The sequence below is a fragment of the Antennarius striatus genome, chromosome 23, assembly GCF_040054535.1.
Source record: "Antennarius striatus isolate MH-2024 chromosome 23, ASM4005453v1, whole genome shotgun sequence".
Classification (NCBI taxonomy): Eukaryota; Metazoa; Chordata; class Actinopteri; order Lophiiformes; family Antennariidae; genus Antennarius; species Antennarius striatus.
In genome coordinates this window covers 8,912,042-8,980,808 of record NC_090798.1, presented here as the reverse complement: position 1 = coordinate 8,980,808, position 68,767 = coordinate 8,912,042, and the positions used below count along the sequence as shown (strand labels likewise).

Genomic DNA, 68,767 nt, shown 5'->3' with positions numbered 1-68,767 from the left:
ATACCAAAACCTCACTCCATTAAAATTGCTCAGTTGAAGCTGTTTATATAGAAACAATTATTTAGTTCACTTTGGATGAAAATTGCACCAAACTTGACTGTAAGTCTTGACAAAAGCACTTAAGTGATTTAGAAGGATGTAAGTTTCTTCACAATGGAAGAGAAAGTGTTTCTTCTGTTTTCTCTCACATCTGCTCAACTTTCATATGTACATGGTCAAAATGTGATATTCAATGATCTTTGAATAAACAATGCTTTAAGGTTGGCTTTGTACTTATATTCATTGCATTCCCATGACAGATAATGTTAATGGTAAATTTACAACGGTATGATAAAGTTTCGGCACCCCTGATAAATTTCCAGATATTCCTTTTTTTTATATATAAATCATTGGTTGTTCAGATCAGCAATTTCAGTTATATAGCATATAGCAGACAGAGTCATATTTGAGAAGTGAAATTAAGTTTATTGAATTTACAAAAACTGAAATAATTAAAAGCAAGCAGGTGTGTAAATTTTGGCACCTTCACTTAAATTACAAAAATATTCAGTCGATCCTCCTTTTGTAAAAATTGCAGTCTCTTAAACGCTTCCCATAGCTTCCAATGAGGATCTGGATTCGGTTGATGGTATTTTTGACCATTCCTCTTTAAGAAAATCTCCAGGGTTTTAAGTCAGGTTTGATGGTTTCCGAGCATTTTCAACAATATTCAGGTCTGAGGACTACGATGACTGTTCCAGAATGTTATTGTTCTTGTTCCTCAGCATGAATCCATTAGTAGAATCTGCAATGTTCAGGGTAGTTGCCTTGTTGAAGTCTTCAACTTTGTCACAGATTCTTGAACATTGTTTGCAAGAATCTGCTGATACTGGCTGGAATCCATGTGACCTTCAACTTTAAGGGGATCCCCAGTGCCTGCACTGGACACACAGCCCCACAGCATGATGGGAAAACCACCAAATTTCACTGTGGGTAATAAGTGTTCGTTCTTCATCCACTATGCATACCACCCTTTGTTATGAACAAATAACTTTATTTTCATCTGTCGACAGCAGCTCGTGCCAAAATGAAGCTAGCTGGTCCAAATGTGCTTTTCTGATCTGGTCTGTGGGTTGAGTTTGACTGTTCTCACCATCCTTCACCGCTGCTTATCTGAGATTTTTCAGGGCCTGCCACTCTGGGCCTTACCCAGAACTGTGCCTGTCTTCTTCCATTTCTTCACTATGTTCCTCACAACGGAAACTGACAACAGAAATTTCTTAGTTTTTTGTATCCTTCCCCTGAACCATGATATTGAACAGTCTTGCTTTCAAGTCATTTGACAGTTATTTTGAAGCTCCCATTATGCCACTCTTCAGAGATGATGTAAAAGCAGAACAACACGGAATTGGCCACCTTAAATACCCTCTCTCATGATTGGCTTCACCAGTGTATGTAGATCAAGGGTCAAAGAGTTGACAAAACAAATTTTATTCAAATCAATAAAAGAAACAAGCGTGCCCAGATTTATGCACCTGCCTACTTTTGTTTAATTATTGCATAATTCCTATGAATCCTATAAACTTAATTTCACTTCTCAAATATCACTGTGTTTGTCTGCTATATGATATATTCGACTGGAATTGCTGATCTGAACAACCAGTAATTTATAAAGGAAAATCTGGAAAATTGTCAGAGGTGCCCAAACTTCTTCATACCTCTGTAGATAAACTAATAATAGTTTGTAATGGCTTTGAGCTGTCGTAGCTCTTATGGTCAAATTTATCCTTAATCATTTAACATAACTGATCTTAGATCAGCATGTAGACATCTTTAGTCCAATTGAATCCTGAACATTATTTCAGCATAAATGATGCCATCATGTTAACACTTACCAGAGTCAACTCTGAACTGCAAATTAACCCTAAAACTAAACAAAGCTACACATCATCTGAAAGTCATAGTCTTGGTTCGTCATTCCCAACCGGGAAGTCAATCCAGCCACTCCTGGTTGTAATAGTGGTCCGTCACCCACAAATTGATCTTCTATCCGAATAGTTAGTTCTTAAAACATTAGAGATTTCATCATTCATGTAGATTTCAGTGATGATTGCTTTAATATTACATTCATGTCATTAGACTCAAGGACTTTGAGACTAAAAAAACCCACTCACGGCTTCAATCACACTGGATCTGGTTCTCACATATGGCTTTGATATTGGATTTTCACAGAAACCTTTTTTTTTTTCAGACCATCAATTCATCACTTTTAGATTTCTATTGTTGGACATCATCAGGCAAAACTGGCTTGACCAGATGACTGCCTGATGGTACTGTGGATAAACTAAGACCATTAATTTGGAGTTGTGGCAACTTTAGTCCCTCCCAAGTAAATCATCTGGGAGGTGGGGCTGGAGACTTATGATAAACACTTGACTCCATGACCCCCTGAAGAATTAAATTAAAACCAAAAGACTTTCTCCATAGTTTCAATCCCAAACAAGGCAGTCAGAGAATGCAACATCCCGCAACACTCTTAAATTCAAAATTTTACCCTGACACACTTTCATAGGTAAGGGTCATTTAATAAAAGACCCATGATCCAACATGTAACTGGTGTATTCTATTTGTTGTTTAGCTGTCATACATTCTCAGATAATAAATTACCATTACAACATAATTGTGGTCTAAATAGTAACAAACTCTGACAAATGTATTTGTATGAAGTGATGTGACATTGGTGTACACATGATCCAAAGTTGATCCATAGTCAGTTGTAGGTCCAGTCACTACCTGCTTCAGTCCATGCCTTTACATGATAGCATTGAGTCCCTTGTGTTCTGGACCACAGATCAGAGCTAGTGCTTTGATCTATGGTCTTACTCACACTGGCCGCCTCCCTCATCTTTCTATATATCAGGTTGAGTGTACAAAAGTTGAAATTTGACCTTGACTTAGTTTTCTCAAGGTCAAGGTCATCATCTCATTTTCATCTCCTTTGTCACCTGAGTAATGTGCTTTTTGTTTCATCTTTCTATCTGCAACAGATGCCAAGATATTTGATGGAAGTAGAGGCGCTGCTGGACATTTTTGGCCAGTGATGCGGTATTACGGCCCCAGGACAGGTCCTCGTACATCCAGGAACTTGGTGCTGCTGACCCTTTCAACTGCAGCACCGTCGATGGTGGAGCATACTGGGTGCATGCTCTCCTCAAGTCCGCAACAATCTCCTTCGTCTTTTCCACAATCAGATGGAGATTGTTGTCCTTGTACCACATGGCCAGGCGGCTCACTTCATTTCTGTAGGCTGTCTCATCGTTGTTGTTGATGTGTGTGTGTGTGTGTGTGTGTGTGTGTGTGTGTGTGTGTGTGTGTGTGTGTGTGTGTTGTGGTATCGTGCAATACACTCCCTATCCAGCAGTGGCACTGCACTACGGTATTGAAGGTGATGAATGCATGAAGAAGGAAAGTAAACATGTTGTGAAAGTTACGGATTGTGTCTGTCCTGCAATCTAGTTCCCTCCATCTACATACACAACATATTGGCTACGAGGATGGGATGTATCGGAATCTCACAACCTCCTGCTTTGCTTGAAACCCCGGGTGAGCCTACAATGCTGTATACGACGTGGATACAGATGTTTGAAAATTACCTGCTAGCACTGACTAATAATGACATGCCGGACAAACGAAAGCGCGCACTGCTGCTTCACTGTTTAGGCACGGAAGGTCAGCGGATTTTTCTTTCCCTCCCCGACACTGGCACTTCTTACAAATCCGCCTGTGATGCGCTTAAAACTTTCTTTGTGCCGAAGGTGAATGTCGTGGCTGTGAGGAGCAAGTTCCATCAGCGTGCACAGAGACCTGGCGAAACGCCAGTACAGTACATTGCTGCATTGAGGGATTAAGTAGTTAACTGTGACTTTGGTACGATTGCTGATGATATGATTAGGGATCAATTCATTGAGAAGACGTCCTCTACGAGGATCAGAGAACGCTTGCTGTTGGAAACGGACTTAAAGCTAGAGAAGGCGATCGCTATTGCTACACAAATCGAATCAGCTATGGCAGAAGCTAAGGCTATCGCCCCCGTGCACGTTCACGACGCTACTGTGAAATTCGTGCAGCCGAGAGGTGACGGTGCAAACAAAAAGCGTCGGGGCAAAGGCAAGTCTCAATCCACAGTTCAACACAAAACCTGCTACCGTTGTGGATCCAACTCCAGGTGCTGGGTGCTGTGTCCCCTGACTTCACTGCAGTCACAGCTGATGAGCTCTCCAGTGCCTGTGATGCATGCCCTGTGCTACAACAAGTGCAACACTACATGCAAAAGGGATGGCCTCGTACTGCAAAAGGCCTTGACCCCCTCATTGTGCCCCACTTCCATGTGCAGAATGAGGTGGCTGTGCAGAACAGTGTCATTGTGTGTGGCGCTCACCGTGTTGTCGTACCTCAACAGCTATAGGAAAAGATGATCCAGCTTGCTCATGCTACACATCAAGGGATCGTTCGCACCAAACATCGACTGAGAGACTTGTACTGGTGGCCTGGAATGGATGTCCAGGTTGAGTCCGCCATTAAATCATGCGCCACCTGCTTGCAGCATGATAAAACTGCAACCACCGGTACTGCCCCATTACAGCCGGTGCATACCCCAACTGCAGCCTTGGAAAAGGTTGCTGTGGACATTGTCGGTCCCATTCACACCGCGCCTGCTGACTGCCGCTTTGCCATCACTCTCATTGACTATTACAGTCGATGGCCCAAGATTGCCTTCTGCTCAAATGTGACCTCTGCCTCTGTTATGACTTTCCTTGCCACTGTGTTCAGCAGAGAGGGTAATCCACAGGAAACTGCCACTGACAATGGCCCTCAGTTCGTGTCAGCTGAGTTTGAAGCATTCCTTAGTGACAGGAACATCCAGCACTGTCGCAGCTCTGTGTACTACCCACAGGCCAACAGTGAAATTGAGCGCTTCAATAGAGTCTTCAAGGACAGCCTGCAAACCACCACCATCGAAGGTAAATCACTGAAAGCCTTCTTTACTGAGTTTTTACACACAGAGCTACACCACATGCCGTGACTTCAGTGTCCCCAGCTGAACTGTTGCATGGTAGAACACTGAATACCAAGCTTCACATCACAGGTCTGCACTCCATGCGCCCCTGCACTGAGAAAGCCAACATGCTACAAAACATCCAAAACAGACAACAGAAGTCGAAACAAAACACAGACAAATGTCGTGGTGCAAAATCACCAAGCTTCCAGATCGGCTTTGCTGTCCACATCCGCAAACCTGGACTCATTGCCAAAGGACACTCCAAGTTTACCCAACCACTGAAAGTGTAGCCCAAAAGGGTCCTGCCACTTACTTGCTGTCCGATGGAAAAGTGTGGAATGCCTTCCACCTTGCCCCCTCTTCTTCCACCTGTGCTGCTGCTCCAGCATCACTGCCTGCAGATGCTTGTCTCCTGCCAAGTGACCGAGGTGCTGAGCCACCTGAACCTGAAACTTTGATACTTACCTGCATTTTGATAATGAATATGACACTAATGTTTTCTATTTGTTGATACTTACCTCAGAGTTACAGCTTATTTTACAGATTAATGGTACTCTATTTGTTACTTCTAGTTGCTAATGGAGTTGTTACGACCCAGCTAGAGGACTGGGGAAATAACATAAATATGATATAAAAAAGGGGAACATAAAACATACAAATTCTCGCTATAAGTACAAAGGTTTAACTAATATTGATTTCTTGACAAACTTAGGATCTCGGCCAATGGGCGCAGTTCAAAGATGAAAACTTCCAAAACTTCATTAACAAAAATACTCAAATTTAACATGAAATACTAACAAGCTCTTAACAAAGGTCGGAAACTAACTCAATACACACAAGGTTACAAGGTCACAATTTGACGGCATCAAAGGCGTGCTGCCACAGTCAGACAGGCGCCCCGACTAACTGGCTTGCAGAGCTTCCTGTCTGGCTTGGACCAGACAGGAAGACAGCACACCAATCAGGAAATGGTCATGACGAGGTGTAGTCAGGAGTCCCAGGGACACCACACCTGGCACTGACGGAGGGCGGAGCATCTGGGAGCAGAGCAGGGCATGGCCAGCAGCTCAGAGGCAGGGCCGCAGAGAGACACACAATACAAACAGATGAGCTACGGCTGTAACAGTAGAAGATTCTTATGTTACTGTTTGAGAGTTTATTCTAACAAAAGAGGAATATGTGGTATCGTGCAATACACTCCCCATCCAGCGGTGGCACTGCACTACAGTATTGAAGGTGATGAATGCATGAAGAAGGAAAGTAAACACGTTGTGAAAGTTACGGATTGTGTCTGTCCTGCAGTCTAGTTCCCTCCATCTACATACAAAACACATGTGTGTGTGTGTGTGTGTGTGTGTGCGTGTGTGCGTGTGTGCGCAAAATTACTGAGACAGAGTGAAAAAAATTTATTATATGATTAAAACTAAATACTTATGTAGGTAGCAAAATAATGAATAGCATGTATATAATGTTTAAATCTCTTCATTCCCTGTTTTGACCTCGAAAGAGGCCACACTATAAGGCACCAAAGATTCAATTCTTCCTGGGAGGTGGACTGCTGATGGATAAGCACCTCCTTTAATGATGTTGTATGCGCAGGTGACGTAGGTGTTGGAGACTGTGGCATATTCACCATGACTTCACCATGACCATGTGCAATTTCCTCCAATTATTTAAGTATCTATCTATCTATGACTTTGCCTGTAAGCCGTTACACTGCCACCTGCTTCACAGCCTGATCTGCTGCCTAATTACTTTTAGCCTGCAACATGTTAGCTTTGCTATGTCTTGCTGCTTTGACAATAGTCAATGAGGAGGGCAACATAATGCTAGCTGACAGTCTCTCAATCAGCGGTCTATGAGCTGTGGGAGCCCCCATAGCTGTAAGAAAACCTGTCCTCTCCCATTCCTGTAGATTCAAGACTGCTGCACCAACCACATGGGCTGAGTTTAAGTAAACCGTCAAGTCTTGTCCGTCTCTTGCTTCTAGAGCCAAACACAAAGCCAAAACCTCAGCACCTTGGGCTAGGGGGTTGTCCATCATTTGAGCAATGGAGGTCAAGCTCATGCCCTGAAGACACTGCCAATGAAATGTGGGAAACTGATGTGCTTCCCATTTCAAACAACATGTTCTGTTCTGGCAGACCAGGGCGGTGGTCCCTCTTTTCAAAAAGGGGGAGCGGAGGGTGTGTTCCAACTATAGGGGGATACATCACTGGTTATTCCTGCCGGTCATAGGGATTAGAAGTCTAAGACTACAAAAAAGTATTGAAAAATATCTTTCATTTACCTTCTGATTGTCCTCGCCTTGTCCTACACCAACTTGCAGGTTTAGCTTGTAAAAATAGAATCATTTTGTTTTTCATTGGACGAAAGGAGGTCATGACTTGAGTGCATATTTAATGATCGGGTGCGTTCAGGTCACTCCGGCTATTTCCGTAGGCATGTGGAAATAGCCGACGGAAATAGCCAAAGTGACCCAACAGCGCATTTCCGCGACGGAAATGCGCCAACAGCAATAGCGGCGCTAGCGAGAGAAAAAAAAAGTTTTCTTTTTCTTTTCTTTAAAAAAAACCATTTCCCACATTTCAGACTAAGGAACATTTCATACATTGGACAGATCACATATGGGGTAAAGGAAAGATACATTAATATTAATCCCAACCTTACAATAAAAAAGAAAAAAAAACAAACATAACAAAATAAAGTTAAAATAAAAATAAGAGGTCGATTTAATCTTGAGTTAAGGCATTTAGTCTATTACATTCAGTGCTTGTTTGGTTTTAATATACTTCAGTGATTTTTTGAAGTTTTTTAGTTCATTCGTGTAAACACAAAATAACTCCTTTTCATAAAACGACACTTGTGTATATTTTGTTTGGCCAGAATAATGATGGTATTATATACATTTTCCTTTTGTCTATCCTCCAGTAAAACAATAAACTTAATCATAACTTGGATTAGGTGAATTTGAATCATTTTCAGATATCCAGTTTTGAAAAGATCTCTAGAAGGTTGTGACATTCACACTCAAAAAAAAGATGTTCCAATGATTCAATTTGAGATTCACAAAATGTACAGTCATTTTTTTCAAACTTCAATCTCTGTCTAAGAAATTCATTACAGGGGTAAATATCCTTTATTATCTTCAAATGAGTTCCTTTAGCTTTGGGCGAAACTAGAAGGGAAAGGTATCTAGTTCTGACTTTTGTAATCTGATCCTCTGAAAACTGTTACAAAATATTTCTCCTTTTCACTACGAGGGGAAAAAGTTTGTTTGTGACAGCACCTATTCTAATTTTGTTTGTACATTTCTTTTCTGTGAAGTTTAAATCATTAATAAGAGGTAAAGACGGAAGTACTTTACCATATGATAGCATACCTTTTATTATATTCGACATTGCATCAGGGATTGCTCTTGTAATTTCCAAGTATTGTTGTCTGGTGCAATTATTGTTATATTTATTAATAAAGTCAGTGTCATTCAGAACATTTCCTTCTGAATCCATTAAATGTACAACAGACCAGATATCTTTTTCCAACCAGTCACCAAAACAAAGATTTTCTCTTAGACAAAATATACCCGTTATTCCAAATTATGAGGGATAAAGTTATGTTTGAAGGCCAATTTCCAGCGAAGGAGGACTTGATGAAATCTGGACAATTTAATGGGTAGCTTAGAAACACAAAAATCACATTTTAAAAGAAATTCAATGCCACCACATTTACTGAATATTTTAGAGGGAATATTGTACCATATAGCCTTGCTCTTACAGATAAATTGTTCAAGCCATTTTAGTTTGATCATACCATTCATAGCTTCAAAATCAATTACATTTAAACCTCCATCTTCAATTGTTTTCACTGCATCATTTCTCCTAATATAGTACTTGTTTTTACACACAAAGTTGAGAATAATCTGATTGATTTAAAGGGACAGTAAAGTTAAATTTAAGTGACATATATGTTATTCATCATTATGAAAAATAGAAGAAAAAATAACTTTTGTGTCTAGCATCATCCATTTGGTCAAAAAGTTTAAAATCTGCGCCGCAGCAGCTTCCGCATTCAGGGGTCACGTGGGCGTCATACGTCACTGGCGCCCAAAATAGCTTGGCAGCCATAAGAAACAACGCAATTCTAGACACGATTAACTCCAACAATATCATGGTTGGACGAGAAGACAAGGAGCTATCGTTCTTTAGAGTACCTTCTGGGGAGATGGCGAGCACACAGGGTCAAAATGACCCAGGATCCGAGGATCTATCATGAACACTTTACCTCGGAGGAATCCAGTGGGATTTGAAGGTAAGATCGTTTTCGACAACCCATAGTATTCATTCTGAATTTCCAAGGTTTAGTGGATAATTAATTAATGTCTGGAGGTACTGGAGATATTGTATAAATGTTATTACCAGATTATCATGAGATTATGGCCCTCGTGGAAAATAAACAATATCAAACGTGATACAGAGAAATGGATGGGATTCGTTTCCCACGGGGCTTGTGACTTATTTTAAAAAAACCCTCAGATTTCGGGGGGTTATATCCTTGATTTGGTTTACTTTGTGTATGGAAAAGTTAATCGCGCTAAAGATGCTAAGGTGATAGCCTGTCAATGGGATTTTCCATATTATGTTAGCATTGAGCTAACCACTATTAATTACTGTTGGACTTTGTGGAAATAACTCGTTTAAAACCTTTTACAGGTAATTTATTTGAAAGTCCATCTCTCTTCCATGGAAAGTAGAGTTCATTACCAGAAAATAGTGACAAAATACAATATTCTCCAGAGGTAATTCAGATATATTGGTATTGATATACTGTTTATTAAAATTCAGAAATTACTACAGCTTACACCCAACTCCAGAAAAGTTTTGATGAACCAGGTCTGTGTTGGAAGTACATTGAAGGCATTTTAATTTTTTTATTTGCAACGGGGAATTAGAAAAATGAAATTTATCCTAAGTTATGGAGCACGCTATGACAGCAGAAGTGAGGCGTGATGAAAAAACATTATTAGTTGTCTTTGAACTGACCTCGCCTGTTGATTACAAGACACGATAAATTACAATTAACTGCAGATGACAGATATAACGGCAAATATTGTCTTAATGTCAGAAAATATAGTAGACATTGTTATTAGAATATCTCTGACATTTTATAACATGTGAATTAAACACTGAATTTTTTATTTCAGATTTCCCCAGCATCCCTCAGCACCCATCCATCGATCCAGTTGTGCTGCACAGGGACACCCTGGAGACGGTCCATCTAAGGATGATTGACATGAAATCTGATCCTTATGTCAGACCCATCCCACACAGTACTCTCAGATGGGTAGCCTACACCCAGTTCACCTACTATATCTACCAGCGTTTAGGAAAGGGCAACAGGGAGGTAGTGCCATCATGCATGAAGGACGCCATTAGATCCATGTATCCAGAGGAAGACGGCATCTACACAGGACACAAGGAGGCTGAGGATCAGTGATGTATGGCCTGAACCCAGTGCCTGAACATGTAACTGATATCTTGATTCTACAATAGCAAAGAATGTAACCTGAAACTGGATATAAACTGTTGCAATTAGAATTGAATATTTTCTGTTGTCATTCATATCTATAAAAAACAAAGTGTTTATGAATAAAAAATAAGGTGTTTGACCTATTTGTGTTATTTTCACAACTGTTTTGTGTTTTGTATTACAGCATAAATGAAAATATGTCAAATTGTATAATTATGTATATGATTATATATTATATTGCTATCACCTGTACTTTTTATTGAGTGCATAATATTTTCATTTATCAGTATAACAGCAGTAGTTCATTTATTTGTAAATGCAGACTTTAAAGGGATTAATATTTCACAAGTGGTTACTTCTCTATTCAATTACTGATTGATAGAATGATAAAAGACAAATGAGAAATGTGTATTGTAAAAAGTGCAGTCACATTTTACTTGAGAACACATTTCATATTAAAGCTCCAACACATACAGGCCACCTTTGCTAGCCTAAATAAAATCATGCATAAAATACATTCATTCTGGAAGAGGAAACACCTTAATGTATAATTGTCTTGTAAAGACCAAAGTACTCAGATTATGCATGTCATGCACTTCAGGTTGAATTCTCTGATATGGTAGAGCTGAAATCAGAGGTTGGGTTCTGCTGTGTGTCTGAGGAGGGGTCGTTCATGAAGCATCTTAAAAATAATTTTAACACACCTTGATCAGAAACATTTCCATGTAGATGACATTTTCAAATAAATACATATAAACTGAAATCTATGAGAGTGTGAAAGTATTAAGATTAAAGATTAAATCACTTTAATGTCCATACAATTGGGAAATTTACACTCCTACTGTCATCTCAGTGGGAGGTGTCAGCTCACCTTTCAGCCACTGCCATATTAATATACAGTGATACCTCTGTACTCGACCATAATCCGTTCTGAGGTGGTGGTTGAGCACCGATTTGTTCGACCACCGAAACCAATTTTCCCATAAGAAATAATGGAAAGTATTTTAATCCGTTCTTACCATTTAGAAAAATACCTAAAATATTATAAGAACGTGTATCTAAACAACAATGAATACGTAAATGTGCACAAGCAGTACATGATAAAGATAAAGCATTATAAACCATTTTGTATAATTTACTTTACGTTTTAGAGAGTGGTTGATGGCATTAGCGTCATCATGGAAGGGGAATCCTAGGTAGGTAGGTAGGTAACGCGCCTCCAGGGGTTTTCTCGCTTCTCTCTCTCTTCCGTGGAGGTGAATCTGGCTGGGCAGTAGCCTTCCTCTATTCTTTAAGAAGGAACCTGTCCATTGTCAGTTGCTTCTGCTTCAAGATAGTGGAAATGGCTCCTACACCACTTTCATATTTTGCTACAATTTCCGTACGTCTTTGCGTACGTAATTTGCGTACGTGTTACTCCGCTGGCGGTCTGAGTCGAACTGACGCTTACCCGCTGGCCGAGGAGCGCAGCCGAGGAGCGCGTTCGGGTCGACTCGGCTAGTCGAGTACCGAAAATCTGTTCGGGGTCTGATACATTTTCTACTCGAATTTTTTGGTCGAGCACCGATTTGGTCGAGTATAGAGGCGGTCGAGTACAGAGGTATCACTGTACATACAAGTATACTGATAAGTATACAAGTATATAATGTCGAATGACGAGTGGAAACTAGACGTTTCAGAACAGGCCTTTATTATTGGCTGTGGAACAGAACACAAACAGGTGCGGGCAGGTGTCTCAATCACGCTCACGAGAATCTCTGTCTCTCACTTACGGTCTTGCCGTAAAGCAGTGTCGCAACTCATGAGCAACACTGCAGTTCTCTATGTCACCACATGACATCTCCCCCTTTTTTTTTTTTTAACTTTCATTTAGATTTCTTTTATTTATTTATTCATTTTATCTATTTATATATATATATGCAGCTCCCGCCCCAAAGACCATAGAATGCGCCGTGTGCAATAGAGACTACAGGTTTAGTCTCACGACAGGTTTGCACACCCGTCCAGATCTGGTACGGACAGACTGCGGTGAGTCCTCAGAGCGCGCAACAGAGGGCGTCTTCTCCAGAGCAGAAGAACCTATCGGAGGCGTCATCTCGTTAGCCTCGGCAGGTGGAGGTATGGGTGGATCCGCAGGCTTCCGAAGATCATCTTTGCGCAGATGACGGCGGTTGCGGCGCAGCACCACGCCCTGCGGTGTCTGAAGAAGATACGACCTTGGCGTGACGGACCTCTCGGTAACAACAGCAGGTGTCACCCAGGTCTTTTCCTGATCCAGCTTGGCGACTACCATGTCACCTGGACGTAGAGCAGGGAGGGGTCTGGCTCCGTGGCGACGGTTGTAGTAGAAAGCTTGTTTGGCCTTCTCTGTAGCATCCTTTTGCCTGACAATCTGTTTGTCGGGCCACTTCGGTTGGAGATTTTTCTCCAGCGTGGGGAGTGTTGTGCGGATCCTTCTCCCCATTAGGAGTTCAGCTGGACTGACTCCGGTAGTTGCACAAGGTGTAGATCTGTAGCACATCAGAGCGATGAGCGGATCCTCCTGTCTGAGAATTCTCTTTGCGGTCTGTACCGCTCTCTCTGCGTGACCGTTTCCTTGAGGATGGTGAGGACTGGACGTGATGTGTCTGAAGTCCATTTCTTTTGCAAACTCCCTAAATTCTGCACAGGAAAACTGAGGTCCATTATCGCTCACCACCTCCTCAGGGATCCCAAAACGAGCCATCATTGCCTTCAGTCTTTGAATGACCTGAAGGCTAGTGGTTGAAGGCAGGAGTAGTATCTCCAAGAACCGTGAGTAGTAGTCTGATACTACCAGATAATTATGTTTATTGTACTCACAAAGGTCAAGTCCAATTCTTTTCCAGGGGCGGTCCGGCAGAGGTGTGGAGATGAGTGGCTCCTTCTGTTGGGTGTGTTTCTGCTCCTGGCAGGACTTGCATTGTGACACAGTCTCTGTTATTTCAGTGGATAGACCTGGCCACCAAACAGATGAATTTGCTCTTTCTCTGCATTTTGTGAGTCCTTGATGACCAGCGTGGATCTTCTTTATGATCTCAGCTCTTTCGGATCTCGGGATGACGATCCTGTTTCCACGTGTGACTAGATAGATAGATAGATAGATAGATACTTTAGACTAGACCGTTGATCTCCGACAGTTCCTTTTTCACTTGCATATAAGCTCTGACGTTCAAAGGTACTTTATCTTTGTATTCAGGCCATCCATTTCTTATGAGCCTAATGACTGTTTGCAGTTCGCTGTCACATGCTGTGGCTATTTTGATGCTTTCTATTCGGCTCGGTGAAGCTGGGGTGCCTTGCACCACTGTGGCTACATAGCACTCTACCTCACTCTGCAGCTCCGTCGTCTCGCTGGTGTGCGTCTGTGGGCTACGTGACAGGGTATCTGCGACAACAAGGGTTTTACCTGGCACATAAATGGCTTCTGGTTTGTACCTCATGAGCCTCATGAGTAGACGCTGACATCTCAGGGGAACGTTATCCAAGCTACGGTTGTTCACCAGGGGTACTAATGGTCTGTGGTCAGTCTCTAGTCTGAACTGATCCAAGCCACACAGATATTTATCGAATTTTTCACAGGCCCACACGCCAGCTAGGCATTCCTTCTCGATCTGGGCGTAGCGTGTTTCGGCCTCGGACAGGCGACGGGAGCAGTAAGCGACTGGTTTCCACACTTCTCCATGAAGTTGAAGAAGTACCGCTCCTAATCCATAGCTGCTTGCATCTGCAGACAAGGTCGTTGGCTTTGCAACGTCGTAGAAGGCGAGAACTGGTGCTGTAGTTAGCATACTTTTAATGTTCTCAAATGCTGACTGCTGAGAAGGACCCCATGTCCAGGTGTTCTTCGTTTTGAGCAGTTCGTATAGGGGCAGGCCAACTGTGGCTAGTGCAGGGACGTATTTGCCTAGATAATTGACCATGCCGAGTACTCGTTTAAGTTCGTGCACATTCTGTGGTGGGGGCAATCGGTTGATCGCCTCAACTTTCTGGGGGTCCGGCCTCACCCCAGAGCGGTCGATCAGGTGACCTAGGAACCTTAGTTGACTCTGTCTCAAGGAACACTTTTCTTCGTTGAGCTTGAGCCCAGCTAACTCGATGCAACGTAGGACTTTGTCCAAACGGGCGTCATGCTCCTCCATGGTGGCCCCGTACACCAAGATGTCATCCATAAAGACCTGTACGCATTCCAGGCCGTCTAGGGTCTCTAACATCTTGCGTTGGAATATTTCGGGTGCACTTGTAATGCCGAAAGGTAACCTCTTAAAACAGTATCTGCCAAACGGTGTTATGAATGTTGTTAACTTGCAGCTTTCCTGATGTAAGGGGATCTGCCAGAATCCACTGGCAGCATCGAGAGATGAAAACACCGTGGCGCCACTCAGTTTGGAAGTTATTTCATCAGAGATTGGCAGGATGTAACATTCTCTTTTCACCGATTTGTTCAGTTTTGTTAGGTCCACACATATCCGGGCTTTGCCTGTGTGTTTCTTCAAGACGGGAACCATGGGAGCACACCATTCTGTTGGTTGTGTCACACGTTCAATTACACCATTTTGCTCCATCCTCAGCAATTCGTCTTTCACCTTTTGTAGCATGGGAAAGGGTACACGGCGTGCTGTATGTATAGCATGTGGCACTGCATCTTCTTTTAACTCTATCTTGACTGGTTCCGTCTTTGGCGTGCCATGTTGTCCATAGAGCTGTCGCGCCCTTGTAATCTCATCAGTTCTTCTCACTATATTCATTTTAACTGACAGACCACGGCTGAGCAAATTGTTCACATTGTGACCACGCACCACATACATTTTAGATGTATAGTCCTTGCCTTTATATTGTATGGTCACCTTAAAATAGCCTAGACACCTTAGTTTTCCTCCTGGGCTGTCCAAGGGAAGGTCAGAAGGCTGTAACACCTTTCTTTGGGTGAGAGAGTGGAATGTGTCTTCATTCATGACATTAACGTCAGCTCCTGTGTCTATTTTAAATTCAACAGGGTTTGAATCTACTTGGAGCGTCACAGTCCATGCTTCAGTCTTTTTAGTGTTTAACACTGAGCCCAGAAAGTAGGAGGTCTGCTGTCTTTTTCTTGTCTCTTTGTCTTTGTTAATTGACCTACCACTACGACATACTCTGGCCCAGTGTCCTACCTTGTGGCAGCTGTGGCACGTAGCTTTTGAAGCTGGACATCTTTCATCTGCTTTGTGATGTGATTTTCCACATTTTCCACACTTGTTTTCTGTCTCACTCCATTTTCTGCTCATTGTTGACTTGTCTTGTTTGCGTTGTGCCGTCCTGAGTGGTTTTTTATTCCTGTACTGAACCTCCTGCACTGCTGCTGCTGTATCTCCTTGCAGACTCACTTGTGCTGCGACCTCCTCTGACTGCCTCACTGTCTGGGTTGTGAGAGCCAACGTGAGATCCGGCATTAACTGTAGTCTCCGTGAGAGCTCTTTATCCTGGATCCCGACCACTATCCGGTCGCGGATGTGCTCCTCCCTCGCCGCTCCGAACTCGCAGTGCTCGGACAGTTCATAGAGGGTTCGGATGAAACTCTCCACCTTCTCTCCCGGGCGCTGGACTCGCTGATGAAAACACGCTCTCTCGTGTATTACGTTCCTCCGCGGGAAAAAGTAGTCATCGAACTTCGCCAGAACAATCTTAATGTCATCCCGGTCTTCGTCTTCGGCGAACGTGAATGACTTGAAAATGTTCTCGGCTTCAGCGCCCATAGCGTAGATAAGGCAGCTCACCTGTACTGTCCCCTCATCTCTGTCGAGTTTCGTGGCGATGCGGTATCTCTCGAAGCGCTGCCGCCAGTCCGGCCAGTCCGTCGGCTTATCAAAGGGAAAGTTCGCGGGTGGATTAAACTTAGCCATGGTGCTCCGTTTGTCTTTTACAGCGACGATCCGATCCGGGTATCTTCTGACACCATGTAGAATGACGAGTGGAAACTAGACGTTTCAGAACAGGCCTTTATTATTGGCTGTGGAACAGAACACAAACAGGTGCGGGCAGGTGTCTCAATCACGCTCACGAGAATCTCTCTCTCTCACTTACGGTCTTGCCGTAAAGCAGTGTCGCAACTCATGAGCAACACTGCAGTTCTCTATGTCACCACATGACATATAATTTAACTTTTTTTTGGCCATACCTCTTGGCGAGCCTTTTCACAGCCAGGGCTTCCATTTTTCCTCTCTTCTTGGGGGGGCTATATGTGAAGATACTTGGAACTGCATCAGGCTTTAGGATGCGCCTCTGCTTGACATTCAACAGCTTTACATTTTTGATATTAGGTGAAGATCACAAACACTAATATATCCGAATTACCTCTACATAATATTTATTATATTTCGACACTTTCCTGGTAATAAACTCTACTTTCCATGGGAGATGGATTTCACATAAATTACATGTAAAGGTTAAACTAGTTATTAATTCCACAGTCCAACAGTAATAAATGGCGGTTAGCTCAATGCTAACATAATATGGAAAATCCCTTTGACGGGCTAGCGCGTTAGCATCTTTAGCGCGATTAACTTTTCCATACACACAGTAAACCAAATCAAGGAGATAACCCCCCGAAATCTGAGGTAATTGTTGTAAATGACTAACAAGCCCCGGGGGAAACAAACCCCATCCATTTCTCTGTATCACGTTTGATTTTATTTTTTACGAGTGCCATAATCTCATGATAATCTGGTAATAACATTTATACAATATCTCCAGTAGCTCCAGACATTAATTATCCACTAAACCTCGGGAATTCAGAATACTATGGGTTGTCTGAAAACGATCTTGCCTTCAAATCCCTCTGGATTCCTCCGTGGTAAAGTGCTTATGACAGGATCCTCAGATCCTGGGTCATTTTGACCCGGTTTATCCGTGCTCTCCATCTCCGTCCTGTCTTCCCAGAAGGTATTCTAAAGAACGACGGACGAATGGACGGACGAATACACGAACAATTACATCACTGCTTCGAAGCATGGCGTAAAAAGTATAATCAGTCGTATTTAAAAACAAAAAAAAATTCAGATCAATATTTTAGTGGTTTTAGAAAGTGTAGTGGTGCAGCAGTCTAGGACATGACCACATACAGTAATAAAGGTTCAATCATAGGTCACCAACATTCACACTTGTTCTAAGTAATACAGTACAGCATATCTTTGTGGCATCAATTTCTTTATGTAAACCATGAGATGTTGGAACACACAAATGAAAGATTCCAAGTAAACATGATTTTACCCACATAAAATGATACCTTAAATGTGTTGAATGGTCACTGACTTTGGGATGAAGATTTGTTACTTTAACAGCAGCTGTAAATATTTTTTTATGTTCCATTTTGAACAGCTGGGAGATTCCAGACTCGTTTAATTATCAAAAAAATGTAAAAGCCAAAAATTTTAAATGTTTTGTACCGTTTTCAACAAAAAAAAACACCCTCCTGTTTGTAATGTCCTGTCCACATGATGGATTTTTTTGAAAATGCAACTTTTTGAAAAAGCATTCGCGTCCACACGACTGCTTTCAGAAAAATCTCCGTCCACACGTAAACGCATCAGTGCGTTTTCGGAGACGGCTATAAGCATGCCAAACCATGTGGTTTGGCATGCTTATGTTTTGATGTCACAACACACGGGGCCCATAAATATAACGTCACAGAGGTTTTCGTCGCAAACCTCGTCGTCGCAAAGTCTAGGTAGACTACATCTTGTGTAGACGGTGTAACCTGAAAGAGATCAGTGACGGTGATGATGGTGGTGTGTAAGATGACTCTGGTGGTGAGGAAGATGAAGAGGGCAAAGGCAGAGCAGAAGACGAAATGGTGGAAGCTGAAAAAGGAAGAGTGTTGCAGGACTTTTAGGAAGGAGTTAAGACAGGCTCTGGGTGGTCAGGAGGTGCTTCCAGATGACTGGACAACTACAGCTAATGTGATCAGGGAGACAGGTAAGAGAGTACTTGGTGTGTCATCTGGAAGGAAAGTAGATAAGGAGACTTGGTGGTGGAATGAGGAGGTACAAGAGTGTATACAGAGAAAGAGGTTAGCTAAGAAGAAGTGGGACACTGAGAGGACTGAGGAGAGTAGACAGGAGTACAGGGAGATGCAGCGTAAGGTGAAGGTAGAGGTAGCAAAGGCTAAACAAGAAGCTTATGATGACTTGTATGCTAGGTTGGACAGTAAGGAGGGAGAGACTGATCTATACCGGTTGGCAAGACAGAGAGATAGAGATGGGAAGGACGTGCAGCAGGTTAGGGTGATTAAGGATAGGGATGGAAGTCTATTGACAGGTGCCAGTAGTGTGATGGGAAGATGGAAAGAGTACTTTGAAGAGTTGATGAACGTGGAAAATGAGAGAGAACAAAGACTAGAAGAGGTGACTGTTGTGGACCAGGATGTAGCAAAGATTAGTCACGATGAAGTGACGAGGGCACTGAAGAGGATGAAGAGTGGAAAGGCAGTCGGTCCTGATGATATACCTGTAGAGGTATGGAAGTGTCTAGGAGAGGTGGCAGTAGAGTTTCTGACTGGGTCGTTCAACAGGATCTTAGATAGTGAGAAGATGCCTGAGGAATGGAGGAGAAGTGTGCTGGTGCCCATTTTTAAGAACAAGGGAGATGTGCAGAGTTGTGGCAAGTACAGAGGAATAAAGCTGATGAGCCATACAATGAAGTTATGGGAGAGAGTAGTTGAAGCTAAACTAAGGGCAGAAGTGAACATTTGTGAGCAGCAGTATAGTTTCATGCCAAAAAAAGAGTACTACAGATGCAGTATTTGCTTTGAGGATGTTGATAGAGAAGTACAGAGAAGGCCAGAGGGAGCTGCATTGTGTTTTTGTAGATCTGGAGAAAGCTTACGACAGGGTGCCCAGAGAGGAACTGTGGTATTGTATGAGGAAGTCTGGAGTGGCAGAGAGGTATGTTAGAGCGGTGCAGGACATGTATGAGGACTGTAAGACAGTGGTGAGGTGTGCTGTAGGTGTGACAGAGGAGTTCAAGGTGGAGGTGGGACTGCATCAAGGATCAGCTCTGAGCCCCTTCTTGTTCGCTATGGTGATGGACAGGCTGACAGACGAGGTTAGACAGGAATCTCCATGGACTATGATGTTTGCAGATGACATTGTGATCTGTAGTGAGAGCAGGGAACAGGTGGAGGAGAAGCTAGAGAAGTGGAGGTTTGTCCTGGAAAGGAGAGGAATGAAGGTTAGCCGCAGTAAGACAGAGTACATGTGTGTGAATGAGAGGGACCCAAGTGGAATAGTGAGGTTAGAGGGAGAAGAGATCAAGAAGGTGGAGGATTTTAAGTACTTAGGCTCAACAGTCCAGAGCAATGGAGAGTGTGGAAAAGAGGTGAAGAAGCGTGTACAGGCAGGATGGAACGGGTGGAGGAAAGTGTCAGGTGTGATGTGTGATAGAAGAGTTCCAGCTAAAATGAAGGGAAAGGTGTACAAAACTGTGGTGAGACCAGCGATGTTGTTTGGCCTAGAGACAGTGTCACTGAAGAAAAGACAGGAGACAGAGCTGGAGGTAGCAGAGATGAAGATGCTGAGGTTCTCTTTGGGAGTGACCAGGAAGGATAGGATCAGGAATGAGTACATCAGAGGGACAGCACATGTTTGAGGTTTTGGAGATAAAGTCAGAGAGGCCAGACTGAGATGGTTTGGACATGTCCAGAGGAGAGATAGTGAATATATTGGTAGAAGGATGCTGAGTTTTGAACTGCCAGGCAGGAGGCCTAGAGGAAGACCAAAGAGGAGGTTTATGGATGTAATGAGGGAAGACATGAAGGTAGTTAGTGTGAGAGAAGAGGATTCAAAGGACAGGGCTAGATGGAGGAAATTGATTCGCTGTGGCGACCCCTGAAGGGAAAAGCCGAAAGGAAAAGAAGAAGAGGTTTTCGTCGCAAGCAAGACGTCAGCGTTTTTAAAAAGTTGCGGATACACAGTCCACACAACGCAGACCAAGCGTTTTTTTAAAAATCCACCTAGGCCAGCGTTTTCAAAAAGTTGCAACAAAAATGCAACAAAAAAGTTGCGTTTTCAAAACGTTCCGGCATCGTGTGGACGGGGCCTCAGTTGTCACAAGGAACATTTTGCAAGTAACCCAACATCCACCCACACCTCTGGAATGCTGGGAATTTTTTTTTTTAACCCTTTCCCCAGAGAGAAGAAATCAGATGTACTATGGTCCTTTAACGCATTTTTATTAATTTCACTTTGACATCATTACTGAGACCACATGATGTTCCACTTTAAATTCACTCTAAGCGCTGATGTAACTAACAAGTAGACAGCAGTTGAGAATCAAATGCAAAACAACTTACCAGAGACAAATTAAGTTTATCATGTTGCACACACACACTAATGAAAACATGAGGGAAAAGAGAAAAGCAACATGCTGAATAAAAACAGGACAAAAGTTTTGTTTTTAGTCTTATTCATTACACACTTGAGAAACAAACCAACGATTACTCTGAGAGGAAGTCATCTATTAAGTTTCAGTAGCACATCAATATGTTACGTGGCCTTTCCTGAACCAAATTTATTCATACTATACATGGAGAGCTTTACAGCATATGTGGGGTCATTAAAGGCTCAGTTCAAATAAAAATGTATCTCCACATCCAATATTATTCGTCCCAAATTTGGAAAATCCTGGTTCAATTGTGAAATGTTCTAACTTTTTTCAGACTTCACATCTTCAAAAACCCAATTAAAATGAATACAAATTCATCTCTGCCTTTGATAAAAAGAAAATTCATTGATGTTTGGAGTTTTCAAGTTATGTCTGGGGTGGATCTAAAAAATGATTGATTAGATTTATTGGACTAGATTCAGGACAGATATTGTTTCTTCTACATTCCAAGATAGGGCTTCCTTATATTTTGCCCATATTATGTAAAATTAAACCAACTCATGCACTTTTCTATTAGGATGTTCCAACTAATTGGAGCTATTTTAACATCCAATTACAATATCACGGCAAAATTATACTGTGTCTTGAATAATAAATTACACTAATCTCCACATAATGAAAAAATGGAATAGCTTAAACATTAATAAGTGCAGCCTCTTGTCTTTTAGAGGCCTGGATGCTTAATAACTGCAGTTGTGTAATAATGGTGTTTTAGTGACAGTGGTGTGCTCTCATTACCGTCCAATTGAAATTTGAGGTGTCAGATTCCCTCAGAAAATTTTTTTGAAAATAAAAGTTCTGTAGGTTATGTGTAGACATGGAGAATGGCGATGTTGCTGTTAATTTGTAGGTTTTCATTTCTGTGACAAGCATTCTCTGGTTTCACGGTAATTGGTTTGGCGTAAAATCCACATTTTTTTTCTCCTTTCAGTTGAACTCAACCTTTAAATGAACTGTAAACCAATCTCATATAAATTTAATATTTTAAAGCTACAATATGCAGTGTCTCCACATTCAAATAAATAGGTTGTGTCAACTAGAGAGTCGAGGCCTCACCCCCTTACAATCTACCGGCTTTCGAAATGAGAGTGGCACAACTGTAATCTATCCAATGTAAGGGTGGCGCTTCCCCAGAAATGTTGCATCGTTTAACAGCCAGACTTTGAAGATGTCGAGCGTGAAGGATAAGCAGTTAGGAGACAGAGTGGTGGGTAAAGTTCAACCCCAGAAAGCATTGAGAACACAGGTTAATTTACTGCATTGATAAGAGACTTTCTGATAGTTGTTCAGCATTCAGGGGACATTTATGTAATGAAATTTACTCTACACTATCATACTCCTATATAATTCATCCATTAAAACAATGACTTCGAAGTAGTCCTAACATTACTTAGACACCACTGAAACAATCACGAGTGATAATCATTCAACAGAAATCAGGGATAACACTAATACACCCGTTGTAAAGGGTTTCCAGCTCCAACTGACATGGAAGTAAAAGAAATAGAAACAAGAGAAATAGAACTCACTGATAACCACCACCCGGAATGGTCAGCACACCCCAGATACACCAACCCCCAGTGTCTACACTCCGAAAGAAGAGTTTAAAATTCACTTTACAGAAATCTTACACAGCTCTAATAAGCTCGGAGGAAGTCAAAGCAGCCATCCTGATTAAATATCAATAATTGTAAAAAGCAGTGACAACAATCAAAATTTTCAATAGAATGTGAGACCTCAATACTTAAAATTGGTGCAAGAAAACTAGTCTGAAGTGCCGTAAATAACAAAGCTTGACAGAAGCGTGGCTAACTGGTTGCATACAGCAGAGCCTGTGTTCGTCCTGCTCATACCATATGGTCAAAAACATGCATCAAATCAAGAGTGAACTAGACCAAATTATTCAAGCTGGTTCAGAATCCTAGTCTCTTTATTCTAAACCTGCTTGTAAGCTGAAAAGTAAAAGATCAGTGCATTCCAGAAAGGTACATATATGTAGAAGTGCCAAGGTGAATGAACAAATTCAATGATGGGCCAATAAGTAACAGCAGACCCATTAGCATCCCCTAAAAAATTAGCTTGTTATCTGTATCACAGCTCTAGAGCAAAACGGAGAAGAGTAACCACACGACACTAAAACAATGGCCCTGTTTTTAAAAAAGCTTTTTTGTTTTCTTTTCTAGCTTACTTTTAAGAAAACATGTGGTTGCAAGTACAGACTTTTGCTCGTGACCCAACACCCGCCGTACACCCCGTTTTCCACTCAACAAAACCAGGTCATAGATTCAGTCTAGTTCATCGGTCACCGCTTCCATCATTCTCTGGTGTGCCTACAGACGGCCGAATTCCACCACTTCCTCCCTCATGATGTGCTGCTCGTCTGCACAGGCACTGCTGCTTTTAGTGCTTGCAAATCAGACAGCCCAGTAGTTTTACATTGAATAGCTTAAAGATTTTCTACCTAACAAGATTCTGTGTTGTTTGGGTGCTGATGGCTGATGGAGGAGGGAAAGGGGAGTTTGACTCAGGGCTGGGTTATTTTGAAGTGGGGGCAGGAAAAGGCAATGTGCATTAGAGTAGTTGTGAATGTGAGGATGTCAGTGGCAGACGTTTTGGGTTAATCATTCAGTTTTGCTGCGCTTCACAGCTCCGGGAAGTTTCTCTTGTAACCTGGGTTGGAAGACAAGAAACAAGTGAAATCAGGGGAACTGAATTATGAACACTTACAGCAAACTAGTTTCTAATAGATCACTTACTTGGCCATTGTGTTGTTGATCTGAGTGCGTGCCAGGTCAATGTACTGGTCGATCTGGGTCTGGAAGGAGAAAAGTGATCATCTTCTCACCCGTGATTTGTACACTGATTTTTCATGTATTATCCTGTCGTGTTTATTCAGAAGATGATGCCAGCAACATGTTTTAGTTGAACCAGAAGCAACGAAAGTCTAGGAATGTCAAAAGTTGCGGACTTTTTCCACAAGATTAACATGTCAGTTGATATCAATATGATTGGCTGTGAAAAGGTCATCATAAATGAATCCCATCAATGAGTGGCACCATAATTACACAACACCGGTATGGTTGTTGTCAGCTTTGTGCCTTGGGGCCACTGAATGGGTGAGGAAGATCACTGGACAGGAACATTAATAGATTTTGATGAATACATTAAGCAACGACCACAGTCTACTTGCAAAAAATCTTTAACTTTATGGACATTTATAGGTATAGATTCTTGCTGAAGAACACTGAACAATACATATTCAATTGATAATTTGTTACAGGTTTGTAAGTCCAACCTCAATACTTAAAGGTTGAGTCATAGTCACAATAACAAGCCTGTATTACCATATTGGCCCAAATAGAAGACGACCCTGATTATAAGATGACCCCCTCTTTTTCAAGACTCAAGTTTTAAAAGAGACTTTTTGAACACCAAATTTTTATACAGAAAATAATTGCAGTACATCTGAAACAAATGATTCTAACAATATATTCAATATATTTGATCACATTGCAATTTTTTGAAGACTGCCTCATTTATCACCATCATCTTGAAGTTCCCATCATAACTTCTCCTCAGCTGCCAGTTAACCTGGCCGATCTTCAACCCACTTTTCTCCAGATTGTCACTATGTTTCTCCAATTCCTGTTATCTCTTCTCTTATTTTCTTCTCTTCTTTCTTACCACTACTTTTTATTTTTCTTCTTTGTGACGGGTTCGCTTTGGCCTGTGGACTGAAGTTCAGCATTCGCTTTAAAGATATCTGGCGCCATCTAGCGTTGGGAATGGGTATAATCAGGGGTGGACAGTAACGGAGTGAATTTACTTAAGTACTGTACTTAAGTACAGATTCTGAGGATTTTTACTTTACTCAAATACTATAATTCTTTCATACTTATTACTGAAATACATTTCCAAGGCAAAGATTTTTATTCTTACTCGAGTTAATTTCTGAGAAGGGTCATGAATACTCGTTACTTTTAGGTTTGCCTGTTGTTTTTTTGCCCCCCCCACCAAAAAAAAAATGCAATTGGCCACACGCAGTGTGAAGGAAACCTATCACAGTACACTTTCTCAACTGAGATTTACGTAAAAGCGGAAATATGTCATCCCCTACCCAATCAGCTCAAAACAAGACTGCGGAGGCAATGGTGATATCAGTTCATGTGATCACATGAACTGATATCAGTAAGAGATCACCCAGCCTGCATCAGGACTGATGTCTTACATCACATACATCACCAGTACAATGATGATAAAATCAAAGTAGATTGACTTCATCCTTCTCAAGATGTACTGGTAACTCAGTGACTCAATGCTGATGGGAATCTTCTCCTCCAGATGATATCTGTGCAGGAAATCTCAGGGGTCTGAGACAACGCTAAAATGACAAGATTCATCGTGGCCCGGGACTGTAGATCAAACTCACCTTGTTCTTCTCGTAGATCGGAGGAACGGTGAAGAGGAGGATGTCAGCTGGTGAATGAAGACAAAACATGTCAGAAACAGTCAAATCACAGGGTCACACACACACACACACCCACACACCAAAATAAAGTCTTGTCTCATTCAGTTTTATCATTTAATTTAAGACAGAAAGGTCACTTTTGTTTCATAAAAGCCAACAATAGTGGTTGATACACCACAACAAACAGTGCTGACTGGTTCCAGACAGAACGATTCATCCCTCTAGAGAACACGTCTCTTAATGTTTTGGAGTCCGGTGGCGGTGTGCTTTACACCACTGGCTCCGATGCTTAGCACTGCACTGGCTGAAGTCAGAGAATCGAACCGCCGATCGCAGAACATTGGACGACCTGCTCTACCGTGCATTCTACCACTGAGCCACTGTTGCCCCCAGTGGGTGGGGCAGTCAATTTCACTCATTTCCAATCACTTCCACTTTGTTATAGCGCTAGAAGCAGTTGAATGCTCAGTCGCAAAAAAATTTCCCAGTTGGACTTCTTGCACAGGCGGCATTGTATCAATTCACTGAGATCCTCAAGCGACCTGTTAAGAAATGTTTCTAGAAGTAGTCTGCATGTCTAGATGCTTCATGTTATACCCCTGTGATCATGGAAGTGATTGGAACACCTGAATTCAATGATTTTGGCAGCCAAAATATAAATATCCAAGCTTTTTAAAGTATCCAAGTGAAAGTGGCGTTAATCTTCAGTCCCGCTTACCCAGGATGAGGATGGTGATTCCATTGAAGACGGCTCCAATGTAGGTCAACAGCCACATGAACACAGCCAGCTGTGGGAGAACAGCAAAATAAAAATCTGTCAATATGTGATTATTATTTGACTAAAGCAAGTGGTTCTATGGAAATATCATGCTTATAGTTCAATATGATAGGAACTTGCCCAAGAATTCCCTCCCTGTATAACTTAAAGAATCAATTTATTTGCAATGTTTTTGATCCTTGATCATAAAATCAAGCAAATTGGTGAGAAAGAGAAACAATCCTGCGTAGGAAGTGGTTAAATGTTGCTGCCCATCACATTCAGCCGGCTGGGACAGGAACCTCAAATGTCAGAGTAACATTACAAATCTACTTGTAATCATTAAATTTGGCCACATTCTGTCCAGACTGCATAATGTCACAATGCAATTGACGTCTGTCACTTATCAAACCAGAAATTAACAGGAAGCCAATGGAATGCAACATTCAGAATAAAGCAGCAGTGATGAAGACATTTGTAAATAAACAAATCAACAGATTGCTCATAAAAACCTCCAACATGAACGAGCTGATCGTTAGATTGATCGTTAATCCACAGGTAAAGACACAAGCTGCTCAGAAAATGATAAATTCAGATTTAATCCTTTGAGGCATGCATTCATGACCTTTAACACACTAATCGGTAGCAGTAGCTCCTTTAGCAACAAGCAGGCGTGACTCATATGAGACAAATATTATTATTATGTGTCATATACAATAGACTGCAGATGACTGTGAGGTGAGATTGGCAGTACAGTGCGCCCTCGTACTTTGCAGTTAATGTTTTCCAGGAACTACACGGGATTAAGGAATCCGATGCCGTCAGCCAATAGAATGTGTGTGCAGTATCACGTGACTGCCTACCAAAAATCCACGATGAGGTGGAGTCACAAGTGTTGATGCGAGAATGTGCGAGGGCGCACTCTAGACATCTTAGTTTTATCTCTAACAGTGTGTGTTATCAGTGAATAACGTTCCAATATGTTTGTGTTTTTAAAAAGTAACTGCACTACTTTATTTTCTTTGGGTTCATAGGTGCTTGAAAACAAGCAATGTTCTATTCTCCAGATAACAATCATTCAAATTTACACACACAACCACTGGAGTTCAGCCAATGATTACTGCTGCACAGACCAGAGCTATTTAAAGCCTGAACCCAGGAGAAGAGTTTTTAATGAGATGGCATACAAAACAGGCTCCAGAAATAAATCATGTCACACAACCGCGTCACAAGGTGCGACCTGCACACCTTCAGGGAGTCAACGAGGTCTTCGACCAGGAAAAGGCGGCTCATCTGCTTCAGGGCTCGGTTGATGTAGGTCAGACTGGTGTCCACATGCTTGCGGAACGTCTCAGGGGGGATGCTGACATCCTTTTCTATAAGTGATCTGGACCAACAGAGAAGGACAGAAATGTGGCATCAAAATTAGGTTCAGCACCAGAAGTAGAAACACGACATAACCAGGCAGTAACTTGTTACTCAAGACATGCAGGTAGAGACGGACTCAGGTCCTTTAAACTACAAAGTACAACAGACCTGATAACCTGAGGGTTATTATGGTCTGTATGGTAAATAGTCGGTACTTACATAACACTTTTCTTGTCTGAATGACAACAGCATTCACTGGCTGACAGACACCCTTTCACACAATCTGGGGTTCACGATCTTGTCCAAGGAAACTTCATCACCTTTTCTGAGATTTCTTATTTTCAATCCTCATTTTCCAGTCTATAACTGTAAAGTTAAGCCGGAACCTTTTCACATTTTTTAAATTTAAAAAGTCACAACATTCTGCAGGTTTTTGAAATAAAAAAACCTGCAGAATTACTCGTGATAAATGCGTTCCAGGACCAAACGCGAAAACAAAATTCCGCAATATAGCAACCAAGTATTTTATTATTTATGGTAATTTAAATGTTCATGAACCGTCCCCATACTGATATTTACCTTTTCCCGCACTCAGATTTGTAACACCCCTGGTGTTTCTAATGGTGGGCAAGAAAGACACACGATCTTCCCTGAATGGTCAGTACTTGGCATCCAGCCTTAACAAAGAACGACTGACAACGACCTCCCGCTCAGACTCTCTCACGCCCCCTTCTCAGTCTCACAACACATGCAGAACACAGACGTAGGCCAACTCAAGACAACACACACAAACATCAACATGAGTTATCAAAGACTGTTAAAAACACTTTTGTATTAAAGAGGAGTTGCAGGAGGAACCATGAGTCTCGAATTGCAGTGCACACATGGATGCTGTCAGCCAATAGCATGTACGTACGGTATCGCGTGACTACCTACTTACAATCAGCGATGTACTGAGGTGTGTCTTGAAGCGCAAATAAGTGAAGGATTACTGGTCTGCAGGTTGATGCTCCAGTAACTCTGGGTCAACAGCACTGATCACAAGCAGAAGAGTAAGCTCACATCTGAATGGCTCACAGCAGCCTTAGATATTCTAAGGTTTTTCCTTTTCACGTAAAATCATCACCTTCACTCAGGTTGATTTGGTTTTTATTAAATTATATTTGATCTGTATTGAGTCAAGTCAACTAGACATTAAGGAAAAGCTTGAAGACACTGTCTCTCATCCAAGAGGCTTCTTGTGTCATGAACTTGTGAAATTTGATGCCATTGTTAGATCAAATTTTGATTTTTTATCGTCAGTACCAGGAGAACTCGGCAACAAGAAATAGGCAACCACACTTCTACAGATACTCTGATCCACATAATTTGTGTCTATTACTTTGAACCGTCTGATTTATTGGATATCAGTTTAAACTCTTCCATTTTAATGTCCTCAGTCACCCTCTAACAAAATCTTCAGTTACAGATATAAAATGTTTTGTGAATCCTAACCATTAAATTTCATCCTGAAATAAGATTTGTTTTTTTGTTTGTCCCCAGTAAGACAAAGGAATTCCCTCAAATGGAACAGACTACCTGAACACGATGCTCCAGTTCTTGTCAACAAAATCAGGGCATAAATGTCAGTCACACTAACCTCATGAATGGAAATACTAGTGAACGAATCAGTAAAAAACCAAAAAAAAAAAACCGAGACAGCTTTTAGCTGCACCCTCTTCTTTTTTATCCAACGACAAACACCTTCAAGCATATACAGACATGAATTCAAAAGTTATATTCACCTGCAGGTGTTCAGCAAAGGCGGCTGACTGCCTGCAGGTGACCTGGACAAGCAACGAGGTGTAAAGGCGTAGAGCAAAGTACAGTGGTACCTCGACTTACGAATGCCTCTTACGAAATTTTCTACTTACGAAACGCCTCAACAGGAAAGTAGTGCCTCCAGTTACGAAAGGTAAGTATGGGTTGCTTCTCGCAGCTCCCAAAGGTTCCTGAACGCAACATTCTTATAGCTGCTCTGCCATTGGCTATTACCTAACATCCTGGCCTCCCATTGGCTAAGAGGGACATCCCCTTAGCCTAAGAGCTGCATAGACACCTGCATAGGTGTCTATGCAGCGTCCTCGTCATTCAGCCCTCGACCCATGACGTGTTCTGATAGTTTTGCGTAAATATATTAACTTTCTCAATATTCGCTATGGACCCCAAGAAAGTGACGGAGAAAAGAGGAAAATAAAAGACGAAGAAAATCGATTTTTGGCCATACAAACAAAGCCAGAGATAATGGAAAAGAATGAAAAATGGACGCGTTTGGTTGATCTCACCAAAGAATATGGCCGTAATGCATATACAATCGCCACGTTATTAAAACCAAAGGAAGTTTAAGTAGAGTGTAAGGCATTGCGTGGGTGGTTGGAGAAGTTCAAAAGGAGGACTGGAATTCACTTTGCTGTTCGGCATGGTGAGGCAAGAGTGCAGGAACCAAAGAGGGCAAAAAACAATGAGGACAGCAGTTAAGGGGTAAATGACCATTATTTTTATTCTTTACTCCATTCTTTGTTTTTTATATTATGTACAACTCTCATTTATTGTGTAATAATCTAATTGTAAAACGTATTTGTTACACGTTTTGATGCATTTTTATGCTTTATAAAACATTTATGTCTGAATTTTGGGGGGCTTGGAATGGATTAAGGATTACGAAATTTTCTACTTACGAAATTTCTTCCAGAACCAATTAATTTCGTAAGTAGAGGTACCACTGCATAGGATCTGTGCACTCTCCTACACTGAGGAAAAGGTTCTTCTGAAGCATTTCTACAGTCCAAACAGGATGTGGTCTTACTTGAATGGGTGTCCCTCGCTGGACTTCTGCACAGCCTGAACAACGGACTTGTAGATGCGGAAAGTGATGGTGACACAAAGCAGGGCGAGCAGTAGATAGGAAACCACGCTGATGACGCTGAAGGCTGCCAGCGACAGCAGCATCAGCATGGACAGGCCAAACACCACGCCCGACTTCTTGGGGTCTCGCCAGTGGACAAGATCCTTCACTGTAGGAATGAGAGGGAAGTTAAATTTAATAGGCCTACAACTATATAACACCTGGTTGTTATGTGATGAAATGCCAAGTCCCAACAAATGTTTCTAAAAAAAGCCAAATCAGAATGACGTTGAAGGGCGAATTAAAAAAAGGGAGAACAAGTGAGAGAAGATGTATGGATTACACAGAATCATATTCCTCTGTCCCTGTGACCTGCTACGGTGGATGAAGTGGTAGAAAATGAATGAATGAATATTCCTCTGTGCAGTGTGAACCGTGAGTCCGAGTTCTCCATCTATCTGTTCGTGTACGGATTGAAAAAGAAATTTTCACTTTTAAAAGGCAAAAACCAAACTCAGGAACAGGCAGGCATGAACTTAGTTGCACCCATAATGATAATAACAATAGTAAAATACCATATAAGTGTTATTTAGTCTGTGGTATTTATTCTGAAGGTAAAGTCTCAAACCTCTCAACCCTACAGATGTTATTATCTCCTATTCATGTCACACTGTACACAGGATTACAGCATCCGTTTGTGCAGAGTTCATTTGCAAAAGAAAGTACTGCATCTCTGGGATGCGCTTCAAGAAAAAATTGTGCATCCCAACATGACGTTTATGCATCCCAAAAGTGAGAATATACAGTAGAAGTATACACAAGGATTGAGTTTTGTCAATAGTACAATATAAAAACTAATCAAATTTTAATGTTTTTATTAATAACTTCATAACTGTTTAAGTAAAAAGGAAAAAAAAAGAAAAATTCTGCTCTGTATTAGTTTCATCAAAATGTTAAAGCCTGGTAATCATTTAAAAAAAAGTTTAACAAAGACGTAATACAGGGGTTTTTTTTTCTTCACTTTTCAATCAATAGTTTTCTTTGCCTTTAATTCATATACTGCATTCTCCTGTGGACTCTAAACTGACAGCTTTCTCCACAAAATTTGAGTAATATCTGTCAGTAATATCTTTCATTAACTTGATTTTTTATGCAAGAAAACACTCATTGTCACTTTCTTTTTCTCAAACTTTCGCATCTTTTTCGGAGGCATGGTGATAGTCAATCAACCATTATTTACATAGCGCTTAAGCACATCAGCAGACATTTCAAAGCACTTTGACAGAAACCCAACAGGATTCTCCAAGAATAAGCGAAATCTTATGTTTGCTCTAGAGCAAAGGTGGCAAACTCATTTTCAGAGAGGGCCATGTCAGCATCATGGATGTCCTCAAAGGGCAAGACATAAGTCAATGCAATGTAAAATAAATAACTACTTCTTAATGTTAAATACATTACTAACTCAAGTTAACATTTCAGTTTTCTTATTGCTGTTACAACTTTAACAGAGCAATATGAAATCCTTTTATAACTTTTTTGTCAATGTCAATACTATACTATCAAGGTGTTAAAGGTACGATATTATGCTTTTATTAATTCATGTCATACAGCTACCAGATGTCCAACTACACTGCATTTGAACTGTCTTGCCCCAAAGTGATCCATGGTCTTCAATATCTTTGACTGAATATTTATAAAATGTCTTCCGCCCTGAAAAGCTGTGTGTTAATGGGGCGTGGCTCTCAGCTCCATTTCTCCTCCTCCCTCTGAACTGCCTCTATCAACAACTCCCTCCCCCCCCCGCGTTCACGTGCGATTTGTTTGCATGAGCCGCTTCGACACGCAGAACTAACACAGTTTAAATGAAACATGGAAGGGTTAAGACTTGAGTACTATATATAGATAGATAGATAGATAGATAGATATATACTTTAATGATCCCAAGGGAAATTCAGGTGACATCTGCTCGCAAGAGATACAATAAATACAATAAATACACACATGACAGAAAGTATAAGTAACATTATATACATGCTGTTACATAATTATAACAACAGGAAAAAGAATAGCCTAAAATAAAAGGAAGAAAGCATAGGCACATGGGAGAAGAAGAGAAGAAAGAGCTTTGGGAGTCGATGAAGTGTGATGAGTAACACGTGAATGAGCCGAGCTGATAACTGGTTAAGGACCCCCACAAGTGTCCCACAGCGCATCCACAGTGCGTCCCAGACCCCCCACGTCTATCCTTTCTCACCCGACCTTGATGACCCTGCGGCTTCAGACCCCCTCCTCCTGAGAGAGTGGTTGTGCCCCCTGATGGCACGAGGCACAAAGGAGGTCCTGAGTCTCTCAGTGGAGGAGCTTGGTGACAGCAGTCTGCCACTGAAGGAGCTCCTCTGCTGGGTGATGGTGGTGTGCAGGGGGTGGGTGGTGTTACCCAGGATCGACCTAAACCTGGACATAGTCCTCCTCTCTAGGACAGTCTGTATCGAGTCCAGATCCTGACCGATCACAGAGCTAGCCCTCCGGATGAGCCTGTGGATTCTCTCTGTGTCCCGTTTCCTGGCACCACCACCCCAACACACAATGGCGTGAAACAGCACACTGGACACAATGGACTGGTAAAACAGTCTGAGCAGATTAGAGCTGACGTTGAAGGAGGCCAGCCTCCTCAAGAAGTACAACCTACTCTGACCCTTCTTGTATACACAGTCCAGGTTGTGCGACCAGTCCAGTCTACTGTCCAGCTGCAGCCCCAGGTACTTATAAGTCCCCACAACGTCCACCTCCTTACCCCCGATGACTACTGGCTGTGGGGAGGGTGGTGCCCGCCGGAAATCCAGCACCATCTCCTTGGTTTTGGAGATGTTCAGCTGAAGCTCGTTCCGCTGACACCACCCCACAAAGTCCGTCACCACTCTCCTGTACTCCCTCTCATCACCCCCCCTGATACATGCCACAATTGCAGTGTCATCAGAGAACTTCTGCATGTGGCACGTACCCGAGTTGTGTTGGAAGTCTGTTGTGTAGAGGGTGAAGAGAAGGGGGGAGAGTACCGTTCCCTGCGGGGCCCCGGTGCTGCTGGTCACCACTGATGACAGACAGTTCCCCATACGGACGTACTGGGGTCTGTCTGTTAGATAGTCCGTGATCCAGCTCACGAGGTAGGGATCCACACCCATGGATGACAGTTTCTCCCGCAGGAGCCGGGGCTGGATGGTGTTGAAGGCGCTCGAGAAGTCGAAAAAGAGCACCCTCACTGCACAACTCCCGACATCCAGGTAGGAGAGGGCCCGGTGGAGGAGATACAGGACTGCATCATCAGCCCCAACTTGTGGCCGGTAGGCGAACTGGAGAGGGTCCATCGCACCCTGCACCAGGGGACGCATGAGCTCCAGGACCAGTCGCTCTAGGGTCTTCATCACGTGCGACGTGAGAGCGACTGGTCGATAGTCGTTGAGCTCAGTGGGGCGTCTCCGCTTGGGTACAGGGACGATGCAGGATGTCTTCCACAAGGACGGGACCCTCCCCAGCCGGAGACTGAGGTCGAAGACCTGGTGTAGGGGTCCGCCCAGTTCGGCAGCACAGGCCTTGAGGAGTCTAGGGGGGACCTGGTCTGGTCCGGCCGCCTTCCTTGGGCGAAGCCTCCGCAACGCAGACGTCACCTGTTCCACGGTGATGGCCGTAAGTGGGGGCGCGGCACGTTGATCCCTCCGGCCGGGGGGTCCGGCAGTTGGGGTGGGGGAAGGATCTGGGTTTGGGCTGAAGTAAGTGGGCGAGGTGGACGGAGAGGGAGAGGGGGATGCAGATAAGCCGGACGGAGAGGGGGAGAAGGAGGTTGGTGGAGTCGGATCAGATGGGCCGGGGGAACTCAGGGGACAGGCGCATGGAGTGATGGGGGAGCTGAACCGATTAAAAAAGCTGTTAAGTTCATCAGCTCTCTCCACGTTCCCCTCCACTGTACCGCGGCCCTCTCCATAGCCGGTGATGGCCCTCATGCCACTCCAGACCTCCCGCACTTGGTTGCGCCCAAGCTGGTTCTCCAGCTTCCTCCTGTAGCTGTCCTTGGCCTCCCTCAGGCAGAGTCTCACTTCCTGCTGAGCCTCTCTCATCGCATCCTCGTTCCCACTCCTGAACGCCCGCTTCTTCCTGTTCAGGACAGCCTTCACCTCCTTTGTTACCCATGGTTTGTTGTTTGGGTAACACTTGACTGTCCTGACAGGGACCACTGTGTCCACACAGAAGTTCATATAATCTGTAAAACACTGAGCTGCCCCCTCAATGTCTTCCCCATGTGAGCCCACAATAACATCCCAGTCGGTGGTCTGGAAGCAGTCCCTCAGCGTCTCCTCTGCTTCCGGGGACCACCTCCTGACCTGCCGTGTTGTTGCTGGCAGCCGTTTCACCAGCGGGATGTAGGTGGGCTGAAGGCACACTAGGTTGTGGTCCGATCTGCCTAGTGGGGGGAGGGGGGTGGCGGTGTATGCCTCCTTGGCATTCGTGTAAAACAGATCGATGGTTCTGTTCTTCCGTGTGGGACAGTCTACACACTGGGACATGGTGGGGAGACATGAGTCCAAGGTGACGTGGTTAAAGTCCCCCGTGATGATGACAAGCGCCTCCGGGTGCCGGGTCCGAAGATCAGAGGTGGTCCCACAGATGGTCTCTCGTGCAGTCTCTGGGTCTGCACGTGGAGGGATGTAGACGGCGAGGACAATGACGTGTGAAAATTCACGCGCCAAGTAGTAGGGCCTGATGCTAACAGCTGTTAGCTCCAGATCCCTGTTGCACAGCGTGGTTTTCACGGTCACATGTCCTGGGTGACACCATCTGTTGTTGGTGTAGATGATCAGACCGCCTCCCTTCTTCTTGCCAGCGGTGTTCGTGTCCCGGTCCGCTCGTACGGAGGAAAAGCCGGTCAGTCCGACGTTAGCATCGGGAACGTGGTCCGTCAGCCACGTCTCAGAGAACACCAACAAGCTGGTCTCCCTGTAGCGCTGCTCAGTCCTGCACAGCGCCGTCAGTTCGTCCACCTTGTTGGGCAGCGAGTTCACGTTCCCCATGATGACGGAGGGAACCGAGGGTCGGACCCGCCGGCGGCTGTTAGCTCTAGCCGCTAGCCTATCCCGCTTTTGTTTACCTCCCCGGCTCCCTCTGTACCGCCGCTGGATCTCAGTGGGGATGAGATCGCGTATACCGGGCTCTCCTCTAACTTTCATGGACAGCATTTGTTCTCTGGAGTACATGAAAACACTGCTATCCATCGTGGTTAATTAGATAAGAAAAAGACTTAGGTAAGACAAAGAAAAAGAATAGAAAGAAGACATACAGCGGAGCAGACGAAAACCTGCGGCTAGCTCGCGCATGCGCAGTTCATATATATATATTGCACTGTAGTGAGTACTGTATATTAAATTGGCTGTTGGGCGCCGTCCCCATTTTCTCAAAAATGAGGAAAATGCAGGGGTTAGGGTTAGACACACACACCGTCTCTGTATCCATCTTACAATGGATACAGACACAGTGTGTGTGTCTGGGCTTGCGCTAGCCATTCACCACTTCGCCATAGGCGAAGTAAATTCCAGATTGGCTACAAGGTTTTTAGACTGTCACCACAGTGGCGTTCTTATTTTTCGGAAAAAAGGTTCAAACTTAATACTTTTTCGCTCGCTAGCACCGCTCGCTAGCGCCGCTCGCTAGCGCCGCTCGCGCCGCTATTTCCGCATGCCAACGGAATTTAGCTGAAGCATGCCGACGGAAATAGAGGACGGAAATAGCCAAAGTGACCTGAACGCTCCCAATCATTAAATATGCACTCGGGTCATGACCTCCTCTCGTCCAATGAAAAACAAAAAGATTCTTTTTTTACAAGCTAAACCCGCGAATTGGTGTACGACAAGGCGAGGATGATCAATTGTAAGAAAATGAGAATATAGTGTTTTATAGTACATTTTGCGTTAAAATTCTAATTGAACAACAAATGGTAAATGCTGAGAGGGGGTAGGAGTGGTGACAGACCGATCAAAAAGTAAATGAAAGATATTATCAATACTTTTTTGCAGTCTGAGACTTTTGATCTCTATGACCAGCAGGAATAACCAGCGATGCATGTAAATGTGTATTCACCTCGCTTGCTATTTTATATGCCTTTTTAAATTGAAATGAAAAATCATATCGAATTTCTAAAAAAAATTAAACTATGGCATACCAATGGTGTTGTCTAAGTCAAAGATAAAATGTATTCTAGTCCAAGTAAAACTTACAAGTAAACATTGAGTAATATTTTGTATGACTATCTTCATAGTTTTCAATTGTTGAATATCACATTTATACCTGCATAAAGTAGGATAGAAATACAGATAGTTAAGCTTGAATTGTTGACTTTAGTGTATTTTTGTAGGTAAACTGAACAGAAGATTTTGCCCTCAGAATGCAGGAAAACAACCCCAGACTGTCCCCCCACACCCCCCTATGACAGGTGTGGTTTTACACCCCCCAACAATTGAAAGCTTGCATTCACTATGTGAAGATACAAGTAAACATTGAGTAATATTTTGTATGACTAAGTTTTACTTGGACTACAAGACATTTTAACGTTGACTTGCAAGACACTTTGATTTTAATAAATTTGATTCTTGGTATTAGTCAATGTTTACTTGTAAGTTTTACTTGCTATTACAGCAAGCCGCTGTCTTGGACACAGAAAGTGGCTTTTTGTGGCTTACTCAATTCTTTTACACTGAGCCACAGTGGCTTAGTCACACTACCTCCTAGTGCAAGCCCAGTGTGTGTGTGTGTGTGTGAGTGTGTGTGTTAATGTATCCAGCCTTTGTCTCTCACAAGGCTGGGAATGAGTGATAATTTCACCTATTAATTTCTGTCTGGATTGTCTGTGTAGGTTCTCAGTTTTCCAGGTCACAGTTATCCAAAGCTGTTTAAGTCAATCCACTGGACGTTAAGAAAGCTCTTGAAGACGTTTCTTCTCTTCTTCTTCAGCCCTGAAGAGGTCTCTTCTTCTTCAGCCCTGGAGAAGTCTCTTCTTCTTCAGCCCTGGAGAAGTCTCTTCTTCTTCAGTTCTGAAGAAGTCTCTTGTTCTTCAGTTCTGAAGAAGTCTCTTGTTCTTCAGTTCTGAAGAAGTCTCTTCAGCCTTGAAGAAGTCTCTTCTTCTTCAGCCCTGAAGAAGTCTCTTCTTCTTCAGTTCTGAAGAAGTCTCTTCTTCTTCAGTTCTGAAGAAGTCTCTTCTTCTTCAGTTCTGAAGAAGTGTCTTCAGATCTGATATCCTTTCAAAACTCCTACAAAGATTGTCTCAGCAGATTAACCCTGGTGATGTGTCTCAAGCTAATGACCCTCATTAGCATACAAAGGTGAAACTCACATTTCAACAACCCCCTTTGACACCCCCATCAACAAACTTGCAGTGTGTAGCTCTGAGCCAGGTCGTTACCGCACAATTCTACCGTAGCCTGAACGAATTCCCCCTCGGGGTTGGCCATGCCCTTGGACATGTCAACCAATCATATCATCACTCAGTCTAATCACAGAGCGCCCTTTGTCATGTCAAAAATACCACTCTAGCAAAATCCTATCTTTTTTATTTGGTCCAGGCCATGAATTCCTATTGATGCAGGAAGCGTTTGTTAACCAGATTCTAGGAGTTGGTCGGGTTAGGGAGGCCCACTATGTATATACATATATATATACAGGTAGTCGCCGACTTACGACCGCGATTGGGACCGACAGATCGGTCGTAACTCGACTTGGTCGTAAATCGACTCTTAAGTAAAAATTCAATCCAGCAGCGCTGGCTCTTGGCTGGGGGTCGTCCGGATCGTCAGCTGGGGCAGCGTGTGGGTTGGTGGGAGCGGGAGACGATCTTTTCATAATCATTGTGAGCTTTGTCTGAATTGTTCGTTTCTTTTTCTCCTCATAAATTTCACGATATGGACGGAAAGCGTCGTTTGCCATCCGTTCAATCCTCGCAAATGTTTCTATGTTCTATGTGCATTTCTTCAAAGTGTGCACGGAGTTTATTTAACAGGGAAAAGCCTTCTGACAAGCCTTTGGTGGTGAACATTTTTTCTGTTTCCTCCTCTTCTTTCTCTGCTTCTCTTCTCTCTTCTTCCAGCGCGATCAGTTCTTCATACAGCGCGATCATTCGTGAGTTCTCCAAGGAGAGGTTTTTTGCCAGTTTCACTATTTTCTCCCGAATCTGATCAAGTTCTTCGTCACTTTCAAATCCAGCAGAAGAGTTCACGTAACGCTTGACAGTTTTTCCATACGTCATTCATACATTTCTCCGTCACAGCCTCCTAAGCAGCCCAGCCCATCAGTAGTGGGCTGGGCTGCTGATCTCAGTGTGACTGAACAGCGTGTGTGCGCCGTGGGGACTGGAGAGAGCGCGGGAGCCTCAGAGCGTGAGTACTGTGGCTGGAGGGAATGCCGGCGTTACCCAGACATTGTGGTCGTAAAGTCGGTCGGTCGTAAGTTGCATAGGTCGTAAGTCGGCGACTACCTGTACATAGTGGACCTCTACATGTAGAGGCATGAAAAAATTTGATTTTCAAAGTAGGACCCCTTTAATGTTTGACTCAAGTTGACGTCACTACGATTATTTGGGGGCCCAACAACTTAATTTGTGCGTGAAGACATCTATTGTCTATATTTGGGGTGGACTGGACCACAGACATGCAAATTTCTATTTAAGGGTGAGGGCAGACTGGACTTTGAGTCCATTGAGTTGGAGTCATGCCAACTGTGTTTCATTGTAAAACACTGAAATGTTCTGTGCTGTACCGCACCACAACAGGCTACATCCCCTCTCCAGGGTTCACCTCCGTTATCCTACTTACAACTTTAGTAGGTTATTGTGACTAAAGTTATTGCTTCTGACTAAAATGAACTATGAACAGTACAGATAGCTTAAGGTGAGTAAAAGTACTCAAATTACCTGAGAACCTCAATCAATGAAATCCATGAGGCAAATGTGTTGAAATCTAACAGAGGGTCAATTTCTGTGGCAGAACATGTTTCCTTCTGCTGTTGATGTAACACGAAACATGATGCAACAGACTGCTAAAAGAAACCTTAAAAAAATAGCGTGGTGAATCAAGCACAAATGTTACAGAGGAAAAGTTCCAAGTTTGGGATCAGAGCAAATTGAAAAGGAAAATAAAACAGTGCTTCATTGTGATTACTATAAAGCGTTTAGGTATTTGACTTATTAAGCGTCACTCTTCTATGACCTGAAGGCACTGAAGAACTTTAGACTAGTTACTGCTCTTTTTTTCAAAGATATAAAGACAGTGTTGTCTCAAAATCAGTAGTACTTTGGAAAGTTACAGGACTTTCACCTCAGTAAAAGCAGAACATCTGATTATAATCATTGTGACAACTGTAGTATTAGGACCTCATGTTGGGACTCAGTATCTCAATACTCCAATGTCAGTACTTGGTCTGAAAAAAAGGATCAATGCATCACATTCATTTAAACTAATCTTTGAAGCAATATGACAGGCCTGCAATTAGAACCAGCCTCTCCCTAGTCCCTGGTTGCTTCACGACCACTCTTCTAGGTTCAAGTATTCAATGCAATTACACATACCACTGAGCATTAGGATTACTGTCTGCATACCACCCCATGCATGTGTGTACAATGGAGATCAAAATTACCAAAAGGGGGAAAGTATTGCAGAACTTAGCAGAGAGTACTTTTCAACAATGTATGACTACCCTGGACGTTTGTTGGAAAGAACACAAAATTAAGACGATTTATTGCTGCACTCATATTCACCATTTTAAACGTGAGGGGAGGACTGGACGACACTGACAGACCCAATAAGAAACTTATTTTCCAAGACAATATCTGACCTGAAGTTCATTCAAATTATGGCACCAAAGTAATGTGCAAAATTGCAACCTTCAGATAAAATTAGTATCATGCAGTTTTTTTAGCCAGCCTTACCAACATGTCACTGTCTGAACTGTGCTGTATACTTTTACACCAAAGCAGAAAACTGACACCAAGGACTGACTAACCCTTTAATCCTGTGTTCTTTCATGCTAACACTTGGGCGCCATGTTTACCCCCCCCCCCCCCCCCCATTGCCGAGTGAAGGACAGAGGGCAGGAGAGGGTCAAAATCTTATACGGAGCAGGGATCACATGATGCCTTGCTGTTTCATACAGCACCTCACACTGTGGTTTGACTTCTTTAAACTGCAGTCTCTAACTAGTGATAGTCAGTTCTTTTAGTTCCCTAGATACTGTACATACAACACTAGTCAAGGATGTGACATTTTGCCCACTCAGGTGAAAAGGAACTTCTGACTTCCACTTGCAACAACTAGGGGGAGCTAGCTCCTACTACCAGTAGCACAGTGAGACTTTTGTCCCTTTGCCAATGTCAGATGACTGAATTGCATGTCAGGAAACACCTGGGTCGCAAACATTACTCCAACAAATCACATTCAAGTGAATGGAAAAGTGTGGAAAAGTGAGATTTTCTGACAATACTCAAGTACCCTTGTATCAATTTTTTTTGATTGTCGATAGAGCAAACTTGATAAAGTATCATTAAAAATCTTTTCTAAAATCTGTCACAAAAACGCAAGTCTTATTAATACAATAAAGAATTTGCAACATACCAATTACACTCAACAAAAATATAAACGCAACACTTGTTTTTGCTCCCATTTTTCATGAGATGGACTTAAAGATCTATAATTCATTCCAGATACACAATATTACAATTTCTCTAAAACATTGTTCACAAATCTATCTAAATGTGTGATAGTGACCACTTCTGCTTTGCTGAGATAATCCATCACACCTCACAGGTGTGTCACATCAAGATGCTGATCTGACATCATAATTAGTACGCAGGTGTACCTTATACTGTCCACAATAAAATGCCACCCTGAAATGTGCAGGTTTTTTTGCTTTATTAGGGGTCTGGAGACTCAGAACCAGTCAATATCTGGTGTGACCACCATTTGCCTCATGCAATGCAACACATCATCTTCGCATAGAGTTTATCGGATTGTCAATTGTGGCCTGTGGAACGTTGGTCCACTCCTCTTCAATGGCTGTGCGAAGTTGCTGGATATTAGTGGGAACTGGTACACGCTGTCGTATACGCCGGTCAAGCACATCCCAAACATGCTCAATGGGTGACATGTCCGGTGAGTATGCTGGCCATGCAAGATCTTGCTGAAACATGAGGTGATGTTCATGGATGTATGGCACAACAATGGGCCTCAGGATCTCATCACGGTATCTCTCTGCATTCAAAATGCCATCAATAAAATGCACCTGTGTTCTTCGTCCATAACAGATGCCTGCCCATACCATAACCACACCACTACCATGGGCCACTCGATCCACAACATTGACATCAGCAAAGCGCTCACCCACACGACGCCACACACGCTGTCTGCCATCTGCCCTGAACAATGTAAACCAAGATTCATCCGTGAAGAGAACACCTCTCCAACGTGCCAGACGCCATCGAATGTGAGCATTTGCCAACTCAAGTCTGTTACGGCGACGATCTGGAGTCAGGTTAAGACCCCCATGAGGACGACGAGCATGCGGTTGAGCTTCCCTGAGGTTTAACAGTTTGTGCAGAAATTGTTTGGTTATGCAAACCAATTGTTTCAGCAGCTGTCTGAAGAAGAAGTATACTTTATTTATCCCGCAAGGGAAATTTACATTGTCACTCAGGTTAGTATAGTATATAGGCCCCCTGAACACAACACACAAGGGGGCCTATAAGCATGCAGTTAGTACATACAGGTACACATCAAACTACACACATCAGGAGGCAGAGTGACGGGCAGCGGCTTCTGTAAAGCGCCCGAAATTGAGCAGCTTGTAGGGGGGACGGCGCCTTACTCAAGGGCGCCTCGGCAGTGGCTAGGAGGTGAGCCGACACCTCCCACCGTTGACTCACACTCGGTTGGATGTTCTGGCGGGAGCGGGATTCGAACCCCGATGGTGGGGCGTTCCTGTCTTCAAGACGATTGCTCAACCACTGAGCCACTGCCGATTCTACCCAAGCTTGTCCATTGTGTTTGTGTGCTTGCAGCTTGTCTCACTTAGGTCAGTGACAGACAGCTGACTGACGCTTTCCATAATTTTTTTGTTGTTTGAGCTACTTATATACCCTAGACATTTAATAGATTCATGTTCATCGTGTTATGATGGTAGCGAATATGGGAACAGTAGGAAGAGGGTGTGATAATGTACCTTGTAAATAAACAATAGTAAGGGAAACCTAAGTACATCATAAAGCCATCTGTGCAGAAGGCTCCATTCATGTCTGTAGTAAATATTTAACATGAATGGGCTTTTCAGTCTGACGACACGGCTCGTTAGATCGGCAGCATCTCCTTGGTTTCAGTAGCATTTCAATCATTCAGATTTAATGGTGCACTGGACCACGTAAGAATACCAATGTGTTAACCTCTGACTGATCTACTGATTTGAAATCATGGTATGGTGGGACTTAGTGCTTGAAAACTGAAGTCAGTCAGTATTGGTAAAACTATTTGAATCCTTTATTAGTAAAGCTACCTGTGATTAACAAGATTTGTAGACTAGTCTACTCAAACTTATATAATTCAACCATTGATATGGACAAAGGTCAGTGTCCACATTGCTTTCCAAGATAACTATATGAACATGGAACTTCCTTTCTTCTTGTCCCATTAGGCATTGCATGTTAACCTGTTTCCATTTTAGATGAATGCTCATTTGTTTGTGAAGTTTTCTTTTTATGCCTGATGCCCTTTCTGCCACAACCCCCTGCATTTATCTGGACTTGGGACTGACCTACAGCTGACACTAGCTTGTGCCCCGTAGGGCTGCAAATGCCGGGGATTGAACCCAGGGGTAGCATACATGCTAAGCATGCGCTCCACCACTAGGCTACATTCCCAGTATGATCATGTTTAAAATAGACGTCAGAAATTCCAAGACGTGTTTGATAGTCTGCATTGCACTCAGTCTTAAAGGAGTGCTCTGTATGTTGCTGGGTGGTGACCAAGTGAGTGCATACTTGATCATTTCAGATTGTAACTGTAACCAACCATTGAGGTACCATTGTAGATGACATCTCATGCACCTATTAGACACTATTTCACTGTCATTATCATTATCATGAACACTGAAGGCATAAAGACAACTTATTTTACTTTCCACATTTACCATGCACTGAACTATTAATTTGTAGACTTCGTTTTGATGTATTGTTTGTGTGTGTGAAATGACAAATTCAATCTAAAATCTCAATTTTTAGGTTCAACAAACAAGAGGATTATTTATTATTATTGATATTTTTTATTACTATTATTTTTATATTATTAATAATAATATTCAGCAATACAACTCTTTTATTGTGACTTCTCTTCAGTTTTGTTTTCAGTAGAAAAATTGACCAATTTTGATTCATTTCTGTGAGTTGTACGAATATTCCTTTTTTTAAAAACTCTAAAGTAACAAATTCAAATAAAAGCCAACGGCCATTACATTTCATACTGTGGTATACTGTGAAACCAACAGCTCCTTAAACCCCAATTCTACTTCCTTGCTATAATGGTAATGTGGCAACAGCCAGGCTAAGTTAAAGGCCTAATTAGAAGCTGGGACGCAGTATGTCGGAAATTATGAAATGTGTACTTTGTTGGCGTGACGTATAATGCTATACAAGTGTAAACTTCATTACATAGAAAAATTGTAAAATTATCCTTCTATGGAGCTAGAATGAGCTAAAAAGGCTAACTACCCAAAGAGAGGTGACATTACCTGAAAAGCGGATTAGTATTCCTGACAAGACATGCTCAGCAAGATGATAAGCTTCTGCTACCCATTCATCGATGTCTTGTATCTCTTTAAGATTGGTGCAGTCAAACATAAGGTTGCTCTGGGAACATGGTGAATCAGGAACAGCGGTACGAGAAGACTGTGTTACGGACGCATTTGGTTTAATTTTGTCCTGGTAAGGTGTGTTTGACTGAAAAGATGACACCTTTTCGTCCTCTTTCTGACTGTTGCACAGCTCTTTGAGAGCACTGATTGTTAGATTTTCTTGTTCCAAATCCATTACCATGGTTGGAGAGAACTGGGAAGAAAGTAAACCAGGGTTGCAGGAGTTGTGTGAATCATCAGGTTTATCCTCCTGCCTTGACTTCAGACACTCCTGTATGAACTCCACAAAGCTTTCTGCAGGTTCATGAAGCAAGTTGTCGGGGTCAGTACTGTTTGAGTTTGGTCTACAGTGACCTGCTACAGTGTCCTGCTGGATTTCTGGGCCAATTTTCTGTCCTGGGAAGGAGTTGTCTCCCACCACACTTTCAACAATGTCAATCATCATTTGCTTATTGGAATCTTGCTCAGAGATTTGGCTTAGTGTCCCACTGTGGAGAGAGGAATATGGGTCTTGAGTACATAAAGCCTCGTTAGGACCCACCGTAGAGAAAGTCTCGTCTTTCATTAAGGTGAAATCTTCCAGATATACATAATCTTCAGGAACAGCTTGTCCTGTATTAGTGTCCAGTGGTCCAACATGAATTTGGGGAGGATCAGAAAGAACCTGCTCTTCATCAATGTTAAACCCTGTGTCACTATCATGCAAAGTTGGAGACGCATTATACTCAGACTGTCTATCACATGTATCACCCAGAATGGCATGGCTTTTAGACGGGGAATCTTCTTTTGAAGATTTTTCAGACTCTTTGTCCCCTTTGAGCTGACCGGATGAAGTTGGTTCCATAACCAAAAGTTCAATGTTGTAAGGCTTAACCAGAACATCTTGAGTTTCATCTGACCACTCATCACAATTTTCTGGAATGTCCATATCATCATTTGTTAGGAAAAGAAGGGACTCATCGTTTACATTGTTGGAAGACATCTGGGATTTTTCAGGTTCTGCTTTTGAATCCGTTTGTCTGGGAAGAGATGCAGATTCCTGATGGACATCTTCAGGAAGAGAACTTAGTTTTTGATGTTTGGGCGAAAATTCAGCATCCGAGTCCACAGGTGAGGATGACGGAGAGTAGCCTTCAATTATTTCTTTTTTGAAGGAGTGTCTTTTGAATGGTTCATTTTTACTCTCCTCAAACTCATGTTTTGGTGTTTCTTTGGCATCGTCGTTCTGGTTCTTTACAAAATCATCTTCATCTTCCTCTGTATCAGGTTCCATTTCCATATCCTCTTCACTATAATTTGGTTCATCAGATTCTATAACATTGATTGTTGGGACCTGGATTAATTTTTTCTCAGAGTTTTGTGATGCAGACGCAGGCTGTTTTTCCTTAGTAGGAATATCTGAAGCTGCAGACACAGGGGTATTTATAGAATCATTTAAGTTTTTGAGGTCAGAAGCTGTAAATGAAACAGAAGCACTCTCTTCAATGATGGCATCATCTGACTCTCCCGAACTACCCACTTCATTTGCCTCCAGGCCTCCAGTCCAGTTATGTTTAGAATCTGCGCTACATGTTGTGAAGACAGGAGGTACAGGTGAATGGAGATTTGTTGGAATCTCGACACATGATTTCTCTTGGTGTTCACACACGTAGGCTGTGGGCAAAAAGTTTAGGTCAAACTCTGACTCCTCTTCAACATTTGGGTGGGTCTTAGTACCACTTAGGTCATCATTCAGTTTTGGAGCTTCAAACGAAGAATCCACAAAAGCATCAGAGATGCAAGAAAAGGCAACAAAAGCATCAGGTAATTCCACAACAGTCTCCTCCTCCTTTGTAATAACGTCTGATGTCAGTGTGCCTTTAACTAATCTTAAATCATCAAAGTCTGGCACTGGAGGAAAATGAGCCTTCATCCACTCTTCGGTTTCTTCAAATTCATTGAAATCTCTTTGCTGACTATGCACTTCAAAAGGAAATTCTGGGGGCTCTTTATCAGCAGAACCTTTTCTCTTCTGGACAGTGGCAGTAGTAATCTCCATGACAGATTTTGGCTTCTCAGATGGAGATTTCTCATGATTGCGGTCTCTAAAGTGTGAGAAACCTCCATCAGTTCTAATATCAGAGTTGCTCTTTCTGGCAGCAAGAGCTTCCAGTGTCTTTATTCGCTCTGAAACAGGTGAAATCTTTATCTGTGAATCTGGTTGCCCATCTGAGGGCCCTGGTTCACCTTCATTATTACCAGGGATGAATGAACCAGGTTGAGAAGGAAAATAAAAGGATATTGCTGCACCTCCACAGGGCTTGTTGGAGCCCAGGTTTGGTCTCTTGTCTGCATCGTCACGCATGAAAAAACAGTGAAGAACAAAAAGGAGGGGAGGTCATGTAAATCTCAGACATTAAACTCCCATGCACTTATAGCATTACAAAGCAAGGCCTTAATACTACAGCCCAAGCGTTCATGCACTGCATCATGGAAAAATAACGCTGATGAATAGAATGGATGGACTTACTGATTTTTAGCAGCCTGGTCTTTACTCTAAGAGGAGCCATCAGGCTGTATTCAGAAAACAACTTTGATTATCGGAGCTATCAAATGAGGCAGCAATGAATTCAAATTTCTATGAATGACACTTCTAATCTCATTTGTAGCTGTTGACTGTGCATTGGTGCATGTTTATATATAAAGTGTGTGTGCTTCTGTAGCTCTAGTCAGCAAGTTTCCGTCAGTGAAAAATTTAGTTGGTTATGGGATCATCCATGTCTGCTTCAGCATATTTGTCATCTTCTGCAAGACGCCTTAAAAGTACAGTGATACCTCTGTACTCGACCGCCTCTATACTCGACCAAATCGGTGCTCGACCAAAAAATTCGAGTAGAAAATGTATCGGACCCCGAACCGATTTTCGGTACTCGACGAGCCGAGTCCACCCGAACGCGCTCCTCGGCTGCGCTCCTCGGCCAGCGGGTAAGCGTCAGTTCGACTCAGACCGCCAGCGGAGTAACACGTACGCAAATTACGTACGCAAAGACGTACGGAAATTATAGCAAAATATGAAAGTGGTATACGAGTGTCCGACCTCGCGTCGCAGTACGAAATGAAAGTCAACCATTTCCACTATCTTGACGCAGAAGCACCCGACAATGGACAGGTTCCTTCTTAAAGAAAAGAGGAAGGCTACTGCCCAGCTAGATTCACCTCCACAGAAGAGAGAGAGAAGGGAGAAAACCCCTGGAGGCGCGTTACCTAGCGTCATCATGGAAGGGATTCCCCTTCCATGATGACGCTAGTGCCATCAACCGCTCTCTAAAACGTAAAGTAAATTATACAAAATGGTTTATAATGCTTTATCTTTATCATGTACTGCTTGTGCACATTTACGTATTCATTGTTGTTTAGATACACGTGCTTATAATATTTTAGGTATTTTTCTAAATGGTAAGAACGGATTAAAATACTTTCCATTATTTCTTATGGGAAAATTGGTTTCGGTGGTCGAACAAATCGGTGCTCAACCACCACCTCAGAACGGATTATGGTCGAGTACAGAGGTATCACTGTGGTCAATGGACTGAAGTGACTCGTGCCAAGAAAGTAATACTTAATTGATTTAATTACTGACAAAGACAGATGACCTAATCTATCTATAGATACACAGCATTGTTCCAATGTAGCACTGGGACTTGTTGCTGCCATACTGATGTGTACACGCACAGTGAGGGTGCGATAGGGGGTCAGTGTTGTTCTTCCTATGTGACGACAACAGCAACTGGACATACTTACATGAGTGACCAAGAACCAAGTAAAATTGCAGTCAGCAATTAACGCAACTCAAAAGATTTTCACCTAGGGAAGAGAAATTGAGGTTGGGGAGCACAACACCCTCCAAAAAGAGGACAGCCATGTAACGAGATGGCAAGTGAAAGCACTACAGTATTTTTCGCACTTTAAGGCGCACCTAAAAGCCTAATTTTCTCATAATCCCATAGTGCGACATTATATATGGATTAATATTAATATTGGTTAAAAACAAGATCACTGAAAAAAGCCGGCAGTCTGGCCGGCAGTCATGCTGCACTACGCCACCAGGGGCACCTTCACAAGGCACTACGCGCCCTAACAATGGTAGCCAAGGGGCATTGCCGAAGTGCTGGCTCTCACTGACCTGCTGTCTGACGGCAGAGCAGCCTGTGGAGAGTACCGTGTCCGGCTACGATAACGTAGCAAAACATAGGGAATTTTCAACAATACTATTAGTAAAGTTTGACTGACAGATCTCAGTATTTCCCAACCACTGCGGTGCCGGAAATAACCCACTTTAAATTTAGTTGGTCTAAAAAATGCCATTATGCTGTAATCTGGTATCTAGTGACGGTCCATTCTATTAATTTGCGGGAACACACGGAGAAACTGGCATAAAGGCGGATGAAAGACCCTCAAAGCCAAACTTCCAGCCTTTTCTGAAATTTCAAGAGCAGAGTCACTGCTAGACAAAGGTTCCTGGTGTGCTGCAATTGATTTGCAAATGTAGCTGATACCTGAAAAAACACTTAACGGGTGGGGGGGCGAACATTTAGGCTTGTGTATTCCATCTGGCGACGTGCAGCGAGATTCACGGCGGTGAGACACTGACGTTAAAGTCAGTTCTAAGAGTAAAACAGCGCCGCATTTGCCAGTAAATTAGCAGCCTGGTTAAAAAGCTACAGGTGCCAGTGGAAATTGAACTACTGTTCGTCAAACAGAGGAGGAAAGTGTGATCGTAAGAAGAGAGAAGAGGAACGCCAAGAGTATAGGACTGAGAGTAGGGACGATGAATGTTGGAACTATGACAGGAAAATGTAGAGTTGGTTGACATGATGCAGAGAAGGAAGGTAGACATACTGTGTGTACAGGAGACCAGGTGGAAAGGTAGCAAGGCTAGAAGTTTAGGAGCAGGGTTCAAGTTGTTCTATCATGGTATAGATGGGAAGAGAAATGGAGTAGGAGTTATCTTGAAGGAGGAGTTTGTTAGGAATGTCCTGGAGGTAAAAAGAGTGTTGGATAGAGTGATGAGTCTGAAGCTAGAAATAGAAGGTGTGACGTTCAATGTTGTTAGCGGGTATGCTCCACAGGTAGGATGTGAGCTTGAGGAGAAGGAGAAATTCTGGTCGGACTTTGATGAAGTGATGCAGAGCATACCTAGAAAGTGAGAGAGTTGTCATTGGAGCAGACTTCAATGGACATGTTGATGCAGGAAACAGAGGTGATGCGGATGTGATGGGCAGGTTTGGTATCCAGGAGAGGAACGCAGAAGGAAAGATGGTAGTTGACTTTGCAAAAAGGATGGAAATGGCTGTAGTGAATACTTTCTTCCAGAAGAGGCGGGAACATAGGATGACCTATACTAGTGATGGTAGGAGCACACTGGTAGACTACATCTTGTGTAGACGCTGTAATCTGAAGGAGACCAGTGACTGCAGAGTAGTGGCAGGCTAGAGTATAGCCAAACAGTATAGGAGGGTCGTGTGTAGGATGACTCTGGTGGTGAGGAAGATGAAGAGGGCAAAGGCAGAGCAGAAGACGAATTGGTGGAAGCTGAAAAGGGAAGAGTGTTGCATGACTTTTAGGAAAGAGTTAAGACAGGCTCTGGGTGGTGCTTCCAGATGACTGGACAACTACAGCTAATGTGATCAGGGAGACAGGTAGGAGAGTACTTGGCGTGTCATCTGGAAGTAGATAAGGAGACCTGGTGGTGGAATGAGGAGGTACAGGAGTGTATACAGAGAAAGAGGTTAACTAAGAAGAAGTGGGACACCGAGAGGACTGAGGAGAGTAGACAGGAGTACAGGGAGATGCAGCGTAAGGTGAACGTAAAGGTAGCAAAGGCCAAACAAGGGGCTTATGATGACTTGTATGCTAGGTTGGACAGTAAGGAGAGAGAGACTGATCTATACAGGTTGGCAAGACAGACAGACAGAGATGGGAAGGACATGCAGAAGGTTAGGGTGATTAAGGTTAGGCATAGAAGTCTATTGACAGGTGCCAGTAATGTGATGGGAAGATGGAAAGAGTACTTTGAAGAGTTGATGAATGTGGAAAATGAGAGGGAACAAAGACTAGAAGAGGGGACTGCTGTGGACCAGGAAGTAGCAAAGATTAGTCAGGATTAAGTGAGGAGGGCATTGAAGAGGATGAAAAGTGGAAAGGTAGTCGATATACCTGTTAGAGGTTTGGAAGTGTCTAGGAGAGGTGGCAGTAGAGTTTCTGACTGAGTTGTTCAACAAGATCTTAGATGGTGAGAAGATGCCTGAGGAATGGAGGTGAAGTGTGCTGGTGCCCATTTATAAAAACAAGGGAGACATACAGAGTTGTGGCAACTACAGAGGAATAAAGCTGATGAGCCATACAATGAAGTTATGGGAAAGAGTAGTGGAAGCGAGACTAAGGAATGCAAGGAAATGGGACACAGAGACTCAACAGGCTCATCCGGAGGGCTGGTTATGTGATCGGTCAGGATCTGGAATTCAATGCAGACTGTTCTAGAGAGGAGTACTATGTACAGGTTTAGATCGATCCTGGGTAACACCACCGACCCCTTGCACACCACCTTCGCCCAGCAGAGGAGCTCCTTCAGTGGCAGACTGCTGACACCAAGCTCCTCCACTGACTCAGGACCTCCTTTGTGCTTCGTGCCATCAGAGGGCACAACCGCTCTCTCAGAAGGAGGGGGGCCGAAGTCACAAGGTCATCAACGTTGGGTGAGAAGGGATAGACTAGGCGGGCCTGGGACGCACTGTGGATGCACTGTGGGACACTTTGTGGGGGTCCTTAGGGTCAGTTTACAGCTCGGTTCATTCACGTGTTTCTGCTTCTGATCATACATCATCTACACCCAATGCTTCTTTCTTCTCTCATGTCCCTATGCTTCCTTTTATTCTAGGTTCTTCTGTTTCCTGTTGTTATAATTATGTAACAGTATGTAAATAACGTAATTTATACATCTTTTGGCTGTGCTTTTTCTCTGTCATTGTTATGTGTATTTATTGTATCTCTTGTGAGCAGATGTCACCTGAATTTCCCTTGGGATCATTAAAGCATATATCTATCCATCTATCTAAGGGCAGAAGTGAGCATTTGTGAGCAGCAGTATGGTTTCATGCCAAAAAAAGTACTACAGATGCAGTATTTGCTTTGAGGATGTTGATAGAGAAGTACAGAGTACAGAGTACGGAGCTGCGGAGTACGGAGCTGCATTGTGTTTTTGTAGATCTGGAGAAAGCTTATGACAAGGTGCCCAGAGAGGAACTGTGGTATTGTATGAGGAAGTCTGGAGTGGCAGAGAAGTACTGTATGTTAGAGCGGTGCAGGACATGTATGAGGACTGTAAGACAGTGGTGAGGTGTGCTGTAGGTGTGACAGAGGAGTTCAAGGTGGAGGTGGGACTGCATCAGGGATCAGCTCTGAGCCCCTTCGTGTTCGCTATGGTGATGCACAGGCTGATAGACGCAGTTAGACAGGAATCTCCATGGACTATGATGTTTGCAGATGACATTGTGATCTGCAGTGAGAGCAGGAAACGGGTGGAGAAGCTAGAGAGGTGGAGGCTTGTCCTGGAAAGGAGAGGAATGAAGGATAGCCGAAGTAAGACAGAGTACATGTGTGTGAATGAGAGGGACCCAAGTGGAAGAGTGAGGTTATAGGGAGAAGTGTCAAGAAGGTGGAGGTTTTTAAGTACTTAGGGTCAACAGTACAGAGCAATGGAGAGTGTGGAAAAGAAGTGAAGAAGTGTGTACAGGCAGGATGGAACGGGTGGAGAAAAGTGTCAGGTGTGATGTGTGATAGAAGAGTTTCAGCTAAAATGAAAGCAAAGGTGTACAAAACTGTGTTGAGACCACCGATGTTTTTTGGTCTAGAGTAGTGATTCTTAACCTGGGTTCGAATGAACCCTTGGGGTTCGGTGAGTCGGTCTCAGGGGTTCTGCGGAGACCGAGGTCAAAACAAAACACCCGACACGATGTGCCGGGTGTTTTTGACGAACATGCGCGAATCACGTACGTTTGACACATCGTGTCAATTCGTGATGACACGCCCCCCTTAGCCATCACTGGTTGCAGGTGATCACACTACATCGACTAGCCTAACTGTGTTACATAGAATCTTGCGCACTTAGTATTCGATTTATGCCTATCATGTAGAGTTCAGATCGGGCCTAGAAAATCCAGCCCGATCCGACTCGAACATAATTATTGACATTTTGAGCCCGACCGGCCCACATTTCGGGCCGAGTCCGGCTTGGACTTGGGCTTGGGCTTAAGATCTTACCTCTACTGTCATGATGGTCCGTCATCTGATTACTTTCTTTGTATTTTAATTCATAGTAACTATGTTGAGCAAAAAAAGAAGGTGGTCGGACAAATATGTGCAACGTGAATTTACATGTACTGTATAACGGAACGCGATGGGAGTCAGCGCTCTGCATGATTTGCAATGTCAAGTTGAGCGACTCTAATCTCGCACTGGAAAAAATAAAGGAACACTTCCTTAAGCTGCATGGAAAACAAAAGAAACAGACTTTGCTGTGAAAATGACATTAGAGTAGCACTTGCCACTTGAACTGGTCTCTCAATAACAGCAGAAGTCACACTGATTCGCAGGTAGGTAATTTCATGTGAGTTCATGCACTGTTTTCGTTTTGTTCTTTGAAAAAAGTGACATCAATACACAATTTATTAAGTACACCAGTAAAACATACTTATGTCTTAAATTTGAAAAAAAAAATGTGTTTTTTTTTAACTAAAGAAGGTTCAGTGAGAGCTTATGAAACCGGCAGGGTTTGGTGCATCCAACAAGGTTAAGAACCCCTGGTCTAGAGACAGTGTCACTGAGGAAAAGACAGGAGACAGAGCTGGAGGTAGCAGAGATGAAGATGCTGAGGTTCTCTGTGGGAGGGACCAGGATGGACAGGATCAGGAATGAGTACATCAGAAGAACAGCACATGTTAGAGGTTTTGGCGATGAAGTCAGAGAGGCCAGACTGAGATGGCCTGAGGAGAGACAGTGAATATACTGGTAGAAGGATGTTGAATTTTGAACTGCCAGGCAGGAGGCCTAGAGGAACTCCAAAGAAGTTTATAGATGTAGTGAAAGAGGCCATGTAATTTCCCCTAGGGGATCAATAAAGTGTATCTTTTTCTTCTTCTTCTTCTAAAATATAAACTGTATAAAATAAAAAAATAAACAAAATAAAAAGTGTAAGTGAAAATTAGCAGAGCATCTAATATCTAATATCTATGTAATATCCATCTCACAATGTTCAAAAATATAACGCATCACTATCTAATATCAAAACATCAGAACACCTTGGCCCTACTACAGTGCAGCACAGACTGACATCTCATCCCCTCCATTCAACCGCGTGCAGACCTCGCCACCTCCCCCCTGCTCCTCCTGAGAGTCATTGTACCCCCTGATGGCACGGGGCACGAAGGAGGACCTCACCCTCTCTGTGTAGGCGCTGTGTGACAGCAATCTGCTGCTGAAGGTGCTTCTCTGCTAGGAGAAGGTGGTGTGCAGGGGGTGGCTGGTGTTATTCATGATAAATATATACATATGTCATGAATAACTAATTGCATAAATATATACACAGTACAACCAAAGTCAAATGCAGTCAGTTTTACAAAATGCCAAGAATGGAATTGTTCTTACACATCTTATCTCAACACTTAGGAATTGACTGGTACAGAAATCACATAAAACATGTCAATCTTCTTTTCCTTTCGACTACAGGGGTTGCCATAGCGAAACAGTTGCCTCTATCCAACCCCGTCTTCCGCATCCTCTTCTCTCACACCAACTACCTCCTCTTTCACTACATCCATAAACACCCTCTTTGGTCTTCCTCTAGGCCTCCTGCCTGGCAGTTCAAAACTCAGCATCCTTCTACCAATATATTCACTATCTCCTCTGGTATCTTCAAAACCTCTAACATGTGCTGTCCCTCTGATAAACTCATTCCTGATCCTATCCATCCTGGTCACTCCCAAAGAACCTCAGCATCTTCATCTCTGCTACTCCAGCTCTGTCTCCCGTCTTTTCATAAAACATGTCAATAACGAGGCTATAATCATGAGATTAATTTATAAGGTGGCTTTGCTGTGCCAAGTTTCACATTCTTAACATGAAAATAATCCTCATTCACAAAGATTAGCAAAAACTGTTGAGATGGTTGTGGTACAATTGCATGCTTAAGATGCCAGTTGTAACTTTCAAAAGATTATACCTTGTCTTTAAACATTGCATTTTCTCATTGCAGGCTCCTGAAACACCACTAACATGCAGGCAAATTGTCAACTCAATTTTTTCATGCAAGAAACCACTGCAAACTACCCACAGCTAATCAGATGTTAGGGCCAAATCACAAGCCTTTGGGGCCCCTAGTTACCCTGGAAGCCAGAGTTCCAGAGATTTTCCAAACAACAGAGTGAAAATCTCATTCACGTGAAAGAATGAGATTTCCAATTGCCTGATGCCATCCACCACCAACGACTCTATGTTGTGCTTCATACCTAACAGAGCCATTGTGATAAGAAATCAGCAGCTATATTTTGGCAGTAATAACAGTTGCCAAGCTCAACATATTATAAGCCAACTTTTTTAAGCCAAACCACTGATTTCTTTCATTTAGCAAGGATTCTTTAGATATCATTCTAAAACATTTGTTTTTTCTGGTAAATGCATGGTCCAGATTTCTGAAACATCAAGTGAACCATTCCATACCATTAACACTCCTTGACTCTTATCTCCAGCCACTGTCTAGTTTTCTACTTACACTAATACGAAATGGCCACTCTGAGCGACAATACAATACCAAACTCAAACAAGACCAAACGAATTAAGATTTGCATCTCACCCAAAATGTGGTCCTTTGCTGGGCTTGCACTAGGAGCTAGTATGACGAAGCCACTGTGGCTCATTGTAAAAGAATTGAGCAAGCCACAAAAAGCCACACACTTCGTGCAAGAAGGTGGCGCAGCGTGCGGACAACCAATGGTTGTTGCGAGGGGGCATGGGGGGGGGGTAGCCCCATGGGGGGCATGGGGGCCCTCCCCTGGGAAATGTTTTAGAAAATGGGGTTGTTTTCCTGCATTCTGGTGCATTCTGAGGGCAAAATCTTCTGTTCAGTTTACCTGCAAAAATACACTAAAGTCAACAGTTCAAGCTTATCTTTATTTCTATCCACCAACGCCATTGGTATGCCATAGTAGAAATGTGAGATTCAAAAATTGAAAACTTGCATTCACTACGTGAAGATACACTCATATAAAATATAACTCAATGTTTACTTGTAAGTTTTACTTGGACTAGAAGACATTTTAACTTTGACAACCACCACCACCAACACGATTGGTATGTCATAGTTTAGTTTAGGCTTTTTAATTCGATAACATGATTTTTCATTTCAATTTAAAAGGCATGAAAAATAGCAAGCGAAGTGAATACACATTTACATGCATCACTGGTTACTCCTGCCGGTCATAGAGATCGAAATTGTAAGACTACAAAAAACTATTGATAATATCTTTCATTTACCTTCTGATCGGTGTGTCACCACTCCTACCCCCTCTCAGCATTCCCCATTTGTTGTTCAATTAGAATTTTAACACAAGCTCTACTATACAACACTGGATTCTTAATTTCTTTCGATCGATCGTACTCGCCTTGTCGTACACCAATGGCGGATTTAGCTTGTAAAAATAGAATCTTTTTGTTTTTCGTTGGAAGAGTGGAGGTCATGACCCGAGTGCATATTTAATGGTCGGGAGCGTTCGGGTCACTTCGACTATTTCCGTCGGCATGCTTTGGCCATTTCCGTCGGCATGCGACGGAAACAGCGGCGCTAGCGAGAGAAAAACTTTAACGCTCGGGGATTTTGGCAAGTCCAAAATAGTTGTAGGTTTTAGCTTTTTCCCCTAAAAATAAGAACGCCACTGTGGCTACACAGGCTAAAAACCTTGTAGCCAATCTGGAATTTACACACCTATGGCGACTTGGCGAATGGCTAGCGCAAGTCCAGCTTTGGCTTTGTGCTAGTGACTGGTTAGTAGATATTATGCAGAGATAGCGCTTTGTGATTAGAACATCGACTTACTGCAGGACAGTTTACTTTGTGATAGCCCAACTGTAAAGCTTAATACAGTGGTACCTCTACTTACAAAATTAATTGGTTCCGGAAGAAATTACGCAAGTAGAAAATTACGTAAGTAGACGCGTTTTCCATGCAAATACCCTAATCCGTTCCAAGCCCCCAAAAATTCCGACAAATGTTTTATGAAGCATAAAAATGCATCAAAACGTGTAACAAATACATGTTACGATTAGATCATTGCACAATGAGAGTTGTGCACAAGGTAAAAAACAAAGAACAGATTAAAGAATAATAATGATGGACATTTACCTTTTAACTACTGTCCTCATTGTTTTTTGCCCTCTTTGGTTCATGCGCTCCTGTCTCACCATGCCGAACAAAAGAGTGAATTCCAGTCCTCCTTTTGAACTCCAACCACCCAGGCAATGCCTTACACTCTACTTCCTTTTGTTTTAATAACGTGGCGATTGTAGATGCATTTCGGCCATATTCTTTGACACAATCAACCAAACGTGTCCCTTTTTCATTCTTTTCTATTATCTCTTGCTTTGTTTGGATGGACCAAAAAAAACTTTCTTCATCTTTTCCTCTTTTCTCCGTCACTTTCTTGGGGTCCATAGCGAATACGTACTCAAAAAGTTATATTTGCGCAAGACTATCAGACTACCTCACAGGTCGAGTGCCGAATGTTGAAGACTGCATAAGCACCGATCTATCTCCACACAGAGGTGGAGTGGCATCCCTCTTAGCCAATGGGATACCAGGAAGATACGTAATAGGTAATAGCCAATGGCAGAGCAGCTATGAGAATGTTGCGTTCAGGAACCTGTGGGAGATTCGAGTATCAGCCGATACAGGTACGTAATGCAAAAACACAGTAAGTCAAAATTTCTTTCGAAAATAGAGGCAATATTTTCCTGCTGAGAAATTTCATAAGTAGAAAATTTCTAAAGTAGAGACAATCGTAAGTAGAGGTATCACTGTATTGCAAATTAAGCCTCAGTGGATTTCCATGTCCGACTTACATAATCTGCTCTCAGCATTAACTGGAGTGGAAGGGCTGTATGTGCCCTAGATATGATCCTTTGTTACATTTAGAAAAAAAACTTGCTCAGGCCTAAATATGAAATTCCATATTTGTTTTTGGTTACGTATGTTACAGAACCGTATAACCCAACTGTGAGCTCTTTACTGACAAGAAGTTCTATAAAAAATCCTTGTGATCCAGGTTTAGAATTGGAACATGTGGCTCAAAGTATCCTCTACATCAGGGGTATTCAATTAAAAGTCACGGAGGTCTGGTTATAAAAATTTCCTCTTTGTAAAAAGGTCCGAACCCAAGTCCAGTTTGTGTCTTAAAGCCGGTCCCTATATCCACATTATCATTTATTGTAAGTTTTCAATGCAGTACATGTCTAAGTGAGTGGACAGCTATCTTTTACCTCACCATAAATAAAATTGGACCCAGGTAAATAAATTTCAAGCCTTTGTTAGATTGAAGAACACACAAACCTCAGAATTAAAAATAGAGCAAAAAGAGCTGAAATCTTTTTTCTCGTAAATTAAAGACATCCCAGCCTAAATAACCGAAGGCCTACACTTCAAGTAAAAAAACATTAACATGTTCAGAAAGCATCTCTTTCAGGGGAAAAATGCAAACAGAACTTTCTTCATGATAGAAAGGGGCAGGTGGCCTGCCAGTAATTTACTTGTACACAAGTAACCTTGGGGTGGTGGTCACCTTGTGGTGGTCTCTGTCATGTGTGGTGAAAGAGACCACTGGACTTTGTCAGCATCTCTTATTGCTGCATGTACTGTATGTCCTCTCCTCTTGTGTGTGTTTCATGGTGGTGTTACACTCCGCAAAGAGCTCCTTATCTTTGTGAAGGAACCTGACACACACAAAAGCTACAACTCATCAATGTCCACAGATATGCATGGTGCTCTCTGAATAGCTGCATCAAGCTGTTAATATTTCTGATTTTCTGGTTGCTGTTGAAGCTGACATTGGGAGTTTTTCCACACATCTAATCTTTGTTTTCCCTCAGATAATGTCTCAACAACAGCTTTTAAGCACTTATTCACAGCTGTCCCATAACTAGAAGAGGTTTTATGTTGCCCCAAAATCCACCTTGCCTTTAGTGAACATTCGTTTGCATTTTTCTCGTTCATTTTGCACTCATCTCAGACTTCAGGAGATAATTCTGCGCAAAAGCTCTGCTTTGTTTCGTAGTGGCGCTTTACGTTATCAATTAATTAATGCTACGTGTTCAGACTATATGAGGTAAAATGGTTTTGAACTTCCTGACTGAGAAATAAACAAATTTCGTCCACTCATTTTTAACAAGTGGTTTTCCTCATTAACCTCCCTTCGTTTGGAGCTGTGCTGTCTTCACCATCTCCCTTCCTCTGAGCTCCTGTAGCGCTAAACTCACAGCGGTAGCGTCAGCAAGCTGTCATTTCCAAGTCCGCTGACAGAGCAGCCAAACAAATGATTTGATTGGCTGAACTGAGTGGAGCTATTACCGTATTAACTGGAGTAGCAGTGCCCTCCGTCTGTAGCCGCGACCGTCAGTAAAAATGCGCCAAGAAAATCTACTCGTGAATTTATCATGGAGCGGTCATGGGTCCGGACAGAACCATCATGCGGTCCGGATCCGGACCGCGGTCCGCCATTTGGTGACCCCTGCTCTACATTGATCTACGTCTGTCTTATTGATACTGAAAAGTAGATGGTGAACTGGCAGAAACTATCTTCTCCTGTATGTTGACAAAACAAAGCCGATCATCGTGGCCTTCTAGAAGAAGTAGTTATGTCACACACTACTGCACATCAACAACTCAGCAGTGTAGGAGTTGGAGAGGGCAAAGCTCCTGGAAAAGAACCTAACCGACATGCCAACCTGGACAAAACACACAATCTCTGGTGAAAAAAACCAAACAGCAACAGCTGCATTTTCCCCGTGGGACGAGGAGCTCGCACCTCTCCTCCCATTCTCTCCATCTCTTAAGGGAGCACAGCTGAATCTGTAAACAAAAACTGCATCTCTGTTTGGTACCAAGGCTGCATAGTTGTGGACATGAAGAGACTTCAGAGGGTTGTGAGAACAGAGGAGAAAATTAATGGGACTTCTTTTGCCTCAATTGAATAGACTGGGTATGAACACTGACAAGAAACATATCATCAGACTCCACGGATCCACGTCACAAAATGTTCTAACGGTTCAACTCTGGCAGGAGGTTTTGCAGTGCGAAGAGCAGAACTTCCAGATTCTGCAACCGTTTCATTCCCCTGACCATAAGACTACTGAACTCTTAAACAAACCCAAAACTGCTTGCTACCTTTTTAGAACATTACTTCCAATATTTTATCCATCTACCTATAGTGCAGATTTTTTTTTGTATGTACTGGAACTTCTATGGCCGACAACTATTCTTGTGTGCCGTTTATGCATGTGAATGAATGACAAAGTTCTATCTAAAAAATGAATTGATAAAAATATAGACTTAACATTGAACAAAGTTTTTTCAAAATAAAGATGGAAATCTAGAAATTCTAACAAGGCAAAACGTGATACATGCATAAAGCCTACAAATTATAAGCAGTGGAGTGAGCAGCCATAGGCAATGGTATGGTAGGCCTCCACTGGGTGATGATCTCCTCTCCAGTGCCACTGATCTTCCAAAGCTCAGTTGCTACTAGAGCTTGAGGAAAGGGAGAAATAGAACTCGAAAACAAAGGCAAATGGAAGTTGGAACACCCCCTTCCCCCCAGCCCACAAGAGACACCAACCTGATCCAGTTTTAGGTTTCTGCTCTGGTGCGCACAATGTGAACTTGAACTTCTCTGCATTCTTAAAATAAATCATTCAAGTTCAATCAAGTAACTGACGAATATTTTCTAAAATGGATCACATATATCAAGACACCACATTGCCTTCAGTCATAAACTGATACTTAAGTGTGTCAATAGGTCAAGATGGCTATTTATGGCAGTAGCGTGAAAAGCTTCAGCTCCAGTTACAGAATAGGCTGGGAATGTTGAAGTAAATTACCAACGTGAGATATTATTGAAAACATGGGTAGCTGTCCTTCTGGGATCATTTAAAACTTTCAAATACATTTACGGTCAGTGTTGGAAACACAAGGAATACAATGACATGTTTTGGAGGACAAGAACTGGGGTTAGGACTGAGGTTGCAATGATTCTGGAACAAGTTTTTAATGGCATGCTGCAGCTTTAGATTTTTGCATTTTAGAACCATTACTTATGAACTATTAAATGCAAACAGATGTTTTTAATAGGCTATAGTGAAAAAAGCTTCCATTTCAGACCTATGTTTAGATCCATGTCCACAAAAGCACAGGTCAAATCCATTGCATGTGGACATGTACGTATGCACTTAAGTCCCCCTTTGAAAATGGGTGAAATTAATCTGAAGCTATGCATCACCAGTTTGGATATTAAAAGGAAATAAGGAATGTGTCCCTTAAAAATATCGTCTTTTGTTAGTAGTAGTATGTACTTTTTCTTTTCAGGTGTGAAGAGAAGCAGAATGATAACCATGATACTACTGTCATCTATGAAATGATATTTTGAGGGTGTACATAGTGGTGTACACATGTCAAAGTACAGGCAAATCTCGGTTTCCGACCACAATTCATTTTGGAATGCTGTTCGAATAGCGATTTCTTCGAATATCAAATACATTTTTCCCATTACAAATAATTTAAATGGTCTTAATCAATTCCAAGACACTAGAAAACTTACCTTTTTTCAACATAATGTTATTTCATATTGTCATTTATATATCAAATTGTATAATAATGAAACAAAGAAATTTAAAAGAAGCAAACACGAGAAAAAACCCCCCCAACGTAATCAGGTTAGCGTATGGTACAATTTACAGTCATCTTTTGGCCAGAAGTTTACGGTACCGTAACTTGTACCATAGGCAATGGAGCGCAAATTAAGTGAAAAATTATTGAATACAGTAAACTAAAAAAAAAGCACATTATCATCACGTTTTCTATGGACTTTTCTCACGCTTGGTGGCGAGAAAAAGGAGTTTGCTTCGCATTCGACTCGTAAGACAAAAAAATTCCGAATTTTTTGGTCGAATTCCGATTTGTTCAATGTCTAAAGCGTTCAAAAACCAAACTTTGCTTGTAAATGATTGGGAGCATTTTGGCATCCCACCATTGTGTACATTCTGCCAGTGTCTAACAGATCAACTAATTTCCATGTGAACATCACAGGACAACATGAGGAACATGAAGATGGTTTGTGGGATCTCTGGAAGATGATGTTAGTGTCTATCTACACAAGGAGTTCTCGTCAACACTGCTGTTTACAACAGGGTCACTGCCAAATTGCATGAGATGGTGACAATCATGGCTTTGAGCCTATTCTGGCTTCTACCCACACACTTCAGAACTGTGCTGAGTCAGATGATCTCATAGTCCTGTACTGAAACATTTCTTTTCATTGTTAAGTTTTTATACTTCCATTTGCAAAAGCACCCAATAATTAAGATGAGGTGAGAATAGCCTTGTTAAAACAGTGGAAGTTTCACAGTATTAGATTGTCTGGATCAGGAAAGACGCTGTGGAAAGAACATGTGGATAAAAGTAATGAGAGCGATTTTAAAACATGTCAGGTTCAGGTGCTTCTTTGAGAACCAGACCAAACATAATTTTGCATCTCCTGCTCCAGTGGTGGAGGAAGAGTCACATCCTTCATGGAAAAGTTAGATTTGACACTAAAAGGAGCTAACTGGGGAATCTAACATGGGGGATATGGCCAATTATTTTGATGGTACATTATACATTTGAAATTTTTAAAAAAAATGCAGTTTCTGTTTAACTTCAACCATAAATTCCTATCTTTCAGGATGCAAGTCTCTACGAAGGTGTAGAAACGCAAAATTACTGAATATAGTTTGAACACTGAAAACAGGCAACAGCAATGGAATAACTTATTTCCCTTCTCCAGTACATGAATGTGTCAGAGGTCTAACAGGCAGTACAGGAGCAATGCCTATTCTCTCTTCTATCCATTATTTTTGTTTTGAAACCAGTCATAAGCAAAAGTTATGAGTGGTTTTATACTGTAAAACTGATAAACCGCTGCAACCCTTACGTGAGCTAGAACCATTTTACCCAAGTTCACTTTTATTCGGATCTTGACAAGAAGAGGGGCACGAGAAAAGGGATGACAGGGCAATAAAGCAGCAGGCCAGCAAGAGTCTACAGGACAGAGGTAGGAAGCAGGCGAGCAGCGTAAAAGAACTATACACTTGCCTTGAGGAGACTGAATGAGAGATACAGGCGAAGAAGAAGAAAGAGAGGAATCTGGAAAAAAAAATAAAGCACAAGAATGATCAACAGTAATAACTTCTATCCAACTATTAAAATGAAGGAAGTCAAATAAGGAGAAAACAAGATGTTTCTTATCCAGTCTTAACTAATCTAAATGTGATACAGAAACCAGAAATGTACAATGGATATTGTTGATAGGGTAAGACCACCATATTGAGCACGAACACAAAAGTACATTTCACTGACGCTCCTGTGATCATGTCCTATAACTGTCTGAGCTTGGCCAAGCTTCAGTCCCATAGATTTGATGTGTCTAAAAATAAAAAATAAGACATTAGTTTGCAAATTTTCAGACGTACAAGTGATTGCTGATAAAAGAAAAAGATTAATTGCCAATATTGGCAATTTTCTGATTTCTGTCAACAAGTTTGATACCAGCAATAAGATTCAACAAAGTTGGGACATGGACACCAAACAATTGGGAAAGTTTGTGAATGATTCAAATGTACCCGTCTAGAAGGTAAGCAAGTTGTTTCTAAACAACAAAAAGGAATATTAGAATTCACCATTATGCAATCTGCATTGTTACCAAAATATTGATAGAATATGGTGTGATTTCATACGAAACAAGGAAGGAAAAAAATATTCTAGGGATGTATGACATGCTTCGTCCTTGATATCCGATTTGTTCATGAATATGTGAATCGATATTGTGAAGTATGTCAGTTCCTTTACAAAGAGAGAGGATGCATCTACTACTACTGTACAAGTAAAGGCTGCACCTACACGGTGTGAGCAGTGTTTGCTAGGCGAGCATTAATGATCTTCACACCACAAGCCTCAGCATCAAGACTGTTAGACTTTCTTGTAAGACATGGTTCCTTCTGCCTTCTATGGCAGTGGACTGCATTTAGAATGGTCATATCCAAATTTGCTTGAGGCTGGTTATCATTAAACAGCTTCATGACTAACTTGTTTCATTGCCTCCAAACCAACAGCTGTCCATGACAGGACCAGTAGTACCAGTACAAAAACGCACAAGCTTCAGCCATTAGAATGACTCATTTCAGAATGACTCATTTGAAAAAAATCAAAGTTGGCATGAAATACATTGTTCTTCAACCATATTCAACTGATTTTAGGCTGTAGAGAATTACAAATCACTACATTCCATATATATTCTTAAAATTTTAATATTTTGAACAAATTTTGGAATTGGCATTGCACTAAGATATAATAATTTTCCCAAGAGTATCATTTTTCAGTTGCATTATGAGAATTCAATCCAGCTCAAAGCCACTCCACAAGGAAATGTTTTTTCCAGCTCGCTGTGTAAGCCCAGAGCTCTGACCTCAACCACCCAATCCCTATGGGATGGCCTGGAACACCAACTGTGGACACCCTATGTCAGACCTGTACTGCATTAACTGTCTTAACAAGAACAAACCTCTCAAACCAGGTTATAGTTGAGAATAAAAGACAGACCAGGAGAGAATATGCTCGAATATACAACATGTAGAATGTAGAATATACAACATGTACAACATGGTGCAGTATGATGCTTCATCAGGGGCAATAGATGGAGCACCCACATACTTAAGCTGCTACACTGTAAATAGATTTTGCTGTTCAGACACTTTTCAATTTACACTTTATACCGTATATCTAGCATTCCTAACTTTTCTCTGTTCTCTTATTTATCTTACATATTTAACCTATCTTTACTTAACTTATCCTATTTATCTTATTCCATCTTATTTATCAACCGGGCTTACTGGGATCTTCAGAGACATATTTCGTACCGTCATATGTAAACGTGTGTCAGCATGACAAATAAAGACTCTGATTCTGATTCTCTGATTCTGATGTAGACTACGTTATACTTCTGCAGAGTTTGCCACCACTCCCATCTCATGCTTGAAGACATCATTGGTGTTTACTCACTTCTCATCTTCGTAATTGGAATAGTAAAGAATGAAATAAAAAAAATAAAAAAGCTTGAGCGGAGAGAAATGACAAAACACGTTCAAGAGTTACATTTATTGTTGGGAGGAGTGGCCTTTTCCCCATTGTAGGTCTAAGGGAGCACTACAGGCTGGACAGGTTGGGGTGCTTTGCCCTGGTACGGCAGCATTCCTTTTCTTTTCACGATTATCTCATGCACCGCACCTTCACATTTTACCTATGCAACACAAAAACTGCATGCTGGCCAAAGGAACAAATGGTCTACACAAGGGTCACAGAAGTTTAGCCCAGACAGGCTACGATACCCCTGAATTCAAAATTTTACCCTGACCTACTTGCATAGGTCAAATATCAAAGATGGTGCTCTGACCTACTGTCATTGATCAAAGCACCAATTTTGGTCTAGGGTGTTACTCACACTGGCCTTCTCCCTCGTCTTTCTATCTTACCCAGTTCCTGAGCGTACAAAAGTTGAAATGTAACTTGACCTAGTTTTCTCAAGGTTAACATCTCATTTTCATCCCCTTTGCCGCCCAAGTCAAGGGCTTTTTGTTTCATCTTTCCATCTGCAAAGGTTGCGAAGATATTTGGTGGACTAAGTAACGGACAGACGAACAAACGGACACTTGACAATTACAATACATCACCGCTTTGAAGCAGGATGTAACAAAGTCTACAGAAAGGAGTGTGACTGGTTGCTGGAGAGGTGCAAGTTCACCCCAGTGCTGCTACATGCTACGTATAGGCACTTTGTGTGTGTTGAGTGAAAGAACGTTCCTCATTGTAGGACGACTAAAGCTCATTCTTAAACTTGTACGAAAGAGAACAGAAACCTGAGCCATTCATTTATTCAAATGAACCCTCAGTTCTTTGCAAACACTGTACAGATTAGAGAATGCTATTTAAAAAGCCAAAAAAATACAAACATGCACATGGCAATACAAAACTAAAGTCAACCGTGCTCTGCGTTGTAACAGTCTACAGCTAACCCCACTATTGTTGTCTGTCCATTTTGGGGAAACCCTAACTGGTTACTGGTAATGAGAGGACTAATGTCATTCTGTTGGTAGGTCTCCTTGCCAATGATCAGTGGCTCCTTTTCCAGCGTGGTGGTGACACTCATTGGCCTGGTGGCCTGCACAATTATGAAATTGAGCTCTATTCAGACAGCACTTTCATTCTGCACCAGCATTACAAAATAGGTGTGATGCTGCTTGACCTACAAGAGAGGACTTCATGACAGTGTATCATAAGTGTACCATAGACAATGACCAGCACCTAATATATATATATATATATATATATATATATAATTATTATTATTATTATATATCCAGTATTACATTTTCTGGAAAGCAATGACTTATTTAAAAATAATAATAAAAATGATCCTGAATTTTGGTCAGAGCTGCCAATAAATACAACACGCCTACGTTTCATGAGTACCTCAATCGGAAAGAAAAAATGGCTACATTAGTTTATGTAATATGCTTAGCAGACTCAAGAACAAGTTAACAGATGAGGCCAGGACACATCTTAACTTCACACAAACACACGAGGAAAGACTTTGTTGCAGGCTTGCAATGCTAATGTAACACCAGGCATACAAAACTCATTTGCTGGACAAATATTAAGCAACACCACAACATACATAGTAAAACAAAGACGCAAACAGAACCATCATAATACAAAAGCTATACTTCTGTGTGACTGCTTATCGCACAGCTTATGCCAAGTTGTGTGAACCATCACTTGATGTAAAAAAGCGTAATGTGTGCTTTAATAAATGAAGACCAACCTGAAAAACAAAAATCCTCCCATCAGTATTACACCGCAATGTCTGCATCTCATGGTTCCTTTTCTTAGAGGAGTTCTACATGTCAATTGCAATCCAAGGCAAAAATATAAATGCTTCTGGACTAAATTCATTTCATTTTGTGTTTTTCATACATTTCCAGAAATCTTACATGAGTGACAACAAGCGAGGCATTGTGTGCCACACCTTGCCACATACAGTTGACACCCATGATCACATGTGCTGTAATTCTTGAAAGCCTGCAATCCGTTTGCTTTGACAGATTTTCAAATGCCTACCTAACAGTGGAGGACGGAGCTAGAAATTCAATTCAGGGAGCTTGGCGCACCAACAGTGAAGCTGCCACTCCCTCGTGCACAATAACCAGACCATAATGACATGACAGATCAACCGTCCCTTGGTTTTTATTAGGTCTTCTGATCGTGAAAGAAGAAAAAAATGTCTGCAAAACTGAAGGCTGGAATTGGACTGGAATTCATTACACTAATGAGGTTTGATCAACATTATCGCCATAATAAAGACGGAGGCGCAGGACAGCACTGCGCCTTTAAGAGGGCCGGTCGCCAGTATCAATGCTCTGCAGTGCGAAGAATCGCTGTATTGTGCCCCAATAACGCCGTCACTCCATACTGTCGCAGAACAAAGTAGTGTGAATAAACAAGCCAACACATCACAATTATCTTTAACATTAAAGTCCTCAGGATGCAGATTTCAATGCGGTAAACTTGAAGTGTTCTTTAATGAATTGAGCACTTTTTTCTATTTACGCTTCTTTAAATATGTTTCCTCGTCGTCATCAATCCGCGCTTCCCTACGCGGAATACGTTCGTTATGTTTGCTTCGACTGTTAAATGTCTTACCCCTTAATCTCTAACACGGACACCTCGCCTCCCTTTATTGATAAGGCTAGACTAAGTTCCAAAGTAGGTATGAGTGAAGTTATCTCTACGCAAGACAACTGTGCCCTCCAGGCGGAGGCCGAAGCACCCGCTACATGTCAGCGGGGCTGTAGGGTCGAGCAGTGTTAAATAACCACAGGTGTTTCACATAAAGCCTGATCAGAAATGAGCTTCAGGAACAACCTAAAGGCATATGTTTTTGTGAAATTTAATAATGCGTTATGGGCACATAATTATCCAACGAAAGAAATTCCTTAAACAAACCTTGGTTCAAACAATAGTCAAAATAAAGAATATTTAACTAATCGAATGTTAGGATATTTCTTACCGGACTGCTTGGATTCTTTGGCAGAATTTTGCCGATCTGCAGCCCCTTGCGACGACGATATCTGGGCAGACTGAGTCACTGGATCCATTTTACTGTAGTTTTCAAACAACTGCACAACGATGGTGAAATGTCTGTCGTGTTTATTTAAACAGGCGTATACTGTCCTTAATTAATTGTCATCTGACTTTCCTCGATTCGTCCGCAAACTGAACTCGACTCCGCAATTTCACGCAGCGTGAGCGTCTCAGCTCTGCCTCCGAAGCAGAGATGGAGGGAAACAAGGCAGTTTATGGAGGAGGGGAAAACATGTCGGGGTGAGAGACGTTCAAGGTCTTCCTCTTCGGCTCCTACATTTGAATTTCCACTTGACATGCTAAATTTTTTTTGTTGCCTTCAAGCCTTGCTACAATAGGAACAGCAAACAAAAACCCACAGTACTAAAAATTGCTTCATGCTTTTAACAACATCCTGTAGCAATTTCATGTTTGTTTTAATAGGCTTTTCTTAAAAAAAAAAGGAGAGTTGATATTTTCTACAGAAAATTTCTTTGGCTGTGAAAGCAGCATGGGGAACGTTCTTGAACGCAGACACCATGATTCACCTGCCCCAAATAATTCGTAAATTTTGATAATTTGATGTTATGAATACATTTCAAATTAATGAAAACAAAATATTTATAATAAATATTGTCCTGGATACATGTGAATGAAGAAATTTTGCATGGCTTCTATAATTATCCTTTTTATCTTGATTTACATTTCTTCACTGTTGACGTGCTGCTCCTTACTGGGATATTTATTTTGGACATAAACTACATTTCCCATAATACACGACCTAACCATGTTAAGGGAAATGTTCAAAATATGGTCTTTGGGCCAATCACACGTCAAATTTTATACGGCCAATGAGCTTTTTC

General features: G+C 42.2%; 2 protein-coding genes across 3 annotated transcripts; both read right to left on the bottom strand.

The window, feature by feature from the left end:
- Positions 1–20,769: 20,769 nt before the first annotated feature.
- LOC137590401 (reticulon-3-B-like) lies at positions 20,770–68,154 on the bottom strand. 2 transcript variants are annotated; one of them, XM_068307992.1, is made up of 8 exons: positions 67,852–68,154; positions 62,826–62,876; positions 30,437–30,644; positions 27,472–27,610; positions 26,185–26,254; positions 25,428–25,474; positions 23,755–23,813; positions 20,770–23,668 (listed from the first exon to the last, which is right to left on the bottom strand). In XM_068307992.1, the coding sequence occupies exons 1-8, from the start codon at positions 67,937–67,939 to the stop codon at positions 23,620–23,622; spliced, it is 711 nt and encodes a 236-aa protein (XP_068164093.1). In that variant the 5' UTR covers positions 67,940–68,154; the 3' UTR covers positions 20,770–23,619. The 2 variants fall into 2 exon arrangements, with proteins under 2 accessions (XP_068164093.1, XP_068164094.1); XM_068307993.1 differs by lacking the exon at positions 62,826–62,876 and having other exon boundaries at positions 67,852–68,152.
- On the bottom strand, positions 44,066–46,745 carry LOC137590394 (ankyrin-2-like). Its single transcript, XM_068307984.1, has one exon. It carries the CDS (start codon positions 46,743–46,745, stop codon positions 44,232–44,234), a length of 2,514 nt encoding a protein of 837 aa, XP_068164085.1. The 3' UTR covers positions 44,066–44,231.
- Positions 68,155–68,767: the final 613 nt, after the last annotated feature.

Bases quoted from the DNA above. Each gene is read 5' to 3' on its own strand.
- LOC137590394 (XM_068307984.1), bottom strand. From the start codon at position 46,745: ATGCGTGACGATGCAGACAAGAGACCAAACCTGGGCTCCAACAAGCCC.
- LOC137590401 (XM_068307992.1), bottom strand. From the start codon at position 67,939: ATGGATCCAGTGACTCAGTCTGCCCAGATATCGTCGTCGCAAGGGGCT. The intron at 30,645-62,825 runs GCAAGTGTATAG...TCATTCCTACAG, and splicing joins TCTCATTCAGTCTCCTCAAG to TGAAGGATCTTGTCCACTGG. The intron at 27,611-30,436 runs GTAAGACCACAT...CTGTTGGTCCAG, and splicing joins AGCGAGGGACACCCATTCAA to ATCACTTATAGAAAAGGATG.